Consider the following 60,948-nt stretch of genomic DNA (forward strand, 5'->3'; position numbering starts at 1 on the left):
ACAAAGTAATAGCAATGTTCTAAGATGACCAGCTGTAAATGACTGTTACTCTCAGTAGTACAATCATCCACAACTACTTTTTCATCATATGATTAAGAATCCTATCCATACCCAAAAAAGGAACTGTTTGTGTCTGAATACAGATTGAAGCATTCTCTTGTTCTCTCTCTTTCTTTCTCTTTCTTTATTTTCAACTTAATTTTTCTTGAAGGTTTTTATTTTCATTAGGGTGGGAGATCTATGCTTTCTTTCACAATTTGACTTTTATGGAAATGTGAAACCTTACATATGATTTCTTAATTGTAGGTGGGGATAAGGAACCTAGAACTCAAAAAACTTAAAAACAAAAATCTTTTTTTTTTAAGATTTTGAATGTAACTGGGACAAATATTAAATAAATAAAACAAAAAAGACAATAGTTTTCAAAATTACAGTATTCAGTCAATTACAGTACTCTGAGTGATAATTCTATCCTGAATGAAGCTATGACCAATCATTTACTGGAAAATGAGACTCTTCTAGATGACACAAAGAATGCTGGTATCTAAATGAGGTTCTCCAATTCATATCAAGAAAAATGAAATAATAGTACAGTGAAGAAAATATTGGATCTGGAATTGAAGAGCCCAAGTTTCAAACCTGAATTTACTGATTATTTGTGTGATCTTAGATTTCACTTAACCATTCTGGGCCTTAGGTTTTTGCTTGTAAAATGAAGAAATTGGATCCAATGATTTCTAAAATGTCCTGTAGCTCTTAATCTAGTAACTTCAGAGATGGAAATCTAATGGTAATTTAAGAGTATGAGGCCATGTATCTATCCAATTGGTATTAGGAACAGCATGGGTGGTCATCAGAAATGGAATCTATGATGTAATGGGGGGAATTTCTGTTTTCTTTTGTGCTAGTTAGTGAAAATTGAATTGGGTAAATCCACAGGATGTTTGTCTCAACAAAATATGTTATGGCCCAGAAAATTTTAATAGTGTTTATACAATACAAAATATTTAGTGTTTAATTCTCAAGTACATGTTATCATTTATAGAGAGTGGTGATGAACTATCCTCATTCTTTACTGAGGGGAGTAAGAGCATATGAAATTAAATTGCAAATCAGTTTTTTCTCTATTGGCTGGAGACACATAAGCCTGGGAGAAAAAATAGGAGCAAAAAGAATTTAGGTAAATGGCCTCTGGAGTTGAGGAATATAAACGGATTCTTGAAGAGAAATTTCAGGGTAGAAGAACATGAGCAGTAAAAATCAGAGTTGATCAAGATCTGAAAATAGTAATTCAACATCAACAACTTGATAAAAATTACAGTAATCTATCTCATTCTTCTTTGAGAGAGAGAGAGATAAAATGAAGGACAAAATTTTAAAAGTAATTCTTTTCAAATTATCTATATTATAATAATATTATAATATTGTTGAATGATATTGAGAAAGGTTATCTGTTGGTAAAGAACAAAGAAAAAATAAATTCTCCCTTATTTCTCCAGTCAAAAGATGTTAAATAGCATAACCTTATGACAAATTACTATATCATTATAGAGAGAGTGCAAGTGTAAAAATGTACATTTCAAACTAAAGTTTCCAAAATATGACAATCACTGAAAAAATAAACTGGGGGTAAAAAAAAACCCTTTAATGCTTTCCTTTTAAAAATGCTTTGAACAATGTTTAGTATCTGAAAATTCTTTGTAGACAACAGTGAGCCAATTTTATAGCAACTTTAATGAAGTCCAGAAAAAAGTTTTCAACACTCTTCTTTCCACAGAATAATGAAAATCTTGGTTTAAGGAATTATTATTCCCAAAATTATTGAGAGTACTTTGATCAATATGAAGTACTGCATATCAAAAAAGATTTTGATAACCAAAAATTCATGGCCTTCATATCACAACAAATGAAGAACAAATTAAGAAATTGGGGCTGATTTTCATGGAGAATCAAAGGTGAGACATAACAGTCCACTTGAATTATAGTGGAATTAAACATCCTATATATAACCCAAGAAAATAGAATTTAGACCAATGAGCAGATGTTTCAAAAAGATAAATGTATCAAGAAAAAACTTGCTAACAAATAGAGTTATCTCAAAATAGAATAGGTTACTATTCTAGTAATGAGTTCTTCCTTGGTTTTCAAGTATTCAGCTATTACTTTTGGAAATGCTTCAGACCAGATTCTTGTTCAGTAATTGTTTGGGCTAACTAAGTTCTGAGGTTCTTTCCAACTCTGAGTTTCCTGGTGGTTCTATGTATAAAGCTAACTAATTAATATTTAATATGCCTTCCATTATATTAATTGAGAGACTGCAATGGGTGGAAGCCAGCAGTAAAGCCAAAAAATCCTGGCTTCAAATGTTGCCTTAAATACATGTTGGGTTGAGAGGCAAACTCTCAAAATGCTAAAGCAACCTGACATTAATTAGTAAGAACCTTCCTCACCTAGAAATTCCACAAAATTGCAGTTCTAGTCCTTATATTAATTAAATCAGCCAATCCTGATGTGAACTGGAGTAAACTGGTTTGATTTGGTAGTGTGGTCCCACCCCACCACCTACCTTGGATACCCAATTCCTGTGGTAATAAACTAAAAACTGTACATTACTTCCCAGTTTTTTGCTGGATTGTCACAGAGGACAATTCTCTACATCCCTGGCCATCATTCCTCACTTCTTATTAGGTAATATTAAAAATATCTTCATTTCACTTGGTACCAAATATACTATTATTTTCCTCTATGGAGAATTTTCCTATTCCATGATATTATTTTTCCCTCTGGGGAAATCCTCTATGGGATTTACCTATTAGGGTTAGCCAGCTCTTTGTCTAAAACTCCATTTAAGTTTGAACCCTAAGGGTCATTGAGCCTTGGACCAGAGTGTGAAAATCATTGCCAGGGTCATTGTCCAGAAGCTACTTATACTGTGCACTGCCCTTGGCCAGAGGCAATGGAAACTAAATACTAAGACTATCTCTTCCTTTCTTTTGAGTAGTAATAAAATTTTATTAATTACTACCCTCATGTAGCTCAGTTTCTCTTCACTTAAACTCTTCTGCATCACATCCTACTCCCAGAAGTTAAATGAAAAGTATAATAAGCCAGATATAGCTTTCTGGGAGTGGAATCCTTAAGAAAATAGGAATAGCAGAGGAATTAAAGGAATCTTCAAAGAGTGAGGGAGCTAGTTGATGAGAAACTAAGAGTGTGTCTTGTGAGTAATTTGAGTGATCAGTTGTTTAAAAATAAAAAATAAACTCTTTTAGGGCTGGGAATTTTTCCCTGTGGTTTCAGTGACTATTGCTGTTCAGTCATGTCCAAGTCTTCATGACCCCATTTGGGGTTTCCTTACTAAAATTGCTTGAGTGGTTTGCCACTTTCTTCTTCAGCTAATATTACAGATGAAAAATTGAGGCAAACATAATTAAATAACCTCTACAGGGTCATACAGCTAGTGTCTGAGGACAGAGTTAAACTCAGGAGAATCTTACTGACTACACAACAGAGTTGCAACACAGAGTTATACATGAATGGAGGCAGAGGGCAGTAAACAAATTACAAGGGAATCAGTGGTCAAGGGGATCTCAAGAATACTCAGAATACCTAATAATAGGTTGGGTGTTGAAGATTCTATCCTTCAGTTTCTCATTAAAGAGAAGAACTAATGGCGAGTAGTTGGGAAATCAGAAAAAAGAAAAGGATTCATTTGCTATTCCCTTCCCCCAATCCGTCCTTGGTTTGCAGTGTAGAAACAGGCAAAAGTAATGGGACAAATTAGAAAACATTGATGAAGAGAATCCAAGGAAGGAAAAGTGAATCACCTTTAGAACAGATTGAAGTAGAACCCCCAAATATTTCTAAGGAGTAAGAGAAGCTAGCTTAGGACCCTGTTTTGCAAAATTGAAAACTTCCAGCCCCCAACCTTGTCATCACCTCATTCTTCCAAAGAGAAGAAGATACTCCACAAATCCACTGTCTATCCTGGCTTCATTCCTTTAAAATCAAACGAAAAAGAAAGGGAGAGGGACGTGACCCCTAAGTTGGCTTTATGCCAAAGTGACTAATAGACAGATAAGGGAACTAGACTTCATTTTTTAGTTTCCTTGATTGTGAAGCCAAAATGACTGTAAGACCAGGATGCCCACATGCTAAAGGCAAGGGAATTCCCCTTAGAAGCTTCACTTCAGCTCTCACCTTGTGGGGCACACAAACTGACTGTCAGAATTATAGAAGTAGTGTTTCAAATTATCAAATACACTTTAGTAGAAACTCCAACTAAGGAGGATAAAAATAAGTCCAAATCAGGATGGAGATACCCATAGATCCACATAGCAGCCAAATTATGACAGTACAATACAATGATGTGGATGGAGCTAGCTTATATCAGCTTGGGAAAACTGATTATTAAGTTTTTTGGATGATTGTATTCACCTTGAAAATAGGCAAATGCTACAAATAAGGTTTAATTTGTTCTTTTATTGATTGTCCAGATTTAAGAAAGTGCTGGAGAAAATGTTAACAATGCAAATAAAACTTAGAAGTGTGTCATATATACTTTGGGGTGAGGAAGAACAGTCAGTTGTTGAGCATTTACCAACATGCCTTTGTCTATACATGACTCTTGTAACTATTCCTAGAAAGTTATCCTTCCCTGAGGAATCCAAATGGAATGATATAGCTGATAAAGTCTGCACCCAACAAATCCCCCCAGTACTACATTGGATCTATGACTATATCAATCATGGAAATGAATATGCTGTTCCAGACTGAGCCCACCAAAGAGGATGCTTTTTTAACTAAAAAGAAGCCAAGGAAATGAGAGATAACAATATTTTCTGCTAACTTCAATGTCGTGTAGGAAAGGGACCAATGGGGAAGATTTTCTGGAAAGGAGACAGTTATGATTGGCTAGATCTTGACAAGTGGATTTTATTGATCCTCTTACATGATGGCAGGGCTACAGCCACAAAAGTAGGTGAGAAAAAGTGGGAGGGGCAATCTGGTGAAAGTCAGCTGGTGGTAATAAATAAATCCCAGCTAAAATAGTGGTCTGAGGAACTGTAGGAATAATCTAAATTCTGCCCACCAAATAAACTAGTAAGCTAGTAAGTTAGTAAGAAAACAGCCAAACCTAAAAGAAAGATAGTAAGAAGAAAAACCCTGGACATTGGCCTGCATCGCTGATTTATTTATTTGTTGCTGAAGCAATTGGGGTTAACTGACTTACCCAGGGTCACACTGATTGGAAGTGTTAAGTGTCTGAGACCAGATTTGAACTCAGGTCCTCCTGACTTCAGGGCTGATATTCTATCCACTGCACCACCTAGCTGTCCCTCAGCCCTGATTTATTTTCATAACTAACACCAGATATCCTCAACATCTCCTACTCCTGGAACTCCTCCTTCCCTCTGATTGGAGGATTGGAGAGAAAGGAGAATAAATATTAGAGAGCTCCTCCCAGATCCTTCACTATCTAAAGATGAATTTTTTGTCTTTTATCTTTTTTTTTTCATTTTCCAGTGAATTTTTATCATTTCCCATTTGACTACTTTTCTGGACTTTCACCATTTCCAGAAACATTATTTTGCAAGATGAAATCAATTCATAAACTCACATTTCCTAAGCACCCCCTGTCCCTGAAGTCTTTCCTTCCCTCACTCTGGTTGGAGAGAGTGAGAAGTGGATGATGGGGAACTCTGCCCCACTCTTCCTCTATTTCTGGGTGATACCCAGAGGAACTTGATTATCATTTCCCACCCCAATTGTATGGCCCCTTTGCAAGGGTAACCTCTCCTACTTCCCATTGCTTTCAGCTTCTTTTTATGTGTTCATTAGATAAGATTATGAAATTCTTATGGGCAGAAATTGTTTAATAATTTTTCTTTGTATTCCCAGTATTTATCAGTGCCTGGTGCTTAATAAATAGTAAGGGTTTAATATATTTTTATTGAGTGATATTAGATGAGAACTGATGGAGACATTATTCATACTGACTTATTTATTGCCTGTTTGATCCTCAACCTAGCCATGAGCTATATAGTAAAAGCAATTAGACCCAGGTGATACCATGAATGTACAGCTGTTTTTTATGGGGACTCTTGTTTTTGTGTTTTTTCCTTCAGCAGCTACCACACTAAAGTCCTTCCTGTGTTTGACTCCAGCAATAGCAGCAGCAGCAGCAGCAGCTAACTTCAACAGCAGATGGCTCTGTCACCTGGATCAATAATACCTCATGAATGGACCTGACAGGCCTTTGAAATTCTGAACCTCTGTGGAATAATCATTATCCTGATAAAAATCTGCTATGAAATGCAATGCATTTAGTGCCAAATCCCTAATGCCTTCATTATCCATCTTATACATGGCCCAGATTTCTTTGGATTTGAATAACAGATGCTAGGACTTCAGCAGTGGATTGTTGACTGGTGAAAATTATTTGATTGGTATGATCCTGGACCCATAGGGCTATGCCAAGGCTAATAAACTCAGAGATTGAAATTATTACTCTCCCTTCAACTTCTTGTTGAATTGGTCTTTATTCCTACCATTTATTCCTCACTCCTTATTAGGCAATTTAGAAAATATCCTCATTTTACTGATCTCTGGGTATCCTTCTATTAGTACCAGCTGGCTCTTTGTCTAAAACTCTATATAAGTTTAAGTTCAGAGGACCCCTGATCTTTCATCTACATTACAAAAGTGATTGTACAGTTCCCTGTCTGGAAACCACCAGCTATCTCCTATTTTCAGGAGGCAAACAGACCTTGATCCTAGCGTTCCCTATTACTTCCGTTCTTCTCTTTCATGTAGAAATAAAGTTGTGTCAACTACTATTCTTCTGTGAGTTTGCTGCTTTTCATCCAAACTCTCATTGTTCTTACAATTACTATCCAAGGAATAGTATAATAGAAAATTCACTGGAGTCAGAGAGAAGAAGTGGTTGGGGTTTAAATCCTGCCTTTGGCATATGCTAGCCGGATAACTGTTCAGCTTGTCATAACCTCACTAAACTTTAGTTTCAACATCTGTAAAATAAAGGTTATAATAACTATAGTAACTACCACCATGAGTTGTTGAGGATGAAATGACATAATGTATAATAAGCATTTTATATTTCTTATCTTGACCTAGAAAGTATTACATCTTGAAATATATCCTTCTTTTATTCTGAATTTTCAAAGGTCTAAGGAAAACCTTTGTAGGATAGCCCTTCACTGATGCTAACCAATATTCATTGGTTTCTTGAGTTCTATAAAACTTCTCTGAATATAAGATACTTTAAATAGCACTTTCCTAATCAAAGGCAAGTTGTATTTGAAACAGAAATAACACAGGAAGCTCTCATAGGATATCAGACATGGTACCTTTATTTTAGTCAGTATCAAAGCAATGAGAGAAGACTGGATTGAATTTAATCTTTACAGTATGTGCTACTGTATACTCTTCTTGATACTATCTCTTTCCTTATCTTAATCATTTCACTGTCCTCATTCTTTAATTGCTTTCTCTTTTCTCAGGGCCTTAAAATAGATATTCTGCAAGGCTTTAACTCTTAGCTGATTTTTAAAAGACAGTGGTAAAATAGAGCCTTTGACTTGAAGTTAGAGAACCTTGATTCAAATCTTTTTTGTTTTATTTTTAATTTGTGAAATAAAACAAGCATTTGTATAGCATAGTAGAAAAAAAATGATTGCACATAAAACTGCAATCTAATTATGTACAACTTTCTATTCCATTCAAATATATAATAAAGTTATTAAGTAACTTTTTTTTCTCCCCTCCCTCCCAACTCCCTGCCCTAGAAATGGTTACCATTAGAAACAAAGATGTACATATATTTTAACATACATGTACATATATCTCTATGTATATATGTATACATATATGTACATTATATATAGAATGTAAAGTCATTCCATGCATACTTTATTTGTCATTTCTTTCTCTGGATACAGATAGCATCTTCTTTCATAAGTCCTCTGTAGTTTATTTGAGTATTTATAATAAATAATCAAAGTGGCTTAGTCACTTAAAAATTTTCTTAAAAAAAAAATATTGTTGCAGTTCTGTATACCATTCTCTTGGCTCATTTTGTTCTTCATTATTTCATGCACGTCTATCCATGCTTTTTTTCTAAAATCAATGAGCTCATCATTTCTTATAACATAGTAATATCCCATCATGATCATATAACATAACTTGTTTAGACACTAACTACATAATAATGGACACATCACTTAATTTCTTTAAATTGCAGTTTCCTTACATGAACAATACTCTACTTACCTTACAGGATTGTTATAAAGAAAGCACTTTATAAACTTAATTGTCTATATGAATGTGAGTTAATATTATTCTTTCTCTTGACAATCTCATTTACTTCGAAAGCCTCAACTTTTTATGGCTGACTCCTAAATTTGTATGTCTAGTCTTGATATTTCTTATTTCCACACATGCATCTCCACTTAAATTCACTTCACATACAATCTTCTGTGGTATCATATGTCCTCTTCAAAAGTGTTCAAACAATAATAACAATCTCCATGATATTTTTCACTAGGTTTTTGTTTTTGGGGGAGCAAGGGTACCTGAATTATATTATTATTTGCTAAGGTTTTCCCAATGATTTTTCTAGTTGGGTATTACCTATCTGAAGGAAATAATCAGTCCTATTCTATCAATCTATCAATTCTATCAATCTATCAATCAATAAATAAATCAGTTAATCAACTCAGGACTGAATTCAAGATTCAGCTATAAATCCAAAGTTATAACCACACTAGTACACCTCATTTGGATTCCCAACTAGAAGTCTCCTCCTCTTCTCCCCAATACATTTTAATGTTCCCCACGATTATTTCTTATGTAAGGCCTTGTACATAAGATGCTCCAGTTTTAATGGCTCATTTGCCTCTCCCTAATCTTATTCTTATAGTCCAGTAGAGGGAGGGAAGCTTTTTTGGTATCTAAAAGCATGGAATTTCCAGGCAAAAAATTGCCTTACAAATCAATTATCAAGTCTCTCAGTTATCAAGAGAGAATTTAAGGCTAAGGAGAAAGTGCAATATCACCTTGCAAGGTAGTCTCCTGACTACCTTTCTTTGTGTATGTTCTTTGTGCACTTTAGTTAGGAGATGATTTTTTTCAGCTACTACCATTCTGTTCAGTAATTCTGAAGTGATTTCTCTTCTCTATTCATATATATTAATATCATCTATAGCCACATTGTTCACTAAATATCTCCATTTCAGAAAGGAGGCCAGTACCTATAGTCCAAGTGGTCTACAGTGGAATTTCTCAGTAAGAGTGACTGCCTTCTCAGCTCCCAACAAAGCCCACTTCCCCTGTAGTTGAGTGGAACACTCCGCTGACTTGTCTGAGTTTGAAACACATTTGCCAGTATTTCCTTTTAGTTAAAAGACAAAAGTGAGAAAGGAGGCCTCTTGCCCACATGGAGCAGGAAAGTACATAAGTGTTCATTAAAGAAAAGAGAAAAAAATGCATTTGGAACGAGTGGGAAACACCAGACCCAAGGACCCTGGGCTTTTTCTACATTTCCTTTAAAAATATTTCCTCCTTCCCCCAACCTTTAAATTACGAGAAAAACAGACAGGAAGGGGGAAAAGCAGTGGGGTTCACAGAAAAGGCAAACCGTTGGTTATGAGTCACCTTCAGCTGGCTTATAAAAAGGGTCTTAAATTAGTTGGAACTGGCTTCTTGAGCCTGGCGTGGGCTGCCATGCTGCTGTCTAGAGAGATTGATCTGCCTGCAGATGACTGGTGATTGCTGTCCCTTTGATTTACTTTTAGATTTCTTCTTGTCTTCAGCACACGCGGGCATGTGCACACACACACACACACACACACACACACACTACACATGCCAGCCAAATGGAGGAAGTCTGTGGCCTCTCTAAGAAGCACTAGGCTTTTGCCTGACTCGTTGGAAAGGAAGAAACTTTGCTTGGTGAAACAGGTAGGTTATTAATCTTTCTTTCCCTCTTCCCTTCTTTTCTTTTTTTCTTTTTCCTCCTTTCTGTTGGTGAAAATAAGCAAAATAGAAAAGACAGAATCAGACTGAGAAAGAGGAAACTGGTTGGACATGAGTTTGAAGCTCCAAATAGGGATTTAACAGCCCTGAAATGTAGAGATGTGGAAACATATCTCCCCAACTACCATTCAAGTGGCTGATTCTTTATGAATGCAGTCAGGTGGTCCCAAAGAGACAGGACTCTTGCACTTTAGCCCCTCTCCTACAGCTAATCCCTCCTCTTCTAATAACAGGTTCCTCTACTTGCAATGTCAGGCAAACTCAAAGTAGAATTGACAGTCTAAACCTGCAGTCTAAGTGTTAAAATTAAGTTATCTCTTTTCTCCAGGTGGAGCTACTACTGTCTTTTCCTTTAGTGAAAGTATGAAACACTACAAATATTGTCAGATTTTTTTTCTATGAATTTGTTAGTTTTACTAACCTAATTTTTCTTTCCTTTTTTAAATTTGTTATATAGATTAGCTCTCTGGAAATGATAGGAATATACTAAAAATCATAAAGAAAACTGATAAATAAGAAAACAGTAATTTAAGAAAGACAAAGTTGTATAAAAATTTGTTTTGGAAAGTTTTATAATTTTTTAAGGCATAATTGATGAGACTGAAGATTAAGGGGATTTACCTTAGCTGAATTTACATTAAATTATTGAAGATAGATCATATACAAAAATTTATGAACAAGCATAACTATTACCAAACATTGGTTTTTTAACTTTATGGGCAGTGAAACTGCATAGCTTTAGTGATCAGAGGGGCTATTTTCAGAGCCAGAAAATCCCAGGTTCAAAGAATGTCTGACACATACTGGCTGTAGGAGCCTGAGCAAGTTATTTAATTTCTTAATACCCCAAACAACTCTATGACTGATATACACTGGTAGAGATTTCTTCAATGGGACTTAGCTACACCGGTGAAATCAAGAGAATTTTACAACTAAAGTTTGGAGACAAGTGGCTTCAGTGGGAGTCCTTAAAAATAAAGCATTGTGACACTCTAGAAAGAATACTGAATTTGATTCTAGTGACCAGTTCTAAAATCAGTCTGCTATTCACTCACATCTGTGACTTTGCCATTCACTCACTATATTTGTGACTGGATCTCAGTTTCTTTTGACCTCTTTAATAATTTATCAACTGAATGATTTGAAAGAACTTTAAAAGTTTTAGCATATCAGAGCTAGAAAAAAAACCTTAAAGATATCTAGTGTGAGCCCTTTTCCCCATTTAACCAATAAAGAAAGCCTGAAGTACAGAATATATAAAATATAAACATATGCATTTGAGCATCAAAATCAATGTTTGCTATGTATTGCTACTTCGTGTAAACATAGCACACTGAAAAGAGTACTTTAAGTTTAACTGCAGACACCAATAAATATCCATAGGCCTTTGACCTTGAGAAAATCACCTAAAAACACCCTGAACCTCTTTTTTGTCATCTTAAAAAGCAGAACATGTACCATGCTTATGATAAAAAAAAAATGAGAATGCATATGAAAACTCTTTGAAAACTGTTAAATAAAATGTAAGGTATACAAATCTAATAATTTATATATCCCAGGATTACCAAGAATAAACTTTAACATATATTAGAGCTGATTGAGGAAAGTCTCATTTTACAGAGGTCCAAAATGGGAAATAATTTCTTCAATATCACATAGTAGGTTGTGACATGCCCACTAGAATTTAGTTTTAAATCTAACCCTCTTTGAAATATTCTAACATTGATAATGATAACAATTTGATAAAAAAAATTTCTCAAGAAATTAGCAGATTAATATTTGTAGGGTGGCTATACTTTTAAATTGATGTTAGACATATATTTAAAAATCAAATACTAACAGTACACAGTTATATAGCAATTTAATATTTACAAAATAATCCTTTATAAGAATCCTTTAAGAAAGGTAACATAAATATTTCAAAAGAAGAGACAGAAGTGGGGGGATGTCAGGAAATTTATACAACTAATGTCAGGAGCTACAACTTGAACTTAAGTATTCTGCTCCAACCAATGTTCTTTGCATCATACCACTTTGCCTTTGCACAGATTCAAGCTCACAAATCCCTGTAAATATAACCATTTGATCAATCAACAAGCATTTTTTAAAACTCATAGTATGTGACAGAAACTAAAGGTCAAATGACAAAAATAAAAGTTCCTATTCTTGAGAAACTTACAATTTAATAAGAGAAGACAGCATATCCATATAGATAGATAAAAATAACTTAGGAATAAAGTATGAGCAACTGACAGAGAGGATAAAAAAAGGCTTCATACAGAAGGTAATATTTAAACTGAACTTTGATATATTACTTATATTCTAAGAAAAGGAATTAATATGGGAGCATATTTCATATATGAGAGATACCCAATATAAAAGATGAGAAAAGTATCACGTGTGAGAAATAAATAGTAGGAAGGAGAGTTTGGCTAGAGAGAAATAATGTATAATAAGACTAGAAAGATAGGATAAAGTTAAGATGTAAGGGCGTTAAACACTAAATAGTTAAATAATATTATATAACTATGACATCAGAACTTTTAATAATCATAAGCCTAATTCAAAGAACTTATCTATGTGAAGTACAAATTTACCTTTTTATAAAGTAAACTATCTGAAGTCGGGGCAAGGGAAGATGTCAACACAATAAATCATCTGACATTGGGGGGAGGGATAACGGAAGTGGTTGGGAAAGAAAGGATGAAGATTGAAAAAACGTCATTGGATTTAGCAAGTAAAAAAGCATTGGTAATGTTGGAGACAGAAGTTTTAGTCAAGTGGTGTTGTCATTATGAAAAATGAAAAAGTGAATAGAAGTTGAAGGGTTGGGCAATATAGATAACCTTTCCTAGGAGTATGGCTATGAAAGGAAGAGGAGATATATGATGGTAGCTTAAAAGAATGATAGGATTATATGAAAGGTTTTATGTTTTCTTTTGTTCACATATATAAGTATCTACACATTTTAATGTATATATGTGTATATATGTATTTACATACTTATGTACACATTGTGTTCATTCTAGTAAAAGGGATGGACTGGCATTTTGTCTTTGAACCTCTGGTGTCTAGTTTGTTCATTTAAATTGAATTGCATAGAAAGCCATAGCTGAAAGTATACAATTCTAATTGTTATAATATATTGTAGCAATTAGAATGTATTATAATTTTCACAATTTTACTTTCCACATACAAATACAAAAAGATTAAAAGTACTCTCATGTCTGTTTTCTTTACATTCTAACAAATCAATATCCTAAAAAGTAAATGATAGAAAAAAATATCTATAATCCCAAACCAACATTTTGCATAAGAGGATGTAAAGGTCCTGAAAATAAAGTGACTTGCCCCACATCACAAATGTAAAATTAATGGAAAGGTCAGGACCAGGATCTCAATCTTCTAATTCCCAAGTCAGGGCTCTTTCTATTATAGTTCAATCACTGGTGTACAAAGAATATCGTGTTTTAACTTTTAAAAAATTACAAGGTGAAGTTCTTTCTTATTAATTTTTATTTTTGTCTTCAAATTCCCAACAGATTTACTGTTAGTGTTAGTACAGATGTAAATAATTATGTAAAATTCTGGATAGATTTCATTTTCTTTCATTTAAACTTACTGTTTTAAAATTTGTTCTAGTTTCTAAAATTTAGTGAAATTTTAAAATCTTACATCTTAACTTTTTTCTCAAGAGAAATTAATTTTTAGCAGATTAAATTTTTTAAGTGTATATTTCCTAAACATCTTTTTAAAAAAACCATTTTAAATATGAGATTCAATAAGATAAGAAGTCTTACATAAACTTTTTTAACTCCGGTGTTTAATACAATGCAAAGCACACAAAAGGAAGGAAAGAAGGAAGGAAGGAAGGAAGGAAGGAAGGAAGGAAGGAAGGAAGGAAGGAAGGAAGGAAGGAAGAGAGGGAAGGAGGAAACTTCTTATGAAAATTTTACTTTTTATAATTTCTTCAGTTTTCAAATACAGAATGAGCAAGTTCTACATACATCAGAGAGATGAAAAAGAGTGGAAAAATAGAAGCAGCCAATTCATCACATTAAAATAGGCATATAATAACAACCTGGGAAATAAGCAATAAGCAGATCAGCAATTCATTTCCAATTTTACTCTTAAAAGAGATGCCTGAGAAGCTCAGCTATTTGCCCACAGCTCCACAAGTAGTATATTTTAAAGACCAAACTCTCCCTGACTTTAGGCCTTCTATCCATCATACCACATTGCAACTTAATGATAGAAATAAGAGGATAAAAAAAATCTAATATGTATTCAATGACCCATTACTCAACAGAATGATTTAATTTTTATTGAGAAACTATAAGAAGCTGTTACACAGATGTAACAGAGGGAAGATACAATTTGACATTTTAATAAATAGCATTTCACATTGTAGACCTACAAAAGTTTTCAAAGGACTGAACATGTTAAAACTTTATATTATTACATTTTTCTAGTTGTTTGGTTTGTTCTAGTATATTTATTTCATTTGATAATTCAATACAAACAAGTATTAAATGCCTGCAATGTATAAGGCACTGTGTTAGGCCATGAGGATACAAAATAAAATCAAAAACTCTTGTTTGCAGAGCCTCCAATTGCTTCTCTATAATATTACTTCTTTTAGTTTCATCAGTTATATGACTTCCTCAGCTCAAGAAAGAGCCATTCTATCTTCTATTGCTGCATGGTGGTATTATTTGTTCATTGCTTTCATTTCCACTATTTCTTAAATGTCCAGTAATTTACTGCTATACAATTGGCATTTTATCATTTCTTCTGCCCATGTTGTCTATGAATATCTTATTTACTTTCTCATCATAAGTAGTCTTTTGCATATACCTTAAAAAACATTGAATAAAAAATGAGCACATGTAACATGTAGGTAATAGTAATGACCTATTAAACATACAAAATTCCACTTGGTCTACTTTAAAATACTTCTTCACTAGTTCAAATTAAGTAATTATATCCTTGCAATTACTATCACCACCACTGATGCAGCACCTAAGCACTTAAGACAATCCTTCTATAATCAAGATTTAGTAAGCATTATACAAGATGTTTAAAATATAAAGAATGAAACAATCCCTAGTCTGAAGAAGCCTGAATTCTAATGGGAGAAGAAAGTACATACTTGAGTAGATGTAGTTTATAATATAAAAACAATAATTACAAATTAAATAAATACAAGATAAATAGGGAAGGAGGACAGTAGCAGTTGGGGTATAGAAAAGAATAAAGAAAAGCTTCACATAAAAACTTGAGCTATTATTTACAGGAAAGGGATATTCTGTGCAAGAGAAATGAGAAGAAAGTACATCGCACACGAGAGATAATCTGCAAAGCACAGAGATGAAGATGAAGTATTATGTGTGACAGAGAGAAAGCTAGTTTGCCTGGAACACATAGTGGAAGAGAGGAAGTAATGTGCAACAAAACAGGAAAGACAGATTTGGGCAAGGTTACAAAGAACTTTAAAAGCTAAACAGAGGATTTTGTGTTTTAGTCTAATGGAAATAGGGGATGATGAGCATTGATTGAATCAGAGTCACATGGTCAGAGATGCTTAAGGAAAATCAATTTGGCATTTATATTGGAAATGAATTATAGTAAAAAGAGACATAAAGCAGGTATGAAACTTGAGTCTTGAAATAACTGAATTAAAAGATGAGGGTGATCTGAACCAAGGATCTGAATAGAAAGGAGAGTGATACAAGAGACAGTAGAAACAGTAAGCTCTAGCAACTGTTTGCATGTGTGGGATGAGAGAGATGGAGGAGTTAAGAATGATATCAATGATGTGGTCCTTCCACAGAAATAGGAAAGCTTAGAAAACAGGAAAGTTTGGTGGAAAATATGAGTTCTGTTTCGGCCATGTTATGTTTGAAATAGAAGTCTGAAATTCAGAGAAATCTACTTTGAAATATCCAATTAATTAATGATGCAAGATTGGTCAGATATTGGGACATGACATTGATCAACTTAATAATTGAATTCTGAAGAATTGTGACCAAAATATTCATCACATTGAATGCAATTAGGTTATAAGTTTCTGAACTTAACTTGGTTGGCTTTTGGACAAAAAATACATACAGTCCATCACTTCATCTATACTCAAGTCTTTCCAGCTTAGTAGCTTGTGCTCCAATGCCATCGCTTTTTTGAAAATCAGGACCAGCAACAGACCACAAGTTAAAGGTTAGGATTTTAATATAGTTTTAAAATACTATTCTGGTAAATTAATTAACATTTTCCACAATTTAGCCATAAATGTTTATCATTTATCATGAAGACAATTTTTTCCTAATTTTGTGCTATAGAAAAAATTTGAAAAAATTGTTAATTTCCTACTGTTTTAAGAATTCAAGATGTCTGTAGGAAAATCTTCTGACATAGTCAATCAATGAACATTTATTAAGGACCTATTATGTTCTACTACACTGATTAAGTCTTGGGGATACAAAAAGAGGTAAAATGTAGTCCCTGTCCTCAAGGACCTTACAAACTAATGGAGAGACAATACACAAATAAATATATAACAAATTAAATACAGGATAAACAGGATAAAATGGATAGAAAGCACTGAAATTAAAAGAGAATAGGGAAGGCTTCTTGCAGAAAGTAGGATTTTAGTGAGGGAAGGAAACCAGGGAAGTCGAAGTAGTCAAGATCAGAGAAAGGAGAGCATTCCTGGCATGGGAGACAAAGAGACGATGCAGAGCTGAAAGATTTTCTTATTTGTGAAATAGCCAGGAAGCTGGTGTCATTGGACTGAAGAATATGTATTAAGAATTAGGTGTAAGATGACTGTAAAGGTGTGGTAGTTAAGAAGAAGGGAAAGGAACTATGTATTAAAAGCTTTGAATGTCAAACAGAACATTTTATATTTACTCCTGGAGTAACTGGAGAAAGAGAGGTGAGGGGATAACATGATCAGATCTGTGTTTTAGGAAAATCACTTTTTGGCTAAATGGAGTATGGATAGGAGTCGGGAGAGAGGAAGCAGACAGATTCACCAGTGGGTTATTGCAATAATCTAGTTATGAGGCGATAAGAATCTACACTTGAGCAGTTATAGCATCAGAGAAAAAAAGCAGTATATAAAAGAGATGCTTGGCAAAGGCTTGGATATTAAGAGGCAAGGGAGGGGAGAGAATTTAGGATGACTTCTAAATTGTGAGACTGAGGGACTAGAAGAATTTTGTTGCTCTCTACAGTAAAAGAGAAGATAGGAGCTGGGGAGGGTTTAGAGGAAAAATGAGTTGAGTTTTGTACTTCTGGAGTTTCAGGTGTCTACTAGACATACACTTTGACATATCTGAGAAGCAGTTGAATAAACATTAGTAAAAGGCACTCGTGAAAATTTTTGGTTCTAAAAGAGTGTTAGTATTTGAACTAAAAAGTAATGAACACTAATAAAAATAAGTGAGAGTTTACAAATGTCAAATATAAACATACAAAAATATAAGCAGCCTTCCCATCTATGTATATAATATGTAATAAAATACTAAAAAAAAAATGAGTTAATCATTTAAACTACTTTTTTTTAATTCTAAGCACTTTAACAATGCATCTCAGATAACCCAAAGATTAAAAAGTACCATCATTGAAAATGATATATTTCCCTTAGTTTGGAAATTTCCAAACCAAGATAGTTTCTGCTCTGTCAAAATATATAAAGTATAAAAATTCCCCCCAATAAATTCTTTTTAGTACTGAATCACATAGCTAGTTTCATTATGAAGTGAAAGAAAGAAAATTTCCCTCTTTTTGCTAAATGAGTCACATACTAAGATGACATTTTAACTTCTAGGTTCTGCTAAAGCATTGCTGAAACCTGAACCTTGTGAGAGCAACGCACTCAGCATAAAAGGGTATCATCTGACTCCTTTACAGGAAGTATCAAACTTTATCTTTTAAAAAAGAATTCCTTCAGAAAGACAGTAAAAGAAACTATGAGACAAGTTCAATTCAACAAATTAAAAAAAAAAAAAAAACACAAGAAGCAGCTATACCATAGGATTTTCTTTATGTAGATGAATATCATTGAAGAAGAATGGATGCTCTCAAAAAAGTACAATAAGTACCCCCATTTACTAAATAGTATTTCCAGGGAAGTGTGAGAGTGAAAGTAAATTAAATTTACTATAGAAATGAAATCTGATCAGAATTTTACTTTTGCAAAACATATTAATTCAAAGTCTTTAGCTTAAAAAAAAACTTTAATTTTGCCAACTCCTAAACTGGACTAAAGAAAATTATATGTGTATGTGTATGTACATATGTCTGTATGTATCTGTACATGTGTATATATAGATAATAGATATAAGTAGGAAAGAAAGAAAGAGAGAGAGAGAGAGAGAGAGAGAGAGAGAGAGAGAGAGAGAGAGAGAAAGAAAAAAGAAAGAAGGAAGGAAGGAAGGAAGGAAGGAAGGAAGGAAGGAAGGAAGGAAGGAAGGAAGGAAGGAAAGAAGGAACACCAATGTTCTTACAATTTTGCTATTTAGAGGACTTTACTAATGTCTTCCAACAAAATAAATCTATATAAATCACTAAATACTATAAATGATCAAATAAATATAAAGTATTATATTAGTCTATAGACAACTCCAGATTACAAAAATGTTAAAACTATGTTTTATGTTATGATTTAGATAGCTTTTAAGCAACCCATTAACTAGAAAATGTGTTCCTTTCTTAAAAATAAAAATTTGCATTAAGACCTTTACTAAATTAAATTCTTCCATCTGCATAGCCACATATCTTTATATAACCTTTTTTTTTCTATTTTGCAGGAAACACAAATATCAAGAAAGAAAAAACTTGTGATTTGAATTTCTTATTCTTTATGCTCTAAATACTGAAAAGTAGCTACAGGATTATATGTTGTTAATGCTAATCGTGATAGGGGTTTTTCTCTTTTATTTCTGACTGACTCCTACATGTTAGCATTAACAGTATATAGCCCATTATCAGCATTCACATGAAACGAGTTCCTGCTATGGAAGGATGATAGAAGAATGTGAGTCACCCTACTGGAAAAACATAACTAATGTATTTTTATTTGTATTTTTAACCATAGCTTATTCATTGAGATACACCAGTCTGAAATTACAAAATTGTTATTTTTAAAGTCTTTAAATCATGATTATCAAAACATTATATTTTCCTCAAAAAGAAAATAGAAAAACATAATACAAATCAATGTTTCTAAATCTGTTTTCCTGGGAGGTTTTCTTTTTTGGAATAATATGATAACACAACAATTTTAGTGAATACTATTACAATTCAGCTAGTATATGATTAAAAACACTGTAAAACATTTTAGTAATTTAATTTTCACTTAAGAAATTAGAAGCCCTAATTGCCTTCAGGTCAAGAATGGATAGATATCTAGTTCTATGTTTTATGATTTTTCCATCTACATTTTTTAAAAGTTCAAAATTTTGTTTCCCCCTTAATTTCTTAACTTCCTATTTTATTTTTTAAAATGCAAAGCAATGACTTTCAATTATTCAACAGATTTAAAAGAGTGAAGAATGTTAAAGTTAAATATTTGGTATAATTATTTCAGTATAAATAAGATTTACCTTTAAAGGCACAAAGACAAATTTATAGGTAATTTGTAAAAGCATTAGGTAATGAATGAAAGTAATGAGCAAAGAAAAGCTTTCCAGATTAATCATCTTCTAGTTGTGGGCCAATAGATCTGGTCTCACCATATTTTTGCTGCACCTGACCTTTCTTTTAAAATGTCTTTTTAAAAAAAAGTTAAGGATTTCTTTCTCTTCTTTTTCATATTTAATATTCAGTTACTTAAGATAACCACCTAGGGGAGTAGTTAACAATACCCTTCCAGCTCCCTAAAAAGTAGTTATGAGAGGTCTCTACACAATGTTAACTTTAAGAAAGGGAGCTACTTTTCAATTGGAAATTTGAAATTACTCTTCCTCAATAAGAACTCAGACAAGTGATAGTTATTAAAATATATACTTGAGCTACATTAACTTTGAGGAGTAAATACCATCCATACATGTTATTCACAGGTTGAGATGCTGTTTTTCTTTTCTTAATGTGTTAGTACAAAAGAAAATCATAGCTTCCCTCCTCTTACCTGCAGCAAAAGAAAAAACAGAACCTGAAAATCCCTATGCATATATGATTTGCTTTGTTGAAGAGATTTCTCTTTGTTTTCTATTAAGCTAAAATAAACTAAAACATGAGGAATGAAAAAGTAATGACTTGTCATACTTAGAGATATGTTTTAATAACTGTTACTGGAAGAAGATAAATACCTTGTCAAACATTTTAACAACTTTCTTGCCTACTCCTTGTTTATGTATGTTTTCTTATTTGTATTATTTTACTCAGGAAATCCTTATATTGACTTCAAATGTATACACACACACAAAATTACTATTATTTGCTAATGTTTTTTAATAGAAATAAATGTTATATTTCATCAAAAGCTTTTTCTGAATCTTTTGATATAGTAGCATGGTTTTTATTGTTCTTGACTAATTGAATTGACTAATATAGTCAATTATGTTTATACTTTTTGTAATATTGAAGTAATCCTGTATTCCTATGGTATATATATTGCTATAGTCATCTTGCTAATATTTCATTAAAAATTTTTGCATCAATTTTCATTAGGGATATTGTTCTATGGTTTTTTCTCTGTTTTGACTCTCTCTTCTTTTGGTATTAAGACCATATTTGTATCATAGAAGAAAATTATTGGACTCCCTTTTTTTTATTTTTTCCAACAATTTGAAAATGTTTTCTAAAATGTTTATTAGAACTCACTTATAAATCATTCTATTACAAGGTTTGCTCTTTAGGAGTTCATTGCCTGTTCTATTTCCTTTTCTAAACCAGAGTTATTTTTGCACTCTATTTTCTGTTCTGTTAATTGGGAAAATTCACATTTTTATATTATTTTTTATTCATCTACTTTATTTAGATCGTCAGTTTTGTTGGCATACAATTAAATAGAATAGCTTCTAAAATTTTCTCTTATTTCAACTTTATTAGTTGGAAATAAATCTTTTTTTATTTTTTATAATGGTAATTTGATTTTTTTAAATCAAATTAGCTAATAGCTTATCTTTGAAGAGAAAAAAAATCTTAGTTTCTAGTTTTATTAATTCAATGAGGTTTTTTGCTTTCAGTTTTGTTCATCTTTCCTTAGAGTTGCAGGATTTTTAATTTGGTGTTTAATTGGAGGTTTTTAATTTGTTGGTTTTCTAAGATTTTTTTTTAGTTGCATGTCCAATGCATTCATCAGCTTTCTCTGATTAAAAAAAAACAAAACAAAACTTTGGGGATATGAAATTTCTCCTAAGTACTACTTTGGCTGCTACTCACAAATTTTGCTGTTTTATCATTATTGTAATTATGTTTAATAAAATTATCAATTGCTTCTATGACTTATTGTTTGCACGTTTACCTTTTTATGCCTCTCTTGACTCCTGTTCTTGTATGTCAAATTTTTTTACTCAGCTTTGGTCTTTTCATCAGGAATGCCTGGACATTCCAGGAACTAGTGTAAGTTGACTGCTACATAAGCCTAGTAAGGTGCCTCTCCACATTATCTCCTTCTTGGTGACTGTTATGAGCTGAGTTGTAGAATTAGGTCTGATGATTTGGAGCACACTATAATTCCCGAAGCTTTTTAAGCTCAAGGTCCTGAGCTGTCTCTATCAGGGTTTGAGAGAAAATAGTAGTCCACATGGTGGTAGTGATTTGACTTACCTTGGCACATACTATCCCTTTTCTCTTTCTTAGGATGCCTCAATATGTAGTCTTTTTTTTTTCTTTTTGACATACAGCTGACAAATATTTCTAAGTCTGAAATGTAGTTACTCCTTGATCTTCTAATTTGTTTACAAAATCATTCTTTATATCTAAATTATTTGAAGTTAATTGTGTTTAATGGTTTGGCATGTTAGTCTATACTTAATTTCTGTTGAAAGTGCCTTCAGATTTTTGTTGCATTATGATTTTGTTATTGTTGTTGAATTTACTCCAGTAGCTAAGATCTGCTTTACCAAACACAACTACTATTTCCATTTTCGTTTGTATATTGTGCTTATAATCTATTTGTTCCTGATTTGACATCTCTTTCTTTGGTATGGCACTAAAAAAAATTCATCTAAGTGGCATTATTATTATTATTATTATATTGGTTCAATCTAAATTATAAATACTATTTCCACCTTAACTACTCTCTCCAAAATCACTAATGATCTTATTTTTCCCAGTTCTTGTTCTCTTTTAACTCTGTAGCCTTTGACACTTTTATCACTCTCTCTTCCATGATACTCAATTTTTAGACCACTAGGCTCTCTTCCTATCTATTTAACATCTCTTTCTCTGACTCTGCTGGATCCTCATTCAAATCATGCCTTCTAGGCAAAGGCCCCGTCTTGGGCTTTCATCCCTTCTTTTTCTGTACTGTATGATTTAGCTATCTCATTAGCTCCCATAGATGCTTTTTCTTTCTCTTAACTCCGTTTTTGTCAAAAACCCTTTTGATAATTTGGTGAAACCTATGGACCCCTCCTCAGAATGCTGCTTTTTCCATATTGAAAAAAAATGCTAAATTTCAATTTTTTTTTTGCTCACTTTAGTCGTGTCTGACTCCAAGATCTCATTTGAGGTTTTCTTGGCAAAGACACTGGAGTGGCTCATTATTTTCTTCTCCAGTTCAGTTTTACAGATGAGGAACTGAAGCAGAGTTAAGTGACTTGCCCAGGAGCTCACCAATTAGTAAGCAACTGAGGCCAGATTTGCACTCAGGAAGATGAGACTTCCTGACTTCAGGTTCAGCCCTTTGTCCACTGAGACGCATAGTTGCCCCTAAATTTCATGTAGAAGTTACCAAAACTATTTTCCTATCCTAAATACCATAGACCAAATGTAAAAAATATCAATTCTAAAAAGACAGTAACCTATAAGTCAACTACAGGATCTCTAAGAAATTTGAAAGAACTTGAAAAGTAATAACAAGATGAAACAAAGAGTGGAGACCTCATTACATAACTGGATTTTATCTTTAGTAATTATATCTTGTGTATGTGTGGGGCAGGAGGAAGAATACATGTCTGCCTCTGGCTACTAAAAAAAATAGCGCAAACACTTCAGAGGGCAAGGAGAAACTGTGTGGGTTAACAATCTTCTCTTGTCTGCTTCTGTTGGCTAAATAAAACCTTATCACCTAAATGTGCTGAAAGAGCCTAGCATAAAGCAAATTGAATCAAAGTTCCTGGAATTCAGCAAGATAAAAGTCAGACAGGGGCATCTCATATTTGTATCTTGAGTCTCAGTATCAAAAATAATAACTTGCAACAGCACTTTGTCACTATTGAAAGTAGGGTCTGAAATATGTGTGTGTATACATATAAAATATATATAAATATATAAAATATATTTGTACCTATATATTATATATAATAATATAAAATATATAATAAATATATAAAAATATATTTCTGGAAAAGTTTTAGAATATATTAAGAAAATAATTTGTAAGCACAGAAAGGAAACAAGGCTTACTAAAAGCCACTTGATCAAGAACAATTCCTACAGACTAACTTTAATTCTTTTTTAAGTATGGTAATACTTCCTTTAAGTATGGTAATAAAACTAGGTCAGAGAAATGTTGTCAGCATAATAAGAGTTCAGTAACTGTGGCCTAGTTGACTAAACTTAGTGAGCTAAGAGACAGTAGTTAGGTAAAAATGGAATTGCTACAATGACTGGAACTAAAGAATGACCATATTAAAGCAAACTTGGAGATAAGCATTTGTGATGAATATATTTAGCAACAACCTGGATGAAGTCAGACGTTTTCATCAATGTGAAAATACCACAAAGCTCAAATGACAGAGCTCAGATCCCAAAGGACAATCAATAATAAATCAATTTACAAGATTTAAGTAGGGTGAAATAGGGGGAAAAATAAGCTAAACAAGTTCACAACTGCATACTTACACAGCAGTTGGGGTTTTTTTGTTTTATTTGATGTTCCTAAAAAAGCTTTGTAGTGGGGTTAGTGAACCTGCGAACTCAATATGAATAAGCAATGTTATACGGGAGTCCAGAAGGCTAAAAAGACACACAACACAGAAAACCTTTATGATTAGGTTCTGCAATAATGTCACATTCTTAAGAAGACAGGGACAAGAAGAATGATCAAGAAAGTGAGAGAACTAGAAAATAAATATAACTGTAAGTAACTGAAGATGATTATTACCCTTAAGACAACCTAAGGAAACCATGATAGACTTCTTCAACTATTTTAAGGGAATAGATTAAATTTAATTCTCCTTGTCCTGGAGGGCAAACCTTAGATCAATAAGTTGGAAGTTGCAAGGGGCAGATTTATAATTGATATAAGAAAAACCGTAATATTCCGGCTAGCTTTCTGGAGGTCTTCCGAATGGGCCTTGGTTTCAGCAGAATAATCACAAGAATAGTCAGGAATAAAGTCCAAAGTCTTTATTATCTTCTTCATGGTCTGTCTCCTTCCCCTGGGGCCAGGCTAGCTTTCTGGGGGACTTTCAGATGGGCTTTGGTCTCAGTGGAGAAATGCAGGAGGCAGGCGAGCCACCAGGATGATGGGAGATGGAATGTCTTCCTTGCAGTCCTTCTTAGTCTTTATAACTTATAACTCTATTACAGTTACATCATTACAGCACACTATACATGTGTGAACTTGGAGAACCATTACATCACCATGCTAAGTACTAAGTATATATGTAAACTAGATAACCATTGTCTCATCAATTCCTCTGAGTTAACACCTTGTTTCAAATATACTTCTTTCAAGTATACTTCTCCAGAGTTCTGGCTCTCTACAAAAAACTTCCTAACAATTAGAATTACTCAAAAGCAGAATGGACAGTCCCACAAGGATATGGGTACTTCCCTCATTGGAGGTTTTCCAACAGAGACCAGACAACTTTTTTGTCTGCTTTGTAACAGAAGGCCTCTCAGGTCTCTTCCTACTCTTATATTGTTAAGTTGGCTAGCACTCTCTCTCTCTCTTCTTCTGTATGATGTATATGTATACATATGTATGTGTGTATGTGTATGCACGTATGTGAATATGTGTGTATATACAACATATATGTGCAGGTGCACTGATACTCAAAAATCAGGACTCCTTGTCATGAATAAATATCAGCTAATTACTTTGGTCATCATCATCATCTCATGACTAAGTCATCAATCACTAAAATCCACTAAAAGTAAATTTATTTAGATGTTTTTAGACGAAAGGCAAGCAGGTTAAAAAGTTAATTAGTAAAACTTTACCTTCAAAAGCTAAGAATAAATTTAATGTTATTTTAGACTGAATATGGGCCCAGCAACAGAATGCAATTTTACCTTCTTCTAGAAACAACTTTGATGCTTTGAAGTTTGATGAATTGTTTTTTACCACAGAAATTCTCAGGAGTTGTCACTTGTGAAGAGGATACACTGATAAAACCCATACATCCATAAAGTGAAATAGAATTTTAAGATGAACTTCCAAATGAACTGAATATCTTATCAATGCCATATAGTTCAACTTTTCATTGTCATTAACTATCCATCATCACTATTATGAATTAAGCTATTCCACTTTTTTCAAAAAGTTCTTAATTCAACTTAGAAAACATATATTTGAAAAACAAGACATTTTTCACAACATGGCTGATACAAAGAAACAAAAAATATATTAAAAAGTTAATGAAAATGACATCTTTAAAAATAAATTCTAATCTAGGAAGGAATATAAAAAGTAGCAGAAAAAAATTAACCCACATTTAAATAATTATTTAACTATAACATCAGAACCCTGGTTTGACCTGGTTTTAACTTAGCTGATAAAAACTGTTCAACTTATTTAATTTAAATATAATATTAATAAAATGTATTTATAAATTTTTATTCATACTCTTATTTTGTTATTTAATAAATAATAAATCAATTAATAAAATGTATTTCTCAATAAGAAAGAATATCATTTATTTTCTTGATGGCTGAAATATAAAGCTTACTGCAACAGAATCACAGAGTTAGAATCTAAAAAGATCCTAAAAGTCATTTAATGCAGTCTTAACCTTCTTTAGTGTCAGGAACATTTCTGTCAGTGTGTGAAGATTCTCGATCCTTTCTCATAATAATGTTTATGCTTGGAGTTTCAATTAAATTGAAAGAGTTATTAAAATATTTTTTCAGTAACAAGTTCATGGGCCCAGTTTAAGAGCACCAAAGAGTGAGAAAATTGAGCTTCAGGTATGTCATGTAGTCAAGGCTACATAGACATTAAGTAGCAGGGTCTGACACCAAATTCAGCCCTCTCCACTATACAATTCAGTTTAAGCATCTTTGTAAATACATACAAACAAATATAAAAATATTTTTAAATTTTAATTTATTTTCCAAATTTTTTAAATTCAGATATGATCAAACAGCTGCATTTTCCATTGTTTCTTTATTTTCATCTTCTGTTACCTGTAAAATATTAAGGTAATTACTTTAAAGAAGCTTACAGGTTTATAATCTAAATCATTCTCAAAATATACTATATTTACTTGAAATAAATAGCAAGTCAATCATTGTTTCTACAGATATAAGGAAAATGGTCAGTACTGATCCTAACAAAATTTAGTGATTTGTCAAGTATATTTAAGATATCAATGACTAAGGTAAAAAGGCTAAGGTCTGTAAAATATTACAAAACAATTAATGATTTCTACTCTTTATTAATTAGGATTCACAGCCATTCTTTATTTAACCTTCTACTCCATTCTCTCTGCCTCTATCTCCATATGTGTATGTATATATATAAAAAGTTCTATAACTTAATAATCAGAATTATTTTTTGATTTGCTCCTCTTATTTTCTTCATCTAAAATCACCATTGACACATGTTTAAAAAGCATAGTAGTAAGCAAGCATCCTTTCCATAGATACAAGAGAATAATTATCTTAAATATATTGTTATTACATATGAGCAAGTATAAATGTTATGGATAATAATGGGCTAATTTTCCAAAACTGGGAAGTTCTATTAGTAATTTCATTAAGTCTTAAGGCAACTAAGTGGTACAGTAGATAAAGTACTAGGCTTGAGGTCAGAAAAATTCATTCTACTGAATTTAAATCTGGCCTCCAGTACTTTCTAATTATGTAATGCTGGGCAAGTCACTTAACTTTGTTTGCCTCAGTTCCTCATCTATAAAATGAACTGGAAAAGGAAATGATAAACTACTCCACCATTTTTGCCAAAAAACCAACAAACAAAAAAAACCACAAATAGCATATTTTAAAAACAACAAAAATCTCAAGTGTGTGTGTGTGTGTGTATGTATATATATATATATATATATATACTGCATTTAAGTACTATGTATTTATCTACTATGTGCCAAGTACAAGGTAAATAAGAGGAATAAAATACATAGTCTCTAAAAGTTATTGAATTAAAAATATAATCAAAGACTAAAGTGGGGGATTTTAATGAATATGTAAAGAGGAAGGGACAGGGCACTCAAGAAAGAAAAAGCATGAATAAAAGTTATAAAGGTGGAAACCAAAGTGGTATTGATATGGGATTTAAGGGATTTAAGACCTTTGAAAGCATCAGGAAGATCTAATAGGAAAAACACAGTAAAGCCAAAGTATGGAGGTCTAAGTCCGTAGTTTCCTCATGTACAAACTTTTGCCATTTTTCCTTTTTATCCTATTTCTTCTTTTACAACATGACTAATGTGGAAGCATGTTTAACATGATTGCATATGTATAATCTATATCAAATTACTTAACATATTAAGAAGAGGAAATGAAAGGGAGGGAGAAAATTTTGGTACTCAAAATCTGAAAAAAAAAAAAAAAATGCTAAAAACTATCCTTACATGTAATCTGAAAAAAATTTAAAACTATTTACTTTAAAAAAATCTTTTGTCATGGTGGGAATATTGAAAGTATTAGGCAAGCCTGGTCCCTTAGAACTAGAAAATGTATAATTAATACATACTTGCAAAATGTAATATAGGATGTAATAAAACACAAATGTAAACTAAGAATATTTCAATGTACACAAATGATTACAGTTGACAATATAATGTACCCTTATTAATGAATTTAATGACTGTAAGCAGTTTATGGATATTAGCCTAAATTAGATTGCTTAGACTATATATACATTTGAACACAGGTGTAGAAGTATCTAAAAAAATCATTGCTTAAGTTTACAAAGAAAACCACCAAATACATCATAAATTATGAAATAGTTTAACCAAAAGTATCTCTTTTAACCAGAAGTATTTTCTTAAATTCTCTATCTTGCCCATGAAATAATAAACACTACCAAAATAAAATAATAAAGACTCCCCAAACTTTTCTTCTGCCAGAAAGCTCCTGAATATGCAATAAAATACAACATTTTTAGATATCAGGACAATCAGCATTTTCACTCATGTGCCTTTGAAATTTTAACAATTTCTATTCTGGAAGACATTTAGTTAATTGCAATATATACTATTAATTACTTACTATTTTCTGAGACCTTTGCAATAGCTTGTGCCATATAATATGATGTGCCTAGAAAAGAAAAATATTCAAGGAATTATAATCATAAAAATAAAGATGAAGATGATAATAGCATTTATAATGCACTTCAAAGTTTCCAAAGAACTTTACATGTGTTTCATCTGAATCTTACTATAACCCTGTGAGGTAGACTTTATTATCCATGTTTTACAGATAAGAAAATTGAGATTCAGAAAAGTTAAGTGACTTGTCCAGGGTCTAAGTCAACTTAAACTCAAATATTCTTGACTCCAAGTAGCTAGCTAGATGCTTGTCTATACCTCTTTTAAAAGACAAAATTGAAAGGACAGCCTAATTAAGTAGTTTCTTAAAAAGCAATCAATAAAGGAAAAAAATATATATCATATGAAGTTCTATCAATAACCACACCATCCTTCTTTTATGTCCTCCCTAATTTTCTTAATTTCTAAGGAAACTTTCACAGGAAACTCTCAAAGAAGCACAACACTGCTTAATTTTTCTGCTGAGCAAATAATTCAGTTTAATTATTTATTAAGTACCAAAATTCTGTGCTAGGCAGAGGAGATATGAAGAGAAGTATCATACAGATCTTCTTTTCTAAAAGATGGTATAGCATAACAGAGTGATGGATTTGGAATCAGGAAGACCCGAGTTCAAATCTGTCATTCAGACACTTAGAATATGATTCTGGGCAAGTGATTTAACTTGAGACTTAGGTTTCCTCTTCTGAGAAATGAGGGAGATGGATTCACTGACTAAGCTCAATGTCTAAGATTCCTTCTAGCTCTATGTCCTTAATACTATGATTGTTATGCTAATAATATGTAACAAATAACATAACAATAATCCTCCATAAAGGCCAACTGAATCCCCATCAAGGCCTGAAAAGGGGAACTTAATTTTTCAAAAACTATGCCAAGAGAAAAGAAACTCTGATAGGATCTACCAAGTAGGATGAACTGATGTCTAAGGAAGCCTGCCTAAGAATGAAGAGTCATGAGATCAGCTACAAACTGACCACAAGCACTCTCAAAGATCATTTGTTAAACTGAATAACAATAACAATAATAATACTTATTTACTACTTAAAGATTTACTAAGTATTTTACATGTATTTCCTCACCAGATGCTCACAATTGAATAGTAAATTGTACAAGTATTGTTATGATATGCAAAAGATTCTTTTCAGCTGGAACTGGGAAGAAAGAAGTCACTAAAGTACTCATACATGAAATAATACCTTATTAGGGCTGTGAGGGAAAGGAGGGGCTTCAATAGACAGATATGAAGGATGGAGAGACTCCATTATAGGCATGAATTCAGAAGGGAAGATGAGACTACGAGTATGTTAAAGCTTATCTCCCCATTTTTGCTACAAAATTATCATGTTCTTTCCAGCTTTCCTTAAGCAGTTTATATATCTAATTTTCTTAGCTTGCATTCTATTCAAACAAAAATCAACTACTAAAAATGTTATAGTATAAATCTTAAACATAAAATAAAAATAAAGAAAATAATGCCTAAGCTGCATTCACAGAATCATAGATTCAGAGCCATAAGGGACCTTAGAAACCTTTTAATCTTTAGAAAAGTAAAATGGTTCTCATCCAAAGTCACACTTCATAGTAAGTGGCAGTGCCAAGTCTCAAAACAAGGTCTTCTGATTCCAAATCTAACGTTTTTTTTCTACTGTACCACTTCTCAAAGACAAAGAAGAAAACAGAACAATGCAACCTGAGATCAAGGATAGAAAAAAAGGTATGAATTTTATATCCCAACCCCCATCAGTGATTGAGATGGGCTTCAGATAGTCTGCACTACCTTGCTCAGTTCTGTGAACTCCTTCATCTGGGGAGAGGAGAAGGGGGACTTGAGACAGAGTACAAAAGAACATCACTAGTACTCCTGCACTACTGTACTCCAGGACCTAATCACAAAGGAGAATGAATTCTACCAGTAAGCATGGATATAGGGGCTCCACCCCCATCTATGCCAGGCTGGAAGCTAAGAGGAAGCATTTAAACATTGTAAGTATACATTGATAACATATGTCTAGCTCTTCCCCCTCCTATAGAGTATCCTCCTATGTATGGGCCTACACCAAGAAGAGGGTGAGTATTCAGGGCTCAAGAAAAGAAGAAACTTAAGAGAACCATCTTCTTCATACATATTTACAAACTAGTTTCTATTGTCCACAAGAGTAAACTCCCTTTCTGCCAACCCTCAACACCTATTATTCTAACCAATTAGAATTCAGCATAGTAGTCTCACTTTTGTTTACTTTTATTTGAATTTTACTTTCACTTGAAAAAAGTGAATGTATTTCTAAAGCATCCCAAAATAACCAATTACTTGAGTGACTATTTCCTTGAATATCCAGTTTAAAAACTGGATGATAAGAAGGTGAGAATTTAGAAAGGAGAAAGTTAGAGGATCCTGAATGAAAAATCATACAGAGTTTATCACACACACACACACACACACACATATACACACACACTTATTTAAAAGAGAAATAAGAATTATAAGAACATTATTTTGCATAGCAAAAAATCATGAACAGAATTAAAAAACTGAAATTTGCAATACCAAGTCTCACCAAAGAAACAAAAAAAGAGAACAACAGAGTGAAATATAAGTATACAAACATGAAGGAACACAAGAAAAAGAGGAGAAAACAATAACATTAAAAAAAAAAAAAAAACCACTCAGGGTGCCAGGAAAAAACATGCTGATCTCAAAGACAAGATGTGTAGCAACAATTTAAAGATCATGGCTCTCCCAGAAGAACATTATAAGACAAAAACTTTTAACACCTAAGGAAGGAAATAATAGAACTGCATAAAAAACGATATTCCCATCAAAAGAATTCAGATTGGTTTCTGAGGGAAAAAACAACAAAAACTCAAAACTATAAACTCTTAAGACATAATGAAGATAAATTTAACAATTTTTAATTCAGAAACAAGTTCTTCAAAGCCATTAGGAGAAAGACCTTCAAATACAAAGGAAAGGACTATTCTGAACCCACTAAAAAAAGGTGAGGGGAATGAAATATATTCCAAAAGAAGAACAATGAAGTTTAGGATACAGCTCAGGATGATCCAGCCTGGAAATTTTATCTTAGTCATCCAAGCAATAAAATGGACTTCAATAATAAAGAGTTTAAAACATTCTTAGAAAGAAAACAAGAAATGAAGAGATTATGTTTCTCAAACACCTGAAATAACAGAGATCAGGAAATAAGTTCAGCAGGCAAAGACAACAACAGCACAGAGTGAGACCACTAAGAGAATTTTCCACATGTACACAAGGAGATGGGGTAAAGGAAGATCTGTTAGAAGTAAGAGTAAAAAGTAGAAGAAAGAGCAGGCAAAGGGTATTATGGACAGAAACTGACCACACCCTGCTCAACAAAGTAAATCAATGTTTTTCTTTTCTTCTTTTTTTTTTTTGGGGGGGGGGAGGGATGTAGAAGGCGTGGGTGCGTGGGACTGAATTATAGAATAAGAAGGTACATAAAAGAGAGGCAGAAAAGGAATAGAAATTTGGAAGAAATTAGGCTTAAATCAATATCTTACACCACACTCCATAATACATTGTAAATGGATGTATAACCCTAATATTAAAGATCATACTATAAGAAATTAAAAGAAAATCATATTACAAACTTCCCACAGCTATGGATAGGAAGGGTATTCTTAACCAAACAAAAAATAAAAGTAATTACAAAAGGTAAGATAGATAATTTTGATAACTTGAAACTACAAAGTTTCTGCACAGATGACATTAATATATGCAGAATAAGAAAGGAAGTGGTTGAATGGAGAGAAAAAAAATCTTTGTATCATATTTCTCTAATAAGGATTTAGTATCCAGCTTATAGAAACAATTAATAAACAAATACTAAAGACTAATACCTATTCATTAATAGATAAATGGTCAATGGACACAAACAAATGGGTCTCAAAAAAAGAATAACAACGCATTCAAAACCACTTAAAAATATTCCAAATCACTAATAAGAAAAATGCAAATCAAAACAACCCTGTGGTTTTATCTCACATCTCACAAACTGGCAAAGATGATAAAAAATGGCAAAAGTCAATGGTAGAGCAAGTTATATAGATAGATAAGCACATTAGTACACTGTTGATGAAGTTGTGAAATGGTAAAACCATTTTGGAAAGTAATTTGGAATTATGCAAACAAAATGACTAAAATTCCCTCCAAACCAGACTCCATTACTAGGCTTCTATCCCAAGAAAGCCATCAATAAGAAAAAGGTCCCCTTGTATTCCAAAATATTCCCAGCAACACTTTTTGTGATAGTTAAGAATTGGAAACAAAAATCAAATCAAATGCAGAATGGCTGAACAAACTATAATAGATGACATGAATTATTAGTCTACTGTAAGAAATGACATATATGATAAATACAGAGAAGCATAGAAAGGTCTATATGAATTGATGCAGAGTGAGGTGAGCAGAAGGAAACAATACAACTTTGTGTGTGTGTGTGTGTGTGTGTGTGTGTCACAGTGATACACCAAAAAATTCAAAGTAACAAAATTAATAAAACACATGCACATAAAAATTATTAAACTATAATTACAAAATAAGTATTAAATAAAACATTAAAATATTTTTAAATTATAAAAACAAATTAATATGAAGCAAAATTATAAAGATCAGGTGGGATTTGAATGAAGAGACGTAATTTAGTCATATACATAATTGGACATCTACTCCTGCAACCTACCATTTCATGGGGATGGGGGATTTTCCATGTGTTACATATTTACACATCTTTTTGGACTTTTTCAAGTTTATCAATCAGTTGTGTGAATTTTTTTTCCTCTCTAAGAGATACTATTTGTCATATGGGATGGCTCTCTGGGAAGAGGAAAAAGGAAATAGAAAGTATAGCAATGTATGAAACAATAAAAATAAAAATATATTTTTTTTTAAATGCCAGTAGGCAAAGATCAATTTTATTTACATTAAGATTTAGGCTTGGAAGCAAACTTGTTACTTTATAACTACTTTAAGGCTACACAATACAATGAAATTGAATTTTTATTTCCATTCAATTAAATAAGAATTAAGTTCAGAAAGTAATCTTAACTAATAATAAATTAAGTTGTACTTTAAATACTTACTTTTAAGTGAATTGGTAAAGAAAGGCCCTGGAATCTTCGTAGATGATTTAGCCGGGCATCTTGAAGATTATGAACTGCTGAAACTTCATACTGGTGGCAAATACTTGTCCTTGAAATGAGTGGACCCTCACTAACATCCACAAAGTCACCAAATCTTATTAAGAAAACAAAAAACAAAGTCAAGGACATTATAAATGACTTTTTGATATTAATTTTTAAAAACTTAACAGAAAATTCTATTGCCTCTTTTCCACAATCATCCCTGTTCAACTGGAGCCAGAACTATACATCCCCTGGAAAACCCAACACTCAAATTGCACAGAGCAAGAAAAGGTAAAACAGAGAAGGGAAGCAACATAAAAATACTACTGTCTATATGTGTCAATCTGTACTGAAGGTGGTCTATAAAGGAAAACAAATGACTTACATATGTTTTCCTTAAAAGTTTTAAAGAAAGGAAAAAATGATGGATTCTTAGGAAGACACTTAGGGTCAAGTCAACAAGCATTTATTAAGTACCTATCATGGGCCAGGCACTATATTAAGCAATATTTGAGGATACAAAAAAGGCAAAAATCAGTCCATATACTCAAAGAGCTCACAATTTAAGAATGAGGGGAGAGACAATATGCAGGATCAACTGGAAATAATCACAGAGGGAAGATATTAACATTAAGGAGGACTAAGAAATAGTTCCTGTAGAAACTGAATCTTAGCTGAGACTTAAAGAAAATCAGGTAGAGATGAGTAGTGAGAGAACTCCAGGAATGAGGATGAGTCAGTGAAAATGCACAAAACTGAAAAATGAAATACCTTGGGTAAGGAAGAGTATGATAGACAAAGTAAAAGGAGAAGATTTACTTCCAAAGTAAAATATGTAACAGAATGGATGATCCATAAAGTTGGTCTACCAATTCAAATATTTTAAATATATAATAAAGTAAGAATGGAATAATGCATTCAACCTAGAATTAAACAGGATGAAAAATGCCTTTAAGAATGTGTGTGAAGGGCAGAGCTAAGAAAGCAGTGTAGAGTCAACATCCCAGCAAATTTTCCAACAAACTAAAAAATTTAAAATAATGACTCAAATCAAATTTTGGAGGAGTCAACAAAATGTCAGGGTAAAACATTTTTCCAGCTGAAGACAACCAAATAGGTCAGTAGGAGAGGTCTGAGACATCATAGGTAGGGCTAGCTTGGAGCAAATACAGTGGCAGAGGCAGCAGCAGTGGGCCTTAAGAGGTGCCACAAAAACAGCAGCATCTTGGGGAGTTCTTAGCCCAGAGACAGGATTATAGGGAATCATTTCCTGATACTAGATAGTTAAAGCTGACTCGCAAATCTCTTGTCCATATGCAGGTCTGGGTCGGAGTTTCAGGACAGAGGAGTGTTTGCAGTTAATAAGGGAACAGGGGACTCTGGTCACAGTTTCATGAAAGAGAGGAGCACTACTACATTCAGAAGAACAAGGGACTTGTCTCAGTTTTAGAGTCAAACAGAAGCACTAACTTATATTTTTTGATTATTAAGAGAAAACAGGAGCCCTTCCTGGATAAAGACCAGATGTAGAGTAATGATCTTCCTGGATCACAGAACTTTGGAAGCACCAAACATTTACAGAACTTTAAAATTAGTACTGAAGACACCAGCATAAAGAAGCTTGAAGATTGGAACAAGGCCTCCTTTATCCCAAGGTGGATAGAATTTAACTTTAATATAAAGTTCAAAATCAAGAAATAAGCTAGAAATATGAACAAAAAAATAACAACCATAAAAAGCTACTATGATGGCAGGGAAGACTAAGACATAAATTTAAAAGAAGGCAGCTCAATGAAAACATCTACAAGCAAAATCTCAAAGGAAAATGCTATTAGATTTAAAGCAGCAAGGATTTCTGGAAAAGTTAAAGAAATAAGAATAGTAGAAGAAAAATTAGGAAATGAAATTAGATGCACAAAAATTATGAAAAGAAAATTAACAGCTTGGTAAAACAGACAAAAAAATAATGAAAATAACACCTTAAAAAATAGAATTGGTCAATTATATAATAGACATACAATTTCACTGAAGAACTCTTTAAAAAGCAAAAACAGACAAATAGAAAAGGATGTACAAAACTCACTGAATAGACCTCCTTAAAAAGGAAAATTAGCTAACTAGGAAAACAGAGGTACAAAAGCTTACTGAAGAAATTCATCCCTTAAAAATCAGAATTGGGCAACTAGATATTATTATCCATTAGACAAGAAACAAAACAAAGTCAAAAAGAAAAAATAGAAGAAAATGTGAAATATTTCATTGGAAAAACAACTCATCTAGATAACTGATGAAGAGGAAATTTAAGAATTATTAAAAAGAGTCTAGACATCACATTTCAAAAAATTATCAGGAAAAAATGATCTACTATCTTAGATTCCAAGTATAAAACAGAAAATGAAAGAATCCACCAATCATTCCCTAAAAGAAATGAAAATTTCCCAGGATATCATAGCCAAACTGAGTTAACACATCAAGCAGTCAGAAAAAAACAATTCACATACCATATCCATCACAGTCAGGATCACACAATATTTAGCAATTTCTACATTAAAGGAGCAGAGAGCATGGAATGTGATATACCAGAAGGCAAAAAAGCTAACAAGCAAAACTGAGTATAATTTTTCAAGGGGAAAAGACATTTAATGAAAAACTGGCCTTTTCAGGAACTCAATAAAATTAAACTATTTTCATTTCTATATGGGAAGATGACTCACTCATAACTCCTAAGAACTTTATTAGGGCAGTTAGGAATCTACACAGAGAAGACGGGTAGGAGATACAATGGATAGAGTACTAGGCCTGAAGTCTGGAAGACTTCTCTTCCTGCATTCAAATCTGGCCTCAAGACACTTATAGCTCAGTTTGCCTTAGGTTCTTATCTGCAAAATGAGCTACAGCAGGAAATGGCAAATCATTCTAGTATCTCCGTCAAGAAAATCCCAAATATGGTTACAAAGACTCAGATACAACTAAAACGATTGAACATCAAATGTAGAGGACATTTGTTTTTGAATTGACTATGCTGAGATGATCTTAAAAAATGAAGGAGTGAGAAAGAAGGATGCCCTGGGAGAAGGGGTTAAGATAGAAGAAAAATGAGGAAAAGAGTTATGTAAAGAAGTTTTATAATGGAGAGAAAGGAAGGGAAGACATGAAAGGTAATGCTTGAATCTTACTCTCATTGGAATTGATTGAAAGGAAGAAAATGAATACAGATAGACAGTTTTGTCTATCTATATCTATCTACTTATCTAGCTATCTAATCATTTAGCTGTGTATAATCGATCTTAACCAAAAGGCAAAAGGGGGAGGGGAATAAGGGGGAAGAAAAGATTAAGGAAGTAACAGTAAGAAGCAAAAAAGACTTTTAAAGAGGGACAGGATAAAAAGAAAGAGAAGATAATCAGAAGAAAATGGTGTGGAGAGAAATAAACAGCACTCATAGTGAATGTGAATGAGATGAGTTCACCCATAAAAAACTAGAATCCAACACACACAGGGTTAAAATAAGAGGCTGAAGCAGAATCTAATAAGGTTCAGCTGAAGTAAAAAATGCAAGGGACAGCAATCATAATCTTACAAAAACAAAAACAAACCTAATCAAAATAGATTAATTGGAGAAACTAAATTTTGCTAAAAGGTACCAAAGAAAATGAAATAATATCAAAAGTTTTTACAAGTTTTTCTTACAAAGACTTCATCTCCCAAATATATAGGGAACTGATCAAATTTACAAAAATAAAAGCCATTCCCCAATTGATAAATAGTCAAGGAATATGAATAAGCAGTTTTTTGAAGAAATTAGAACTATCCACAGTCATATGGGGGGAAAAAAAGTATTCTAAATCACTAATGAAATTGAGAAGTAAAAAGAAACATCCGAGTGAAGAATGAAGTTACATAGATTCAAAAAGCAATAAAAATTTTTCAACATATGAAGTACCCCCTTCATAAACAAAGTAGTAAGAATACAAAAGTAAAATAGTTACTTATTTCAGCTGTTTATTCAATAAACCTGTTTTGCTAAAGATTACCTTTTTTTTTTTTTTTTTAAATTAAGCTTTAGTTACCTGTATAATTTTACTATTCTTTCAGGATTCTCTGATGCTTTCTCTTCTATAAATTCCATTTTATACCTTAACATAAATGAAAGAGAAAAAATTGTAAAGATGTTATTTTTTCACTCACATTAGTGATAACCCAAAGAAAATTTACAAATTGTCCCCATAACTAGATATGTGCAATTCCTACTCCAATTACTTCACAGCAATCTATACCTCTCTCAGGGCACTTGGTTTATGTTTAATTGAATTACATTTAATTAATTAATATTTATTGCATTTAGTTCAAAAAATAAAAAATATACAAGACGGAAAAGTAAACCTCCAGTTGCAGAAACATCCTGACCATTACTAGGATCAATTTATATGGTGGGAATACCAACATCTGTTAGTTCTTAATAACTTGGCCTCAACAACTATAGCAAATCATTGGTCAAAAAGATCAACTCTCAAGAAAAGGAAAGTAAACAGAGTGGAAATATAACTATTAATAATTATGTCTAAAACTGATTTAACAAAACATGTTTGATTCTTTACTATAATGTGAAGCACCAAAATGTAATCAAATATTTATATAAGTAAATGATGCCTTACCAAAAACTGAGTTTACTCTAGGTTATGGTGTAGAGTAGACAAATTACCAATTTGATTTTTAGATTTGGGAAAGCTAAAAGGACCCCAAATCCCAGAATGATTCCAAAGTGATTGTGTCAATTTGAACAATAGCCCATAGAGTTTTGAATCTAATCTAAGAAAGCCCTGAAAACTGAGCTTGATCCCAAAGTTTAGGAAAATTCCTGATATGTTTGTGGAATTATTTTAATCTTCTGGGAATTCCCCCAAATAAAAGGAATGCCACATATATTCCAGTTCACTTCTGTATCCTTATATAGGATAAACTAATAGCATTAAGCAAAAATTCACTTAGATATTCACATAAGCATACTATAAATTCACCTAGATATCATAAGCATACTATAAATTCACCTAGATATTCACATAAGCATACTATAGCCTGGTATTGAACTTCATCAAACAATAAAAGATTACCAAGTTACAGCTACTTTTAAAAATTCGTAATCATATGCATCAAATATCCTTTTAACTTTTACTTATACATATATATAATCTTTTAAATATATTATCAATAACTCATCTGTAATTCAACATTTAGCTAATTATTTAATACTTTTTCATATTGTTTATAGAATAACTACATTTTCAAGTATTTGCTGCCTTTTCTTACCGAATGATTTTGTGTCAGCTTAAAAAATTTAAATGAAAAAAATGTAAAAATTTTCTCTGCAAAGATGAAGTTAAAATAACTACTCTAATCATCTCTGTTTTTCCTATATTGGAATCAACTTTCAATCTTCCAACCTATGGATGGAACAGCTCAGTTGATTTTAAAGAATGGCATAGGCCAAGATTATACAATGGTACTTAACATTTTACTTTATTTAAAGTCATATGGCCTATCTGCTTCCAAAAACGATTTGGTATGAATTACAAAAATAAATAAAATATAATTGAGAAGAATTACAAAATTAAATAAAACACAATTGAGAACAATAAATAAAATAGAACAAAACCTGTTAAAAAGAAAAAAGTTATAGATGCTATTAGGAACCACATATAAACCTAGTTACTACAGCTGAAAAATAAATTAAGATTGGAGTTTTTCTAACCATAAAAGTAAGAGCTGGGTAGTAGCAATTAAGTGTTGCAATAGATAGGAGCATTAGGTCTGGATTCTGAAAGATCTGAAGTGAAATGTGACCTCAGAACTTAATAGATGTGAGACCCTAGGTAAATCACTTAAGCTCTGTTTGCCTTGGTTTCCTTAACTGTAAAATTGGGATGATAATAATAGGAGCTAATTCCTAAGACTGTTGTAAGGATCAAATGAGATAATACTTGTAAAGCATTTAGCACAGTACCTGGCACATAGAGGGCACTTAATAAATGCTTGTTCCTTCCTTCTGTCATTGTGTTAAGAGAATTTCTCTTCAGTAAGTGAATTCCCTATTAATAGATAAAAATTGGCTTTACATAGTGATGAGCACAAAGACACATATGTATCTTAATATGTTAATGAAAAAACTTGGATCTCAATCTAGTGATGACAATGTTAATGGACAAGGTAAAAAAATTGGCACTCTCCATACAGTGATGACAATGTTAATGTATGTACAAGGTAAAAAAAAAAAAAAAATGGTATAATTACAAGATAGCAGATTTAGAATTGGAAAGGAACTGAAATAATCTAATCAAACTCCCTCATACTATTGATGATGAAACTAAGGTAAAGACAGTCAATTATAGAGACTGAGAGAACCGATTGAGACAATTTCCCCATTCATGAACAACTCGCCTCTCAAATCATCTTCATTCTCCAATAGCAGAAATTCTCATCAAAGGAGCCCACAAAGAAGCCAATCTATTTAAAATTTTCTATCATTTGACTACACTTTCCTACATTTTCCCTAAAAACTAAAACCTCTAGAACACTCTTCCCCTCCCCTCCATTTTAAATATTGTTCAAAGAAGCTGCTATTAACTCCCTATTCTTCCTGACTCACTACACAACAAAGCCCAGATGCCATAAGAACCCCCATCCACCAAAATCTCATCTCTATACTTCCAAGTTGTTACTCCTTATCCAGGCTGGCCAAGTATGAATAGAAGAGTAACATATTTCTCTCTATATTTTTTGTTTACAAAGTGCTTACCTCAGAAGAGTCAGTGAGGTAGTATGAATACCGTGTGTCCCATTTTATACATAGGGAAAAGATGACTTTGAGAACTAAGTATTTTACCAAGGACCAAAAAGTTATTTCATATCTGAGAAAGGACAGAATCTAAGATTTATAGGACCTATATGACTCCCCTAAGGAAAAGAGAGCTACTCCTGTCCAACTGAGTTTCTTTTACCTATCAGATCACCCAAATAACCCATAGGCCCTTACCTTATGCCCAACTGGCAAATCAGTCCTCTTAACTTTTCTCAAAGGAAAAGACTTATCCCCCTTTAGTCAATAGCTTTATTATCACCACTCTGACCACCAAGTTCAAGTGTCCCACTTTCTAGAAGTCAGGAAAGGATTGCATATGAAAGGTAACACTATTACCATCAAGATTACTAATACATTAGCTAAGGGATTCTTTTTCTTCCAGGTACATTACTTGTTTGTAATCCTGAGTACTTGGATGAAGGTAAGAGAAAGTCCTTATCCAGCTTCTGTGACACAATGAACAGTTCCTTAACCAGAAACCTCTAATGAAAAACTTGATATTCTTTCCCCAAAAGGGACCCAGGGAGGAAGATGTTCTGACTAGTAAGTAGGCCAAGAAACACTGAGGCTTGGTGGTATGGGGCAAATCAACTATAAGACTGGAACTGGCTGCATGCAAAAAGGTAATGACCTTTTACTTCCTAGAGATAACTCTAACTCATGATTAAAGAACTATTAATGTGACAGGCACCATCATTTATTTGTGCTGTCTTGATATTCCTGATGTTAATTCTGCATATCATAGTAATCATCTTCTACTATATAGACCAGATCACTGAGATATGAGCCAAGATCCTTCTGATGTAGGGAAGCCATGATTTTGTTTGTTGTCTTCAGACACTTAGATTAAGCTACTTCTTTTTCCTAAAAAGCAAGAAATATATTCCTAAGACTTGATTGGCCCACAGGAGTAAGATTCAAACTATCTGTTGTTACAATTCCCTAGTGGGCTCAGACCACACTTACATGGCTTCCTGTTCACTAAAAATATAAATACCTACATTCATACTTAGTGGACATCTAAAGGCAAAACAAGCCACTGCCATGCTGACCAGATGCATGTCCATAGTATGGGAAGGAAGACCATGTAAATCTGAACTGATTGCTGTATCATTGTTAAATATCCTTTCTATGTAATGGCTTCCGTAAGTATTTCACTTAATTCCAACACTGGATCTAAATTATCAGCCCACCACAACAGTTTCCAGTACTGCTCTCCTAGCCACCTTCATCTAAATTTACTCCAAAGGACATCATAAGTCTAATTTGACTACAATTCAAAAGTATAGACAGAGAAGTATTGAGTTTTTCACGAAACAAATTTTATGGCTAATTAATTAACAAGCATTTAAAACATATACTATGTACCAGGCATTGTGCTAGCAATGCTGAGTATACAAAAGAAAAGTAAAATATTTGATGCTCTCAGGGAGCTTCAATTCTAGAAAGAGAACATGTAAATATATAATCATACAAAAATAAATATATACAAAGTAAACAGGAAGCATTTTTGAGTGGGGAAAAGGGGAAAGACACTGATTGACAGCTGGAAAGTTATCTTACTCATATAAGATATGGCATTTGAGTTGAGTTGTGAAAAAAGACTAAACATTCTAAGAAGTGGAGTTAAGAATAGCTTGCATTCCAGGCACTGCTGTGACTTGTCAAGAGCCTCATCAAAAGCACAGAGGTGGAATATGGAATGTATTATTAATTGTGATTTACATGACTTATCTTTTACTCTTATTATATTTTGGAACAGGGTGAGAGAGGAGTCTTGGAAGAATTTAAAAGAAGAGAACAGAGTGTCTCAAAGATGTCTTTCCCCCCCCCAAAAATGGAAAAATAAAAAATCCAGCTTAACTCACTTAAGTAAAACAAAGAGCGAAAAAAAGTTTAAGGGTACTTAGGTTAAAAGTTCTTTCTCATGCAGATATTTTAAAAAGGGTTTTAAAGAATAAAATTTCACTCATATAATAATTCTGGATCATTTAAGATTATTTTGTAATTTTCAAAAAGTAACACTTACTTGTTATGTTGAAAAATTTTTAATGCACATTTTGCATCAACATCCAAAGTTTCAAATGGAAGATCTCTATTAATTAAGGTACGAACATCCTTTGTGAAAGAATGCAGGTGTTCCTTTAAAATTAAAGCATGAACATTCAGTAATATTTCACAACTCAAAATTTCAAAATCATTAGCATCTGATTAAAATCTCTGTATATTCTTTCAACATATATATCCAAAATCATTAACATGAAATCTCTTTTCATTTTTTATATTATGCCTTATATCCATATAAATTATGGGGGTACTATATTTCTACTCTATACTAATCTTACATAGTAAAAACTTAAAATTATTTGGACTAGCTGATGAGAAAACCATTCTAATTACTGGAAAGTTAGAATTATATAAATTATAAAGCATATAAATATAATTTGATCTTATATATAAATGTAACAAAATTATTACATATTAATCCTTAAGGAACTCATCTTAGTGGGTAATGATTTATAATTATTCTATTTGGGAAGTGAATGCTTCTAAATTACAAAATAAAATTTCTGCTCTTAATCATTCTTCCAATATTATTCATAGGATTTAGGTCATTTAGAAAGATTTGGTAAAAATACAATTCTATCCGGTTCTAGCATGGATTACTGAAAAAAATCTCATTTTAAAAAATGCCTTTCTGTTGATTTTATAAAATAGAAGTGAATAACTGGTAAAAATCTCAAGGAGTATATGCCATTGATGAAAATGTGTACTAATTTATGTATATTTTAATTCATTAATAAAGGGGAAAGGAAAGAATACTATAATGTTTAATGTACTTTTATCAAATAACTTTTTCTATCAAAATGTTTTATTTTCAAAAATATACAAAATCTAAGAAGAGTTTTCTTAAATTACAATAGTATTCTGTCACAATTATATACACCAACTTGTTCAGCACTATCACTACTAGGTCTGTATCACAGAAAAATTAAAAATAAAAACAAAAGGAAAAAGGCCTACTAATACAAAAATATTTATAGCAGATGGTGGCAAAGAAATGCAAACTGCATCACTTAGAGAATGGCTGAACAAGTTAGTGCATATGATTGTGACAGAATACTATTACCATTTAAGAAATGATGAGTAGGATGCTCTCAGAAAAAACCTGCATTCTTACATGAAATTATGAAAAATGAAATAAAAAGAACAAGGAGAACACTGTACACAGTAGCAGTAGCAGTACCACTGTATGATGATCAATTGTGAATGATTTAACTATTCTCAGCAATACAATGAATGATCCAAGATACTCCCAAAGGACTCATGATACAATGCTTTCCATCTCTACAGAAGGAACTGATAAAGAGTTTGAATGCAGGTTGAAAGATACTTTTTCTTTATTTTTTTAATTTTTCTTGGGAGTTTTTTACCCCCCAACATGACAAACAGAAATGTTTTGCATGACTGAACATGTATCTTCTTTATCATATCACTTGCCTCTCAATGGAAGGTGGGAAAGAATTTTTAAGTCAAAATGTAAAAAAAAAAAAAAAAAAAAAAAAAGTAAAAAAATTTATTTTGCATGTAACTGGAGAAAAATAAAATATTAACTCTTTAAAAAAAACTACTTAAGAGATATTCAACAGAATGAAATAAAATCATAACAAATTTATTTTAGAAAAATAAAAACAGCTAGACATCAAGAAAAATTATTTAAAGATTAAAGAACAAAGATGTAGTATTGATTAAAAATATGTTTACTGTCCTTCATTCTCAAAGAGGACCAAAATGACATCACTATATTAGAGTCAAGTTAGTGTGTCCAATTGTGGCTGATCAAACCAATATGACCTCAAAATGATCTGCCAAAAATATAGTCCTTTTGAATATTTGGGGTGAATTCTCTAACTTTTTACATCATAAAGGTAAATAAATGGAACAAATTAGACAAGGAAAAATAAAAAAGAATAGAACTCAACAACCCAGTTAAATAAAAATTATTTGGCAAAAACTTTATTATTTGATAAAAACTGTTGAAAAACTTAAAGTACATGAACTTATCCTGAATCAAACAAGCAGAAACTGTACACATTAAGAGCCAAGAATGTGCTATGATCAATTATAAAAGGCTTGGTTCTTCTCAGTGGTTCAAAGATCGGAAGCAATCCCAATAGAAAGAAGATGCTATCTGCATCCAGAAAAAGATCTAAGGATTCTGAATGTAAATCAATACAAACTATGTTCACTTTTTTTTTTCTGTACATGAAATGAAAGTAACTAAAATGTCCAAAACCCTTTGACCCAGGGATTCCATTATACCTCAAAAAGGCTACTGAAGAAAATTCTCACATACTATTTATAGAACTTCATATGATAACAAAGAATTGCAAAGTAGAGGCTCATTTGATTGAGAAATGGTCAAACTGTGGTATACAGATGTAATAGAATAGTACAGTAAAACAATGATAAGAAATGATACACGTAAGGACTACAGAGAAGCATGTATGCATATCTACATACATGTACATGTATATGCAAATATATATTTTAATATATGTATGTTTGTATATATGTACACACAAACGAACCACAAAAAATATCAAAAGTGAATGACGCAAAATTACAAAGAACAAGTATAGCCCAAAAGAAGAAAGATGAATAGACACTCTCCTACCCCTCTGCAGACGTGAGAGGTCTACAAATATTTTAATGCTATATACATTTTAAGACTTTTTATTTTATTATTCATTTTATTACTCAATTGTATTCATTTTTCCTCTATTAAAAATAATATTTGCTATTTGGGATTGCTCTCTTAGAGAAGAAAGAAGTAGATATACTAGAGAAAACTATGGTGATTACAAAATACAAAAGATATTAATAAAAAATTATTGTAAAATACAGTTTTAAATAATTTTAATTTTATAAATCAAAAAAGACAGTTATACTCTGATATTTTTTAAAATGGTCAAATTTTAATTTTCAAATGAATACTTGCTCCTCTTCTTCTTAAAGCTGACGCTTTGGCCACTTTCATGACCTGTTTGTTTTCTCCTATTGAACTTTTTGAATGTGATTCTAGATTGGCTAATGATATGTCTCCTTCAGAAGCTCTCCTTCAGATTACCTACAATAGATGATAGCTCAAGTCCTTTCCAGCTTACTACTGAAATCTTGAGTATAATACGAGTGTCCAATTATGAGACTGGAAAGTGGCTTGGGAGAAGAGGCAACTCTGGTAATAGCCCAGGTCCTCCAATTCCAACTTAGTCTCCAAAAGGGAACTCCTCTGACTAGTTTATTTTCATCTAGGATAAGATTAGTGCTAAAGATCACTTAAGGAAAAGAAACAAGACTCCTGTGAAGAGTCCTAAAAAAGTAAAATTACAGAATCATAAGACAAAATTAAGAGAGGGAGAGTCCTTTAGTTCAATAATGTCATTTCTGTGATACAGAAATTAATCAGGAAAGGAAAAGGGAATTAATTGACTAAGGTTATAGAACAACAACAATCCCTCTTACACATTTACTATTGAAAATTCTCCACACCTACACTTATTTAAAATATACCTTGACTTTTCAGAATTCATTTACTAAAAACATTATCAGCCTCCCCAATACTAATTTCTAAAAAGTCATTCTAGGAAACAAAATGGCTCCACAGGGGATTCTTCCCAAAGTAAAAGGCACTTACAGATGTTGGAACCCATTCATCAAGTCTTTTGTCCAAAATGACATCATAGCAGAAGGCTCCAGCAATCACTACAAATCCAAGAAAAATTAATGTTAATATCTGAAACAGATGCATATTTCAGTCCTCAAAATATAATTTGCAATCAGTCCCAAATATAAAAGTCAAAAGAAACACCACAATCATCTTAGTTGTTTGATTTCAACAGCCCTCTTAATTTAAAAGAAAGCACTACGTATCAAATCATCTTGCATTAATTTCCTTTTTATACCCTGAAAATCATCAATACATTTGTATACACCCCTAAAATAGTGCTTCAAAGACTCATCATAATGTGGAGGTGATCTTGAGTTCTTACAAGCATGTAAGCTCTGTAATATCCTATAGGTTTGGAAAGGTTATTAAAGCACAGATTTTGTGATGCACTGTCAGTCTGACGTTAAGGACTGAATAGGCTCATTCCCAAACTGGTCATAAGGTAGTAACTTTTTAGCCAAACTCTCAAATAATACTTATTATCTGTACCAACAAGGAGAGAATCTACACAGCTGAAATAAAGAGCTGAAGTAATGTCATATACATATTCAGAAAGTTAGAGTACTATGCAATTATGAAATGAACATCTACTCTAAATAAGTTGATTCTAAAAAGGCAAGGACTTACAAATGCATCACTTAATGGGTTTTTTTTTTCATGTAAAATAATGTGCTGGAGTAGTATTATCATTTATATATATTACACAAACACATATACACACGCACAACCTTAAGGTCAGAAAGAACTGAGGTTCTTGCAGGGTAACTTAAGTTAAAATCCTTAATTCTCACTATGCTAAGCAATTCTTGAAGAAAATAAATTGCAATTAAGTAGTTGCATTAATAAGGGGATTTTCTAATATAGTTATCTCCTACACATATAAAATAGTAAGTATAAACAAAAAAGAGGGGGGGAATGGGTTGACTCTAACAAGAAAATATTACTAATAGGGGCTATCAGTCATGTGTTAAAATAATCTCATATAAAACAATATTATACATAGTTTTATGTAATTAATATAGTAAAATGGTTTAAGACAATGACCATTAGAACTTTGAAATCTAATTTAATTTACAAAAATTCTGAGGAATAAATATCTTTGCCACGAAGTAACTTAGTCAAAGTTGCAGATAAAGGAAATGTGTTCTCCCACTGAAGACTCCACAGAAAAACTGCTATTTTTACTTTTCTGACACTCTTAAATTTCAGGCAGTTATTTCTAGAGAAATATAACAAATACACCCTGTACTTCCCTACATGCCTTCTTATGATCTCATTTCCTCAAATTCCTATGCCCAACCAAAATATCATAAATCTATTGTTCTTGGCTAATGCTTTGCTTGACTACACATGTCTGTAACAGAAGTTTTGTTTTTCTTTTTTTCTCAACAGAAGGGAGAGAAGGGAGGGAAAAAATAAGGACCTGAAATAAAAAAAGAATTTAAAAAGTCTGTTTTCAGTTTTAATCCATTTTAAATCTTATGAATTTCAGTCTCTTCAAACATTATCTTCTACCTCCTCTTTTATGTTTAATTACTGATCTTTAAAGATTGCTTTATTTTATACCCTATGTGGATGAATTTACTCATAAATTTATTAATAGAAGGAATGTATACAGTATGTTAAAGTTTGTAAGAACACTTTGCCTACTTTATCTAGATGATCCTCCCAACCATTCTGTGAAGCAAGAACTACTAACATAATCCCAATTTAAAGAAAAGAAAACTGAAGCTCTAGAAGATAAGTGACCTGCCCATGGTAACACAGCTATTGTAAAAGGTGGGATCTCTGCCTAAGGCCCTCTGATTCCCTATCCAGCACTCCATTATTATATAATGCTGTCATTCACAAAAACTGAACACTCCACAACTCTGGAAACAGGCATCCAAATATTACATAAATTTTCTCAACTCTAATTTAGTTATTAGAATGTTTACATTACCTGGAATTTTTGGAACTCTGACTAAAGTAACTGTGTAATCATCTTTGAATGCCCTTTCTATCACACACCCCATCATCATGGCACAAGAACGCCAATATGCCTAGAATAAAGTAAACGTAAATATATCACAATAAAATAGTCCAAAGTCAAGTCAAGTCAAGCCAACAAGTCTTTATATTAAGCATCTACTGTATTCCAGGCACTGTACTAAGAAATAGGGCTATAAAGGCAAAAAATAGTCTGTTCTCAAAGAGTTCACAGCACAATAGGGGAGACAAGATGCAAACAACTACTGTACACAATTTATGGCTAAATTGGAGATAATGTACAGAGGGCTAGATTAAAAATTAAGGGAGATTAGGAAAGGCTTCTCAAAGAAAAACAGGGAAGGTAAGGGGTAAACAAGAGAAGAGAAAGAAATCCAAGCACGGGAACAATCAGTGAAAATTTACAATTGAAAAATGGAGTATCTTATTCGAGGAACAGCAAGAAAGCCCAGCATCACTGGAACACAGAATACAAAAAAAAAAAAAAAAAAAAAAAAAAAAGAGAGAGAGAGAGAATAAAGTGTAAAAGACTGGGAAGCTTGGAAAGGCTATGAAAGGACATAAAGACTGAAGAATTGTACAGTGTCAAAGAATTTGTACACTTAAAATCCAGGTCAATATCCATTTAGGAAAAATCTCTCAAATATTTGCCATTTTCTACCAGGTAACAATAGCTTCCTGAAATTACTGTCTCATCTAAATTAAATCAGGAAAAATACAATTATACAGCTATAGTATAATAAATACATAAATTAGAATCACTATATCAACTGGAATGAAGACTCTTAGAAACTTTTAAAGGATGTTCTTTATAGTAGATGGATATGGGATGGGGATACTGTAGGACTTCAAACCTACATATAAATAGAGACAATGGTATGACCATTTCCTAAGACTGGGTATTGCATTAGCTCCAGAAATGGCTTCCATTTTTATGAAATGATGATGCAAAATGAATTGACCAGAATCATTATACAATAATATTAAGATAAATTTGTAAAGGACTTTGGAACTCTGAACAACATAATGATCAATTATAATTCCAAAGAACTTGTGATGAAATGTATTATCTATCTCGAGATTGAGAACATGTTAGATTTAGATTGCGGACTGAAGAACATTTTATTTTTGGACCAAGCTAATGAAAGAATTTGCTTTGCTTGACTATACTTGTAATGGATTTTGTTTTTCTTGCTTTTTAAGTGGGGAAAAGGGGAAGGAAGGGAATAGAAAGATGAGAAGGAAAGAATTTGAAACTTAAAATTAAATTAAATTTAAAACAATAACAAATATAGCTTCGTAGTTTTCTCTTTCTGTACAAGAAAAATCTCACCTCTTGATTTGTATTCCTTCATTTTCAAAGGTTCCAGATGGTGACTGATAGGAGCAAGGTATTATGTATTATTTCTATTTCTAGATCTATGCCTTGAAATCTCTAAGTGCAGGAATTGGCTGAGGAAAATAAGAGTATGGGAATACAGTGTTTCTCAATTTCCCCAAAGCTGGCTAACAAAGGGGATATAGCGTGCCTTCTCTAAGATGTCAAGTATATTATGGCAGTATGATCCCAGATTGAAACTTATCCATGAAGCCACCTATTAGAAGGGGAGATCTCCCTGATCGGTTTTAATGGTGAAATTAAAAGCAAGAGACATTAACACTTTACATGCCAAGTGAGATCATTCCCTCAAATGAGGAATCAAATTCTATATAAAAATGCTTATGGTTTTCCTTCCCCTGAGTGAAATGCTAATAAATTCAATAAGTGAATAGAAAATAACTTATAACAGTTCAGTATGTAGAAGGAAGCAATAGCAACAACTAGTACCGAGATACATAAATAAAACAAAAATATGCTACAAAGTAATTTTAAAAGGCAAAAAGTATTAACAAATGGAGTAAGGGTGATTAAGAAACCAACTTTGTCTATGAGATGGCACTTCAGGTATATCCTAAAGAAAGCTAAGGATTCCCAGAGGTGGAGGTGAAAAAGCAAAGCATTTCAGATATAGGAAAAACAGACATACTGAGTCAAAGATGAGGTGCTACATATAGTAAATAAGTCTGACCATGTGACATCTATGCTCAAAAAATTGAAAAGGTTTTCTATTGCCTATAGGATAGAATAACATTTAGTCCTTAATCTACTCAAGTCAACAAATCAATAAGCATTTACTAAGTATAGTTAAAGTCCTCAACAACTGGCTACAACCACCTCTATCCAGACTTATTCTACATTAATCCCCTTCACAAATTTATGTTCTATGGCAAATGGACTACTACTACCTGTTCTCTCCAATTCAATCTTCTCTCTCCAAGCATTAGTATAATTCATTCTCCTTTCCTAGAATATACTCCTTCATCTTTGTGTTTCCAAATAATTTTTTAAATGTGCCACATCCACAAATTCTCCTCTGACTCCCTTAATCTGAATGTATCATTTATTCTCAAATTTTCCTAAGATTGATCCTTTGTCCTTTTCATTTACCATCTCATATTGCCCAGAAATCTATGTAGATGCCATATCCCCACAATTAAGACTAAAAACTACTTGAGTACAAATTCCATAATTTTTCATCTTTATACACAAAGTGCCCTGCATATAATAGGTACTAATTAAAATGCTTGCTGAATTACTTTTATTAGTCAAATTAAATTAGGCTTAATGAAAAAGAAAACACTTAATTCACAAATAATATTACCTTATTCACTTCCTCAGGATCTTCATCTTTAAAAGTAAGAAATTTAATTTCACATGACTTGGTCAGAGGCTTGCTCATGTCCCAGGGCTGGCCATCCACAAGAGCCAAAATGGATTTATTGCAATACCATTCACTTAAATCTAAAGAGTTAAATACACAATAGATCTAAGTCCAATCAAAATTACAGAAAATATTTAATTTTTAAATGTTACATCAATAGACATAGTAGTGATCTTTTAAAAAGTTAGTATATTCCAAAATATAAGTCCATTACTAAAATCAATACATCTAAAGTCACATCTTAGCTATCTCAGTAGATGATAGTTGAACAGAAGGAGCAGTGGCTATAAACTCTGGCAAACAATTAGAATGTAAATTTAAAAAAAAACAATTAGAATGCAAACTAAAAAACTTACGCTGCAAGATAAGCCAGGGATTCAATAATATTTTTAAAACCATGATAAAAACAGGATAAAGCACAAAACTAAACAGGCCATTTACAATATCATGCCCACTTTGTGTAGTCTAAATAATCCACAAAAAAAAAAAAAAAAACTAAGAACAGCATTGGGCCAAGACAGAAAATATCTGTTCTGCTCCTAAATAATTAAAATATTAATAATCTCATTGGCTACATTCAGCAAGAAATTAGTTTTATTTCCTAAAAGTTTTCTAAGGGCTAGATCTACATATAAACTTGGGAAGAACACAAGTCTTTATAGGCACACAATTCAGAATTATATTTCTTGCATGAAAGAAGCTTGTCTCAAGAGACTTGGCAATAGAACTTGGATGGGATCTATTACCATTTTCAGAAAATTTTATTTTCTATAACCATTATTACCACTTTAAGATCACCATTTATTACCATTATTAGTCTATTACCATTATTAGGAAAACAATTAAAACAAAAGCTATGTTAATACTACCTGGTAGCATTATACAGTATAAATGCTACTGCTACAAATATTAAGGGAATAGAAGCATAGATGTTACTGCTTCAAACATTAAGGCAATAGAAGAGTATGAGAATATACTCTAATATAAATCTAATGACTAGATTATTAAATATTAATCTTATCAATGGAACTCTAGGTTTTCTGAAAAGGAAAAAAAAATTAAAATAGTCACAAGAGTAGGTAATCAATGTACACATTCTTGTTTAAATTAAGCTCTACTTTTTTATTTTTGGTATTTAAATATTTCATTACCTCTGCCTGTAAAAATAAAGTACACAAACTGATCCATGATTGGTCAATTTCCACTTTCTATTGTCATCAATATTAATGGACTACTGTGCCATAAAAATTGATAAAAGGGGGCAATTTCAGTGAAACCTAGGGAAACTTGTACAAACTGATGCAGAATGAAGTGCACAGAATAAAGAGAACAATTTATCCTGGAATAACAATATAAAAACAAAATCTTATGAACTCTTTGAGGAACACAATGACCAATTCTAATTACAGGATAAAGCATGCACCTCCTGACAGAATACAGGGCAGCTTGCAACATATTTTTGAACATAGCAAATTTGAGAAGGTTTTTCTTTACTGTGCAAATGTGACAAAAAAAATTTTTTTCACATTATTTTTTCAAATTAGAGGGTAGGAAATCTGTTCATTAACAAATTTTTCTCATTAGAAAATATAAAATTTAATTAAAATATTGTATGTGGACGACTGGAACAGGATGTCATATGTGTTTGTACTACAGATGTTTTCTCTTAACCAGTTCTTTTTAGATGGAAGGGTTCAATTTCAGGGAGCAAAATGAAAAGCTCTTTTAAATTTCTGTTTAAAGAACATGTGTAGAAGTTGGTTTTGTTTTTAAAACATGAGTATCTCTGTCAATAAAAAGTTATTATAATAAAAAAAAATTATCCTGGCATGGGTTCTGTCAATAAAAAGTTATTATAATTAAAAAAAAAATGAGTATGACCAGAAAAAAAGAGTAGTTTTTGCTCTTCCTGGGTCAGAACAGTGAAGTCAAGTAGTCAGCTTGTTTGGGCTACTTGATTTCCCAAGAGACTACATATAGAGCTATGTTTCCACACAGAAAATTGTTGGAATCTTTACAAACTGTTAAGCCATTAGAGTTGATAGAGACAATAATTATCTAATTTAGCATGGTTCAATATGATTGATTTGATCTTAGAAGGAGATATTTTGGGCCAGAACTTGAAACAAAGTACTAAGTACAACTGATAGAACCGATACTTGTGTTCACACCTCTAGAGAGCTCATAAGTATCTAAGTACTCAATGGAGTTCACACGTTTGGGAGATTTCAGGGCTTAGTATGGCTTAGTATGATATCCCAATTCACACCTCCCTTAGGGCCAGAGAGCACTCTGGGAGATAACCCAGAATCCCTCTCTCTCCAGAAGGAGGAGTTAACCTTTGGGAGATCATATATATACAGGAAGCTCTTAGAGCTTGAGAGAGTTTTCTCCAGAACATTGACTGGGGTCGGAGAGGAGCACTCTGGGAGGAAGCCCACAAGCCCTCTCTCCGAGGCAAAAGAGATTCATTGCATCTTCCACCTTGGTGCTGGCTGGAGGCTGAAGAAAGCAGAGGCAGGAGCAAAGGACAAAGCTGCAAGAGCTCTTAGAACCAAACACAGAGTTAGGCCTCTGAGCTAACCGGCTATATTGAAGGACACAATAAAAGATCTTTTTATCAGCTGGGTGTGATTTTGGAGTAATTATTCACTTGTAACTGAAACTAAGGCTGCCTCCAGAAAACCTCCTGGAGAAACCTGCTTTCTCCCAGAGAGAACGCTTATTATTTTAAAGAAGAATATCACCCACAGAAAATATTCTCGTAGTTGGGTAATTAATTAAAAAAATATCAAATCACTAATAAGCTGACAAGAAAATACTTCAGTAAGGTTGAGAACTCAACCTAATAGATTATATAATATTGGGAGGAAAACACCTGGTACAAACAGAACAACTGAAATTACTCATTGAAAAATGATTTACTTACGCATGGCACAATTATAAGGAGTTGAAAAATTTTTATTCATCACAAATACAGCCCCGGGATCGGTTTTTCCAACATGTTTAACTTCAATCTTCTCGGTTCGAGGATGCAGCGACAGCTGTCTCTCTTTCTCTTGGTTAAAGAGCTCATTTCGCATCTTAGCTATCTCAGCAGATGATAGTTGAAAAGAAGGAGCAGTGGCTATGAACTCTGGCAAACAATTAGAATGCAAAGTTAAAAAAAAAACAATCAGAACGCAAACTAAAAAAGCTTACGCTGCAAGATGAGCCAGGGATGCAATAATATTTTTAAAACCATCCCCAAAAAGTTGGCCACGCTGCAAGATACGTCAAGTACGTTCTGCAAAGAATTGCTGAAACGCAAAGAAATGCGTGATCTGTACGCAGAGAATGAACAAAGCACATTTTCCCTAAGCTTCTGGGATACTGAGGGGATTAGTGATCCCATTTTCCGGAAGAGGAAACAAAGTCAGACTTTAGGTGACTCCTCCAAGGTCATTTACTGGTGTCTGAGACAAGCTCTCTTCGTGTTACAAATTTAAGGCGATTCAATAAACAATTATCCAAGCTCTAAATCGGACTGCAAGTAATATCCGCGGGGGCTTCCTGCTCTCCCCGCTCGGACCGGATACAAGTGGCCCCCCGGCTCCCGCGACCCTCCCCACCCCCACGCAGGGCGCTCCCAAAGGCTCCTGCGCACACACAGCAACTCCGGGGCTCATCCACAGGCCAGAAACCCTTCTATCTCCTTCAGTGACTCCCCTCCAAAAAATCAGCGGAAGAGGCTTACTCATACTGCGCCATGGTGAAGGCAAGCGCCTCAGCGCGCGGGTCGCCATGGTCATCTAACTGCGTCGGGTGTACTTCCGCTCCGCCAACCCCCTCCCCAGAAACACGCGCGGCTCCCTCCGGTTCCGGCTGGCGTCTGGCTCTCCGTGCTCGGCGCTTCTCGGTCAGCAGGGGGCGTGCGCCTCCCTTTTGCGGTCTCAGACCACGCCCAGATTTCTGACGTCAATTTCCCCTTGAAATTGCGCTGAAAAAAGGGGGTTTAAAGTCCCAGGGATTCTTAAACTTTTCCCCACTGATAGCCCTTTTCAAATGTGGAAATTTTTACGTGACCCTAGATACGTGGTATATAAGATAGGTGCATAAATCCAACATCACAAACCAAAAACTATAAAAAAATTATTTAAAAACAATTCTTTAATATACATATAATTTTTACATATAATTATAAGTGAATTTTACTGATGAGACAGATGTGCTTGTTTATTTTTACATAAAAAATTGATTTTTGACACCACACCGGTTTGATAGCTTTTATTGTTGTCGAGTTTTCCCCATCTCCTACATTCACTTATTTAGGTTAAACTCCCACTTTAGAAGCTTTGTTCTATCCAAGTGGGAGATGCTGAGTTTCCAAAAGTTATGCATGTGCTGGAGTCAGTTCGAAAATTATTAATTTTTTAATATGAACATTAGAAATGCAACAAAGGGTTAATTTATTGTTTTAGTCGTCTAGATTTCAGAAAGTAATGGAGAAAATGTAAAGGGACGTATTAAAGTTGAAAGTGCATACTGCGCACATTTTGAGTTAAATAATCATCAGCGCTCAACAATGGATGAATGTCTTCCCAAGCGCTTATGGGAAAAATTATTTTCTGGGAATCTCCCTGAGTAGCCCTGGTGATGTACTTAGGAAAAGATGTCTGGAAGCCTTATTGATGGACATTCATCCCGTTCACCCTTCACTTTAATTAAAGACCTTTTTATTCTGTTAAATACTTTGGAATAAACTCTGTATTTGAATTCTGTCTGTATGATTACTAAATCATTTAACAATTCTAGGCCTGTTTCTTCACTTATAAAATGAAGGGATTGAATGATTATAGTTGACTTATAAGGACTAGTATGGTAATTTTTTTTTTCCTTTTATTACGCTTTATTGTTAGGAGCTTTGAGTCATTTGTCCTCAACTTTGAGTTAACTAAAAGTGTATCTTAAGTTAATACGAACACCACCTAATCAAAACCTGATTCATGAGATAATAATGTTAAAAGAATATTGTTTGAGCTTCCCTAAAGTAATCTAATTATTTGTTACCTTCTCTAACTATAATGGAGCATTTCCCTGGCATCAGTTTTCTGGATTATCTTGGTGACACATATCAATCAACATAGTGTGAATCTTCTAAATACAGATTTATCTATAACTAGATTATAGTTGCTGTCATAGGTCATTCTACTCTCTTTGGAATAGTGTATCTATCTATCTGTTCCCTTAAATATGGAGAATTCAGGAGATATGGTCAAGTTCCTTCTAACTTCCAATTCTTTCTTCAGTTCCACAATGAACACATATAGCAAATAGGAAAAAAAATCCATTTATACAAATCAGTAGCAAGACAGAAATTAGAGAAGATATATACAGAAGAGCACATACCGAATAATACAGAATGGAACAATTTTTCCATTGGGAGTGAAACAATCCAGCTCAACCAAAAAAGAATGCCTTGAATTTCACCCAAAAAGCAGCAATTTGAAGTCTTTAGAGTAGCAAGCTGGAATAGAAGCATGATGACGATTACCTTTTCCTTCAGTGTTCTTCCAGAATCTTTTCCTTCAGCAACATGAAGTGTGCCTCTTCTATCTTCTCACTGGAAGTCTCATCTGGACTTGATGTTATTCTTGGGGAAAGAATCTCATTTAGAAAGTCCCTAAGGGAGACTCCTAATTCCTAGAAGTGGGAAACAAGCTGAGAACTGAAGTGGTTACCTCTCACCAACTCCACACCATCCCTCAAACAAAGCCAAGCCTTCATCTTTATCAATAAGGAGATAGTCCCATACCAGTGGATTTGGGGGGCAATGATCACATCTATAAGAGAACTTGTTGAAATGATAATCTTCATTCAGTATCATTTTTATTGTCTGAGAGCTGAACCTATGTTTAAGCATAATAAAACCTAGGTTTTTATAATTTCTGCACTGTGATAAATTATATTTTGGCAGAAGTTTTTCTACCATATCACTTCAAAAAAAGAGATAACAGGATCCTTCCAGCTGTAAATTTGTGATCCTATGACTCTTCTACCCAAGACACAGAATCCATTTGTTTTTGTAGGTGACACAAATTGTTGTTGTTCAGTCATTTCAGTCATGTCTGACTCTCTATGACCCCTTTTAAGGGTTTTCTGGGCAAAGATACTGGAGTGGTTTATTTCCTTTTCCAACCCATTTTACAGATGACTGAGGCAAACAGGTTTAAGGTATCTCAGGTCACATAGTCACAAGTATCTGACGCTGGCTTTGAAGATGAATTTACCTGACTCCAGGTCTGTCCACAACACTACCTACCTGCCCAGATGATAAAAATACAAAAACAAAAAACCAAGTTCCTGCCCTCCTAAGAACATACATTATATTGGAAAAATAGCATGTATACAAATAAACAAGTTATCAAAAAAGTACAATGGAAAGATGAAAAATTATCAGTTGGATTTATTTTTAATATGTATTTTTTCAATTATAAACTTTTCTCACTCTTCCATGGTGGGGGGGAGGGGAAGATTATAATATTTTGTAACAAATAAGCATATTCTGTTGGAGGGGATGTGAGAAAATTAAAACACTAATGTACTATATTTGTAGCAGCTCTTTAATGGGTGTCAAAGAATTGGAAATTTAGGAGATGTCTATCAATTGGGAATGGCTAAACAAGTAGTTGTATATGATTGTGATGGAATAATATTGTGCTTTAGGAAATGATGAGCAGGATGATCTAGAAAAACATGGAAATGCTTACATGAATTGATACAAAGTGAAATGAACAGAATGAGAACATTGTGCAATTTTGTATGATGACCTACTATGAATAACTTACTTATATTCAGCAATATAATGACCCAATACAATTCTGAAGGACTTATGATGAAAGGTGTGGTCCATCTCCAGAGGAGGAAAGGTGGAACTTAAATGAAGATCAAAGATACTTTTTCTTTACTTTGTTTTTCTTGGGGATATTTTTGATCTGTGTGTTTTGTTTTGTTTTGTTTTCACAAAATGACATACATGGAAATAAATTTTGCATGATAACTCAAGAATAATCTTTGTCAAATTGCTTGCCTTCTCAATGGGGGTGAGAGGAGAGGAAAAAGGGAGAGAATTTGGAATTCAAATAAAAATTTTAAATGTTAAAATGCAAATTAAGACAACTTTGAGGTACCTCTTCATATCTTTTAGATTGGCTAAAATGACAGGAAAAGACAATGATAAATGTTGAAGGAAAGGTGAGAAAACTAGAATACTAATGTGTTGTTGGTAGAGTTGCAAAATGATCCAACCATTCTGGAAAGCAATTTGGAACTATGCCCAAAGAGCTATGAAACTATGCATACCCTTTGATCTAGCAGTGTCTCTCTCTACTAGATCTGTGTCCCAAAGAGAATCATAAAGGAGGTAAAAGACCTCACATGTGCAAAAATACTTATTGCAGCCCTTTTTGTGATGGGAAGGAACTAAAAATTGAGTAGATGGCCATTATTTGGGGAATGGCTGAATAAATTATGGTATATGAATGTAATATAACAATTATTGTTCTATAAAAAAGGATGAGCAGCATGATTTCAGAAAAACCTGAAAAGATTTATATGAACTGATGCTATGAAGTAAACAGAACCAAGAAGACATTATACACAACAACAGAACAAAATTATTTGATGAACTGTGAAAAACTTGGCTCTTTTCAACAAGGAAGTGTGAAAGGGTTTGAGAAATTCCAGGATAGGATTATCCAAACCTAGGCCCAATAAATCTATATCCAAACATAGGTCCATACATCTATAAAGTACAACCTGATTTATAAGTAAATCTCTAAACTATAACTTACCCTCAGTATATTTGGAGAGCAGATGGTCTTGTGAATGTGAAGGAAACATCCTTGTGAGGTGTTGGCCAGACTCTCAAAGACAATCATGATTAATTGCCTATGAACTCCCAGAACTAGCCATTCTGGGAACATGCTGTCTTTGGGGTCATGGAGGGGTTGGACACTCCCCCCACCCCATTCCCCAGAGCCTTATGTAAGGACTAGTACTTTGCCAATACCTTCTGACAGATGCGTTCTTTGTTCTTAGATTATTTAAAAGAGAAAGTTGAATTACCTAGTTGGAGTCTCACCCATGGAGAGGACACTTTGCGTGGGAACCTTCCCAATATGGACTCGCCTGGCTGCCCCCAGGATTCCTCAGCTGCTGATTCTAGAATTGATGCTCCCTCAATTTGATAATGAGTTTTATAACTATATTTATCTCTCTCTTTGCTTTGCTTTATTGATTGTTGTTTTAAGCTGCTTAGGAATTTGCCTCTGTAAAAGTGATATGTTTTTGCCTATTTAAACATTTTTATTTTACCTATTCTTTAAGCATTTTTATTATATCTATTTGTAGAAGTGTGTGTGTGTGTGTGTGTGTGTGTGTGTGTGTGTGATTTTGTAGGAGCTAATCGAAACCACAGAGGGCCTTCACTTTACAAGGTGATTCAAGGAAATTCCAATAGACTTGTGATGGAAAGACATATCCACATCCACAGAGATAACTATGGAGACTGAATGTGAATCAAAGCATAGTATTTTCACCTTTTTGTTGTTGTTGTTGTTGTTTGTTTGCTTGATGTTTCTTGTCTTTCTTATGTTTCCCCCTCTCTCCCCTTTAGTCTGATTTTTCTTCCACAGTATGATGAATATGAAAATGTGTTTAGAAGAACTGCATGTGTTTAGCCTATTGATTGTTTGTTGTCTAGGGCAGGATGAGGAGGAAAGGGAACAGAATTTGGAACATAAGATTTTACAGAGGTGAATGTTGAAAATTATCTTTGCATATATTTGGAAGAATAAAATATTATTTTAAAAGAATGTTAAAATTGTTTTTACACATAATTGGGGAAATAAAATGTTAATTAAGTTTTTTTTAAATTTCAAACAAAATAAATTCCTTTATTGGATGCGTCCAACTGCATTATATTTGTTGACCATAGAAATAGTATAAATTGTTCTCCTGGTTCTATTGAGTTCATTCTTGATCAATTAACACAAATCTTCCCAAGTTTCTCTGAAACAATATTTTTCTTCTTCTTTTTCTTCTTCTTCTTCTTCTTCTTCTTCTTCTTCTTCTTCTTCTTCTTCTTCTTTAAACTATAGTATTAGTAATACTGTAATATATCTTTACATTTACATAAAAAATTCATTCTGTTACTTCTCAAATGATGTGTACCCTTAATTTCCTTGTTATAAATATATTTGTCCATAACCTTTTCACTGATGTCTTCAAAATATAGACATGGTAATCCTATCTCTGGGTCCAAAAGCATGCATAGCTTAGTAATTTTTAATCATATTTCCAAGTTGTAATGTTCTCTTTTGGTTCGGTTTCCTTGGGGTTTCTGGTAGCAGCCTTAGTTTCAATTCAGTAATCACCACGAGTACAGCCAGGTGTTAAAGTCCAAATCCTTTATTGTCTCCTTCAAAATCCTATCTCCTTCACTTGGGGCTCTGCTAGCTTTCTGGAGGTCTTCCAAAGTCTTGGTTTCAGTGGAGAAGAGAAGGAGGAGAGCCTGCCACCAAGATGGTATGAGATGGGATGAATGAATAGCCCAAGAGTTTGTGCTTCAGCCTGCAGCCACCACAAAGGTAGACGATGGAATAAATTAGCCTCTAGAGCTTCTAGTACACTTGTCTTTTTTGGCCCTGAGAGCTTCTAGCTTATATGCTCCACATTGAGTACATACCAATCATTATATCACTAGGAAACCATTATTTGTTG

At 32.9% G+C, this 60,948-nt stretch overlaps 1 protein-coding gene across 1 annotated transcript; it reads right to left on the reverse strand.

The window, feature by feature from the left end:
• Positions 1 to 26,069: 26,069 nt before the first annotated feature.
• On the reverse strand, positions 26,070 to 55,058 carry MRPL39 (mitochondrial ribosomal protein L39). Its single transcript, XM_003763398.4, has 10 exons — positions 54,923 to 55,058; positions 54,116 to 54,322; positions 51,127 to 51,266; positions 48,378 to 48,477; positions 46,403 to 46,470; positions 42,734 to 42,846; positions 37,919 to 37,984; positions 33,807 to 33,960; positions 28,627 to 28,674; positions 26,070 to 26,583 (listed from the first exon to the last, which is right to left on the reverse strand). Exons 1-10 carry the CDS (start codon positions 54,975 to 54,977, stop codon positions 26,536 to 26,538), a joined length of 999 nt encoding a protein of 332 aa, XP_003763446.1. The 5' UTR covers positions 54,978 to 55,058; the 3' UTR covers positions 26,070 to 26,535.
• Positions 55,059 to 60,948: the final 5,890 nt, after the last annotated feature.

Source organism: Sarcophilus harrisii, chromosome 3 (assembly GCF_902635505.1).
Source record: "Sarcophilus harrisii chromosome 3, mSarHar1.11, whole genome shotgun sequence".
NCBI classification, from domain to species: domain Eukaryota; kingdom Metazoa; phylum Chordata; class Mammalia; order Dasyuromorphia; family Dasyuridae; genus Sarcophilus; species Sarcophilus harrisii.

What these genes read in the sequence shown, in the direction of transcription:
- MRPL39 (XM_003763398.4), bottom strand. Translation starts at nt 54,977, where the DNA reads ATGACCATGGCGACCCGCGCGCTGAGGCGCTTGCCTTCACCATGGCGC. An exon ending in TTCACCATGGCGCAGTATGA is followed by an intron (nt 54,323 to 54,922) that starts GTAAGCCTCTTC and finishes ATTGTTTGCCAG; the next exon opens with AGTTCATAGCCACTGCTCCT. An exon ending in ATGAATGGGTTCCAACATCT is followed by an intron (nt 42,847 to 46,402) that starts GTAAGTGCCTTT and finishes TTAATTTTAAAG; the next exon opens with GAACACCTGCATTCTTTCAC.